The following is a 71,482-nucleotide window of genomic DNA, read 5'->3' as shown; positions in this document are numbered from 1 at the left end:
TTTGTTGAATCAGTGTATCTAGTGATCTTGCAGGACCCCATTCCAAATGAGTATTTTCGTTCAATATAGTTTCACCGCATTTACGTGTATTTTTTTTTTGGGTTAATCTGTTTGTAATCAACTTGGTTATAATAGATTGTTGTAATTGGACTTATTAGCCCAACCCACTATACTGTTGACTTTTAAAGGTCATGCTATTTTTTGGTAATTTCCTCTTCCTCTTTCTCCGAGCCCTCATCTTGTCCCTTTCATCTCCGTATCTCTCAGATCTTTATTCTCTCCCGTTCCCTATCCCTGTCTAAACACTCTGCTCGAGGAGAGTCCACCCCCTTTATTTGTGGGATGGGGAACTGCACTGGGCTAGCAACGAAAAAATATCATCTCAATTTGCATGCCCGTCAATTTCCTCAATTCCCTCTAATAGAGTGAGGTGGATCCCACTCCAGGCAATGTATTCGGGCAAGGGATAGGATGGTCATTTCCACCTCCTATTAGATGAAATTGAGGAAATTTAAGGGATAAAGATCCGGCCAGCAACTTAGAGGAGATAATTTTCCACCTTGGTCTCCCCCACCCCAAATCCCCAACCCACAACGCCCTCTCCCTTGCCTTCTCACCGCTCCTCCAGGCTCCAACCACCTCCCCTGCCACTGCAGCCAGCACCAACGAATAGTCGCACACCGTCATTATCCCTCCTATCGCCCCCACTACCCACTACACCTCCATCCTCCGTCCTGTCATTGCAGAACCAAGTTTCAACATTGGAGTTCCTCTCATGGAGGAGCCCATCTTCGGCAGTGACTCTCCTATGATTGCTGAAAATCTAAGAGAGAGAGAGAGTTTTGTTTATGGTAGAACAAGGAAAGAAAATAGAAGCAATCAAGGTGGAATGGGGTAGCAAGCACAAAAAAACGCTTTGATTGACAGGAACCATGGATGCCTTCCCCTGTTTCCTTTATCACTGCTAAAAATTTGCTTTAAATTCAATTAATTCTAAGCCCGGCTATGCAAAACATTCAACCAGCTTCTGAACAGGAATCTTCGATACCTTCCTCCTCCATTCCTCCTCCAACACGGGCATGTCTGCGTCATCGTCATCTACAACTTCCATAACGACAATGTGGTGACACCTATGATATTCCCACGAGGCTAAAGTCTATTGGCCATAGCGGATTGGTTGCGGCAACGAAACAATCTATATGATCTTCGTTTTTTCAAACCAAAATAAGGAAATCATGTACAAACTGGAGAAATAATGCGAGAGCAGGGAGAGAAATGGGTTTGCCTCTAAGATTGCTGATCTCACGTTGATTCAGTGAAGCTCTCCCTGACCCTACAATCTATTGCTATTATCACTTTTTTTCATTCGAGAGGTGCTGAGGATGGCGACGGACATTGGGTACCTGCTGGGTACTAGAGTCACGAACTCCTCATCATGCTTGGCGAGACGGATCTAGATCTCCTTCGGCCCAGCTGCCCATAGCAGCCTGTGCGACGTGACAGGGCCGTGTGTACAATGACTGTCTTACCCCCGCTCGAGCAAGGCGCTGGGCAGGGGGTAAGATAGTCATTGCGCGTACGGCCCAGTCTGTGCCACATAGGCTGCTACGGGCAGCTGGACTGTAGATGATCTATATTGTGGTGGGATGCCAACTGCAACAAAAAATGGGGTCGAAGTCGGAGAGGAAGAAAAAGAGGGGTCAAATGATTGGGAATCAACTTGTTGTGTTTGGTTTGATGGAGACTCGGGTTAAGGTGGCGGTGCAAATGATTGTAGGAACTTTTCAACCCCATTGGCAAGTGCTATGGTTGCTTGAAGAAATACGTGATTTGCGTGATGGGTTTCGCAAGTGTAGTTTTATCCATCATGTTAGGGAGATTATTACTTTTGCTGTTTTTTTGGCTGGGTTTGTACAACATATACATGAATTTGATCTTAGTATTAATTGTTTGTCGGAAGCGCTTTCCAATTTAATAAGGAATGATGCTTCTAGTATGACATACTAAAGGTTGTAAGCTCTATATTCTACCTATATAAAAGCTCATTTTAACCAAAAAAAAAAAACAGAGAGGGTTAGTGGAAAGGTCTGGAGCGATATTACATCTTTAGGCCTTTTTTTATATTGCCATCTCATTGTAATGGGTTTGTACCTTCTTGGTTGCAACATACCCATATAGCTATATATCATTGGCTTAGCCCTTATAATAGATGATCAAACTTCCTAATCTTTCTCGCATTTTACATACTTCTACACTATACATCCCATTACTTTTATTTGGGTAAACACTATATACTCTAGTACTCTAGATTCTAGAAGACCCATTGCTAAATATCACCATAAATAATTTATAAGAAATAAATAAAAAACATTATTCAAAAACAGCAAAAAAACCACCAACCAAAAACATCAAAGTTTTGAAGAAGATTCATGCTTATTTAAAGAGTCCTACACTCCTACATGAGATTAAGGTAGGGGTGTAAGTTTGGCCCTATCGGCCCGAGTCCGTCATGGCCCGCCCCGAGCCCAAACAGGACCTGGGCTGGATTTTCAACTCTGAGGGCTGGTTAGGGTTGAAAATTTTAGGCCGAGGTCAGGGTCAGGTTGGACCAGAGTTGAGGCCTCGGGCTAAGCCTAGCCCGGTCCGGTGTTAGGTTATGCTTTACAATTTATTGATTAACATTTTTCAATTTTTGTTTAGTACCTAATTATCTATTGGTTACCAAAAATATGCTAATTATCTATTAGCAAAAGTAATTAAATTTTTAAAATTGGGCTAAGTTTTTTAATCCAAAGAAAAGTCTAATAGTCAATTGAGTATGGAACAAACCAATACCCAGTCACATTAGACTGATCAATCAGGACCAACCAAGCCCTAGAAAAAATCAAGGCCAACCTGGCTCAATCAGGGTCAATCAGGGATGAGCCCAACAGGGTTGGGCCTGGGCTGAGATATCTCAGCCCGACCTAGGGTCGGCTTGGACTTGGGTTGAGCTAGGAGGACTTAGGGTTGGGCTAGGGTTTTAAAAAACCCGGCCCTGTTTCACCCCTAGATTAAGGACATTCACACTAAAAATGGGTAGTCATGGATTTAGGTATCAATATCATATAGGTTGACATGTATCAGTATTGTACTGATACCAATGCAATACTAATATGGATCGGTGTTATTGGTATGTATGAGGGTAAAATGGTCCAAAAATCAGTAGTATTGGTATTTTTGGATATAAAATGGTCCAATCCAATTTGATTGGCCAATCAATATTAGTATCGGCCAAGAATGTTACAACCACCAACACCGTATTCTAACATTGGGGGTATCAGAATAATTTTTCTCCCATTTTATTAAGTATATCATCACACAAGTTTTAACTATCCATTTTGTTAATTTTATTTTGCACCATTCAAATGAAAATGATAAAAATGCTGAACTCGTGATACAAACTACATGTTAGAGCACATGCTAGCTATTAATGCTCTGCCATTCACATTATTTATGCTCTCTCTCTTTTATAATTATTTTTGAATGATTAGTCCCACTGTTAATGCCTATCTATTTAAAAAAAAGTTATTTGTAGATTTTTAAGTATTTCGGATGGTTTTCCAGATTTTAAAGAGCTAGCTAGGGTGATGATCATTCTTCTTGTTTTTTTTTTTGTAACTTCAAATGTTGAGAATTTTTTTGGCTCGTTGATAACTAGGATATTGGAGAAAATCAAATTTGTAAGTTCTTTGTATCTAATTGGCGTCATACTATTCCCTTCAAAAGATTGTCAATTGCATCTTGTGATATCTACAACCACAGGATCAGAATCGTGTAATATCACATTTTTAATTACTCCACCCGCACCACTAGATTTCCCTTTGGTTGATGGATGCATTTGTTAGGATACAGTTTTCTTTAGTAACCTCTTCTTCTAAAAAATAAAAAGTGTGTATTTAATGAAAATCTTGCATTTGTGATGAACATTGTTTTAAAACTATATCTTGATTTAGATACAAAAAAATATAACAAAAAATAAAGGAAAAGAAACTCTAGGACTATAAACTGAGCTCTTGATTTTGTTGGGCCATGATGATATAATTAGGAGACCAAATTACCAATTTTACCCAATAGTTTTGTTTAATAATAGTAATAACCCCTTGTCGTTGAATAATATTAAATGGTTTTTCTTTTTTGATGAGAAAATAATATAATATGTTTCTTCTTTGTTATTCAAACTTCTTTGAGTAATTAGATACTACATATCTTGATGAAGTGACTTCCCTCGTGGACAAGTTAAAACACTATGGTAGATTGCACTATTCTCAAATGGTATTTCAAAAGACAGTTAGACAAGGTAATCAGGTTGGTGTTTGAACATTTTGGGCATCGTATTGGCCATTAAATGAAAATGCCCATTTGGAATGGGGTTATGCAATTAGAATCAACCAGATAGATGAATCTGTTTTAGAACTTTGCATTTCATGAGTTAGAATTATATGATTCTTTGTTTGAGTTTCTTTTAGGACTCAATTTCTAAAACCCTAACTCTGCAAGTTCAATGGGCCCATTTCATATGCTGTCTCCTCCTTGGCCGTGACCCTCGTATGAATGCTGAAAATCTAACAAAGTTTTGTTTATGGTAGAACAAGGTAAAAAAAAAACAGCAATCAAGGTGGGATGGGGTAGCAAGCACAGAAAACGCTTTGATTTAAGATAGGAACCATTTTGCCTTCTCTGTTTACTACATCGCTGTTAAAAAATTGCTTTAAAGTCAATTAATTTTAAGTCGTCTATGCAAAACACTGAACCAGCTGCTAAACAGAAATCTTCGATACCCTTCTCCTTCAACGCAGACATGTCTGTGTCATCGTCATCTACATCGATCTTCCAGACAATTGTGGTGCCAGCAGAGATATTCCAAACGAGGCTCAAGTCTATTGGCCATTGTAGATTGGTCCCAGCAAAGAACTCTTCGTTTTTCAAACCAAAATACGGAAATCATGTAAAAATTGGAGAAATTATGCGAGTGCTGAGAGAAATGGCAGGTTCAGTGAAGCCCTCCTTGACCCTACAACCTATTGCTTTTATCACTCTTCTTCTTCCCTCACCAATTATATCAGCGATGCCAGAGGTGGAGAGGATGGTGACGGACATTGGGTACCTGCTCTGTACTGGAGTGATATGAAGTCCTCATCATACTTAGTGAGACTGCGGATTGGAATGGGGTAAAAAAATGATCTTACAAATTTTGTAACCTTCTTTGTTACTACCACAGACATTTTCTTTTATATATATAAAAGTATATTTCATTGGCTTTTAATTTTATAGCTTTACCTTATTTCTACACTATACACCCCATTAACTTTTTTTTTTTTTTTTTTTGGGGATAAACACTATATACTCCATTACTCTAGATTCTAGAAGACCCATTGCTAAATATCACCATAGATAAGTTATAAGAAAATGTAACAAAAAAAAAAAAATTTAAGTTAGAAACAAAAAATCATTATTCAAAAACAGCAGGAAAACCACCAACCAAAAACATAAGTTTTTACAAGAAAAGAAGCTAAGGTGTAGATTTATGGGATTTTTATCCGCTGATGTACTCATCGTGTGGTGCTGCAGATGCCATGTGTGTCATGTGGGGCCCACTGTGCATACATGGCATCTGCAGCACCGCACGATGAGTACAGCAGTACTGCAGTTACAGCAACGGATTAAAGTCCAGATTTATGAGTCTCTTTATTTGAAAAATGGGCTTTCCTATATTAGAAGTACAAGGGAAAAAAAAAACATAGGAATAACTACAGAAAACAAAAGAAACAGAGAACAAATGTCATCTACAATAATCATGATAGTCTAGTCTAAAGAAGAAAATACATAAAATTCAAAACCAAAATTACTCCATACATTCAAACTAAGACTAAGAACCAAGAGACTCTAATTGTGCCCTGATACTCTCCACGACCCACGTACTCTCCTCCTCCTCAAAGCTACTTTTTTTAGTTTATTTTTAGGAAAACAGTTTTCTGTCCGGGAGTATGGTCTACACCAGCACTCTCATGTGTCTATATCTCTCCTCCTCAAAAAATGGGAGCTGATGTGTCTTCTCATTCATCCCAAAGCCACACAACCTTCATCCTCTCACCCACTAGCAGAGGTGCCTTAATATACTTCATCTTTTTTGAATATGAGATACTCTTAAATCAAAACAGCCTAACACTGAAATTACCATTCTGGCTCCTCTCCAGGGAGCTCAGAGTGCCCAGGGGGCATCCAAGGGCTAGGTTGTGCCACATGTTAAGGTTTAGGGTTTAAACACTGGTTACTTAAAGCATTACATCCTATGTATCAAGTTTGAAATACCCAGGCTGCTGTTTCCAGCAAGTATTTATAGGGAAACTAGGGTTTAGGTCAGATAGGCTAATTACTAGATTGTCCCTCACAGCCTGAGCCATAATACAAGTACGATTATATTAGAACATATAAAAGGATACCATAATACCCTTACACCACACACATCTCGGCGCACACCTAGGGATATTTGTGGCAGAGCCCAACGGCTGGATGCCCCCCTGGCGTGCTGGGCTCCCTAGAGAGGAGCTCAATCCAAATATAATGGGCTAGTTAATAGTGGTGCTACTTAAGAGTGGTGATAAACCAGTGCCAAACTACCAATGAATAGCTCAGTGAGGCCGGGCCAGGCTCAGTGGCGGGTTGACACATCATACCTAAAAGTTTCTGGTTCCAATGCGAATCGGACTTGGAAGAGTCCAAGTCCAAACTAAGAGTTTATCTTTTCACATGAAGGAAAAGGGCATTTAGATACTTAGTCTTCTGGTAGGAGTTTCAATCAGGCCTAATCGGAACATGTAGTCCATGCACATACTTTTATTCTATCGGTTGGTTACCCGTCCATAATCGGGCTCATAGTAATTAGGCTAATCGGGCCACTACCATGTCATTAACAAGCTATTAATGGGCTAAATGGGCTAATCAGATTATAAAACAGTTGGTTGACGGAGATATCGGTCTTGGTCCGACGTCTATCGAGCTACAACCAAACACCGTTACGAAGTAGTTGGTAGTCGGTCTAGGTCTAGCATAAGGCCATTTACTAACTGATTGGTCCAGTGTCAAGCATTAATCAATTGGGCGTACTTATGAATGCCAGAATTTGACACCCCTATTGTTTATTTGGATGGGAGAATTGGGGTGAGAAAGTGCTAATGTGGCACTTTAAAATCTCATCCCAACCTTGTTTGTTTAACATGGGATGGTGAACTTACAAAAGCTTCCGGAATAGCATTAAATACTTTGTCTGCTGATGTGGTCCTTGAAAAATCTCACAAGCTATGCTATCCAAAGTTCCACAAAAAACAAAGGACTTTGATTACTGTTAATGGGAAAGTAAAAATCCTACCTCTGTTCCCCAACCCAGTTTCATTGTAGGAATCCCAGGACCCAATCCCACCTCATTCTCCACGTCAAACAAAAGGGCTAATAAACCCATTTCATTATCAAAATTCAGAACAAAAAAGTACCGAAGTGGAGAAAAATAAGTTATTCATTTCATAAAATAAAATTGGGGTGTCATTCTCTAGGTGAGACGCAGGGGTCATGCCACGCATGCCAGCCAATGAGAGCATGCGTGCTGGCACATTGGGTGGTAGAATTTCCACCATTCATGGGGGCAGGGCAGTCATACGATCCTCCGTTGTGTGTGGGTGTGGCCCCTCCGCCCCCATGCTGAGAACTTTTCTCCAATAAAATTATAAGTGAAAATTACAAAAACCCATTTAGTTTGAAAAAAATTTGCCTGCCTCCCCTAAAAATTGCATCCACCTCCCCTATGGAGGGAGGTAAGCATATTATTTCAAATTTATAAGGGACTTTTTGTAAATTCCCAAAATTATAAAAATGTTGAATTGTGATAGAATCAATAATATTTTTACTGTCACTAAGGCAATTACCTATTTGTTTTGGGTCAAGTTTTTTACTACACGGACCTACATATAGTTAATGTAGAATAGGAGTCAGTTACAGAGTTCCAACTAAGGGTGTCAAAAAAACCCGGCCAGCCCGACCCTCTATATATATATAGCATATAGGGAATGTGCTTTGGTGCAACAGCCAAGGTTTCTTTATTGTGACCAAATGGTCTTTTGATTTGAGTCTTGAAATAGCTTATTTACCAAAAGTTTCACTTTTTTATACCCTAAGCTTTATTAAGTGGGCTGTGATTGAGCTTTATTAGTATCATAATTCAATGGTCCAAGATATTCAAGGTCAATCAGGGCCGGGCCGGACTTGGGAAAACCCTGCCAGGGTTCGGGCTGTGTTGAAGGTATGCTTGGCCCTGGCAGGGCCGGGCTGGGCTTGGGTTTAGGTTAAGGCTCCTAGGGTTGGGCTAGGGTTTAGGGCAAGCCCGACCCAACCTGGCCCATTGACACCCCTAGTTCCAACTCTTTCTTATCAACTCTCCCATACCCCCACCCAAAATAAAAAATAGCTTGTTAAAAAGAGAATGTTACTTGATCGCGTGCAATGAGTGACTCCTGCACTTAGACACAGGGCTATGTGAAATGATCGTCATGCCCTCAATGATTTCTTCCTTTCCATGGGGATGTGGTGATCTTTTCACAGAGCCATGTGTCTGGGCGCAGGGACCGCACGCACACACACACGACCAAGTTGTGTTCTTTCCCCCATAACTTATTTTTTGAGTTAGAAGTGTTCTTTATAATGAGTTCTCATTTACTTTTGCCATGTAAGAATATTTGACGCATCCTACACTCCTACATAAGATTAAGGACGTTCACACTAAAAATGGGTAGTTATGGATTTAGGTACCAGTAGGGTATAATACCGATCCTGATACAATATCAATATAGATTGGCGGTATTCCTATGTAGGAGGGTAAAATGGTCCAAAAATCAACATTATTGGTATTTTTGGATATAAAATGATCCAATCTAATTTGATAGGCCAATCGATATTGGTATCGGCCAAGACTAATAATACAACCACTGATACCGTAGTCTAAAACGTTGTGGGTATCAGAAGCATTTTTTGACCACAAGTTTTAATTATTTGGTGAGCCATTCTATTGAAGCTATTGTTAAATTTATTTTGCATCATTCAAATGAATATGATGAAAATGTTGAACTCATGATACAACCAAATGTTAGAGTACATGCTAGCTATTAATGCTCTGCTATTCACATTATATATGTTTTCTCTTTTATAATTATTTTTGTATGATGAGTTCCACCGTTATACCATCTATTTAAAGCAAAGTTGTTTGTAGGATTTTTAAGTATCAAATCCATTTCCAGATTATAAAGAGCTAGGGTGTATGACAAGTTTTTTTTTTTGGGTTAACTTTAAATGTCTAGATGTTTTTTTTCTCATGCTAACTACGATGTTGGAGGAAATCAAATTTGTAAGTTATTTGTATCTTTTTGGTGTCATATTATCAAAACATGCTTGATGAGACTCTCCAATAACCCGCTTCACCTCAAGTATCTTAGCCAGACGTTCCAAACCCAGCTCTCCACCACACAACCCATTGTAGAAACTCATTATCAATTTCATATCATAAACCCTAGGAAAGATGGCTCCAACTATATCCATGAATTCTTGGAGGGGAGGACTGTTGTATTGATATTCAACACCTTGATGAAGTAAGCAATGTCATACACACCATGAAACGTCTCCCACTGAATCCTGTGGCCTTCACGCCTTAGTATGTTCGGGAATCGAACTGAAAATGCTTCGATCTCAATTCCTTCTCTCTTGTTCTTCTCCAATTCGATTCCGTTACGATGCAATAAATCGACTGGTGCAGCAACTTGAAGGTCAATGGTGGGATCAGAATCATTAAAATTAAATTGCCAGACACCACCACTAGCTAGAGTGCGGGAGATTACCGTATTCATCTGTGAATGTGAGACCGAACTGGCTGGGCTTCAAGCTGTCGGTGTTGAACTTGATATCTTCGTAACGTTCAGTTTTGGATGCATTCTGTGGTATATTGTGGAGAAAACCTGAAAATTCTGTATCGAACGAAATGCGATGGTGTGTACGATGCTTTCAAAGGAAAGCGTTTCTTGCTCGAAATTTGAATGCCAAACCTCTCGTATGGTTGCCATTTTTTGTGTTCAAACTCCAATAGAACGATGATGCAATTAAAACTATTTATTAGGGTTTAAGCTTATTAGGAAATGTACTTAAATGATTCGATGGAACGAATGTAAACTCAAGTCACTTGTCGGAAAAAGAAAGTTTCTAAATCCTACTTGTAGACGGAGTAGAATTCACATTTATGCTTGGATACACGCTTTCTAATACTCACTAAATCTTGAAATGGAGAGAGTAAAATTTCAAGAGTGAAATGACCTTGACACCTTGCCATTTGATCAGGATCATGGCCCATAGATCTCTTTCTTAAAACTTGCCACATGGCAATGTGATGTGATCGGTGTACCCTCCTCAAACAGCCTGAGTAGCTATATCAGCCACATGGCAATGTGAGGAATTTCTTGTGGAAAGCTTGTGCAGGTGGACGTACTTCCAACTTCCAATGCCCTTAGTCACAGACGAATCCCTATAGATCCAAGGTGCCCCCGGTGTGGCTGTTGCAATGAAACTGTGGACCATATATTGCTTGATTGTAGTTTTGCTAGGGCAGTTTGGTTTGGATCTAGATTGTCATTCATATCCCTCGATGTCAACCGTAGGCTTTCTCAGCTCATATTACATTGGGACTCAAATGGAAGAATGTCAAAGCAACACAAGCAAGAAGCTTCAGGTCTATCGTCCTTCATATGCTGGAACTTATGGTTAGCTCGCAATGAGCTAATATTTGGGGGGAAAGCTTGGACTCCTGAGGAAGTTTTTCACAAGGCTGAACACGACTTCGATGAGTTTTGTTCCTACTCGAAGATTCAAAAACCTGCTGGCAACATCCTTCCTCCCAGACCTCATGCCCCTCCACTCTCTTGGTCTCATCCCAAAGAAAATTTCTCCAAGCTTAATTCTGATGCCACTCTTCAGAAAGGGAAGGGAAGAATAGGATTCGTCATTCGAAATTATAGAGGAATTATTTCTCAACTTCACCAGAGTCCTCCAAGGTGAAGCTACAGCAGTTAGGGAAGGTCTCCTTCAAGCAATCTCTGAAGGCATGCTCCACTTGGAGGTTGAAATGGACAATTTGGAGCTCTCCAACCTGCTGGTCAATTCAAAGCTTTCTCATCCTATTGAAGAATCTAGTACTATACCGGACATTATTCACCTCTCTTCTTATTTTATCTCCTGTAACTTTCTCTACATTCTCAAGGAGATTAACAACGTGGCTGACTCTCTAGCCAAGTATGCATTGTCTTGTGCGATTAAGACAGTTTGGCCGGAAACCACCTCAAGGTTGTCTGATATTTGTAATTTGGACACCTTGTGTCTTTCTCGCGCTAATAAATGAGTTTTTTTTTACCAAAATAAAAAATAAAAATGTCATGCATGGTATATGATGGACATTTAGTGGTTTCTAGTGCAATCGATCTTAGGGTTTTTAGGAATCCGTATGTACGTGGTACCATAGTTTCGTTTGTCGTGTCAAAATATATTGTTCTCTTTAAATAACATTTTTTTTTTTGTTTGGGTAGAATTCTCTCAAGTATTCGGATTCATTGACTAATATTCTACACGTAATACTAGGGTTTTAAAAAATGATAAAAAATGATATCGGCCATTAGCAATACAAATTGGTCGAGACGATTATTCCGATACCGATTATTAAAACCATGTTTAGTAGGGTGCAAATTTACCGCTGTCGGCCCAAACCCACCCTGAAATTACAAATTAGAGTATTTAAACCCTTTAAAGATTAATTACAGGAAAAGATAATATCCTAATTTGTTGCTTCTGTAAGAAATGATTGATTCTTCTCTCGTTTTGATCTGTAATTCACCTGTTTCCGAAAGGTTTGGTGGCTCTTTATTATAGTCTATTATCAATTCATCGATGGATTTTGTTGTTAAATCGCTTCCTTTTGAGGACAGGACTAGAGAAGGGCATTTGGGACCAACCACATAAGATTAACGACATTCATTCTAAAAATGGGCAGTCATGGATTTAGGTATCAGTATCGTATAGATCGACATGTATCAATATTATACCGATAACCGATACAATACTAATACGGATTGGTGGTTTGGTGGTTTGGTATGTATCATGAGGTTAAAATGGTCCAAAAATCAGTAGTATAAGTATTTTTTGATATAAAATGGTCCAATCCAATTTGATTGGCCAATTAATATCAGTATCGGCTAAAACTGATACAACCACCGAAACCGTATTCTAAAACGTTGTGGGTATCAAAAGAAATGTTTTTCTCATTTTATTAAGTATATCATCACACAAGCTTTAACTATTTGTTGAGCCATTCTATTGGACCTATTGTTACTTTTATTTTGGACCATTAAAATCAATATGATGAAAATGTTGACCTCATGATACAAATTACATGTTTGAGTACATGCTAGGTATTAATGCTCTGCTATTCACATTATTTATGCTCTCTCTTTTATAATTATTTTTGCATGATGATCAGTCCCATTGTTATGCCTATCTATTTAAGGAAAAGTTATTATAAATTTTTAAGTATCGAATGCTTTTCCAGACTTTAAAGAGTTAGAGTGATGGTTTTTTTTTTTTTCTTTCTTTTTGGTCATTGCTAATGCGACATTTGGAGTAAATCAAATTTGTAAGTTCTTTGTATCTTTTTGGTGTCATACCATTCCCTATAAAAATTGTCAATTGCATATCTTGTGATATCTACAGAATCATAATTGTGTAGTACGTATCATATTTTTTCCTCCACTCGCACTATTTGTTTGGATGTATTGTTTCCCCTTGATTGAAGGATGCATTTGTTACTAAATAGTTTTCTTTAGTGACCTCTTCTTCTCACCCTAAAAAACAAAAAAACTGTGCGGCATCAACACTGGAGTGTAATTAGAATCTTGATTTGAAATGGGGTCATGCCAGTGTTTGCAAGGAAGTTTATGTCACAATTAAACCAAAATGTACACTTTGTCTATGTGGGTATTAAAGTTGGCTATAGTTTCACCAAAACTTTAGCACTTGCCTCTATTTTTTATTTTTTTTATTTATCTATAGAAGTATAGGTATATTTCATTGGCATAGCCTTTGTTATAGATCATTGGGCTTTACAACACAATAATCGAAACAGGAGGAAAACCACCAACCAAAAACATCAAAGTTTTTACAAGGAAAGGAGGTAAGGGTTGGATTTATGGGTCCCTTTATTTAAAAAACAGGGATTTCCCTATTAGAAGTATAAGAAAAAACATAGGGGAATAACGACTACAGAAAATAAAGGAAACAGAGAACAAATGTCATCTACAATAATCATGATAGTCTAGTCTAAAGAAGAAGAGAAACTAAGACTGCATTTGGTATGCATTGTTGGATTAAAATATTCTAAGTTGATTTCGCATTCTCGAATAATAAAAATAATAAAAAAAATTTGATAGAAAAATAGAAATTGATCCATAATTGTAACTTGGATCACTTTGTAGGATAAAAAATTTGCAGGCATGATGAGAAAATCAAGTTTTTACTCTTCTAAGTAGTAACTTATGGAAAAACCTGGTAGCTAAGCTAGTGGATGCATGTATTTATTAATGAAACTCTCTAAGATTTGAGTTACCTAATTTGAAATGTTTTGTGCAGTGGAACATTAAGCTTTGATCATGGATTCTCTAACCTGGTAAGCTTTTGGATCTCCTATCTTGACTTGGTAGAATCATAAAAGTTATTGGTTAGTCCACCACATGTTTATCATGAGAGGATTATTAAAAAGTGAGTATAAATGGTATATATGATGTCGAAGAATATCAAAAAAGTCAATTAAAACATAAATATTTTTTCTATGCTTTTTCCGTTTCATCTTGCTTGGATTACCAGTTACCATGAAGTTTGGTCTCCCTCAAAGAAACTATTCTTGGACAATCAAGTACTTTTCCAATGCATTGTAAACACAACAGATTGATTCTCAAGAGATTAAATCACTTAATTATCCATGCAGATTTGTTAACTACCCTTCTAGCTCTCTGGCAACTTATGTTTTGGGTGAATAATTCCGAGCAAACCTTTATCAATATTCTTCTATTTGCTCCCTTAACATATTGGAGTGGACAGTTATGACAGTTGATGGGTGCAGGTTCGAGGCTTGGAATCAAATGTTGTATGATAAAGCAGACAACATCTTGCATGCGAAACGATCAATTGGAAGAAAGATATACGTTTTACGTTTAATTAACTTTGCATTCAATGTTAGATAGATTGTAATAAGATGAAGGATTAAATAAATACTGTGTTATTTTAGTAAAGTGTTTTAATCCCACATCGAAAAATTACAAGAGTTATAAATGGTATGTATTATATTACCTTCTTTATCTCTTAAGTTAATCCAGATAAGGGAGACATTCTACGGTGTATATGCGGAGACGGCGTAGCCGTCCAAGCACGCACGCGCACCGCGCGGGCGTGGGCAGTGGGTTGTGATCAGATCCGTCGGAATAGAAGATCCTACAGTCACATTTGATATGAAATGATAGTTGTGAACAGCTTCATCTCTGTTTAATCTGGACCGTTAGACCGTGTGATAATCGATCTAACACTTTAAATACAAAGTGGACAGATATATCTGTTCAGAAGAGGTGCTTTACTTCTATAAAATAGAAGTGCAGTGTTCAAACGAATTATCTCTCTCTTTTGCAATCAGGTCTCTCAAAGATATTCTTTGTTTTAACCAAAAAAAAAAGATATTCTTTGTCTCTCTTTTATTGCTTTGTTGAGTCTTGAAGGTGATTTTTTGTCGTGTGGGGACAAATATCTCCTTTGAAATAGCGAATACGCGTTCAAAGCAGAATACAAGTTCCTTCTTTATTTAATTTTTCCTAACCTTCAGTGTTGTTAGATGACCTATGTAGAAGGAACCGGATGACAAATAAACATATTTAAACATAACTTCATCCGCAATCCTCCCCAATGACAAGCATCATCCATGGCTATGGTTGTGAAATACAACAAGAAGCGGATGCATTACTCATATCTTGGTTCAGAAGATTTAGAATAAAAGTGTAGAGTTTTATAAATTTTTGGTGATGAAAAGAGAAATTTATTTTTTTTTCTATTTTATTTTATAGTTTTTTGTGAGGTATTAGTATTTAAGAGTAATGTTTTACTACGATAAATAAAATTTAATCGTTATTTCAAAGACTCAATCCACAATGGTTTTAGGTATCGAGATTGGAGCGATACTCGGTCCATATTGGACAGTTTTGACCTCAAAGATACCGATCGATTCCATATCCTTTGTATTTATATTGGTAGTGGTCAGGTATTAGTATCAGTTTCTGAGGTATACTCTTTCATCCATTAGATGTAGAACCCTAGCTCTCATGTAAGTTGTATACCAAGAAGCAGAGATACCCACTTAAACCATAGACCACTGTCCGGTTGGTTTCGTTCATGTTTAATCAGTCTCCACCAATTTAAATAAATTAACTGACTAATCCGGTTACAATTGGGCTATAACAATGCTAAATTGGTTTAAACCGGCTAATCGGGCTGTAAACCGGTCGATTGACAGTATCACAGATCTCAATCAAGCTACAAATAAATACCATTATCAACCGATTAGAAAGAATCCGGATCAACTACCCACATGGGGACGGGTGGGGACAGATCTGACCCCTCCATGGGACGTGGATCCCACACCCTAGAGGCGGGTCCCACACCCCGTGGAGGGTTCAGATCTGTCCCCATGTGGGTAGCAGAGCTGAATTGGATTTGTAATTGGTTAGGCCCAACACGGCATTTACTAATTGGTTGGTCCAATGTCGGCTTTAAAGTGTATAATGTCGCATTTGCACCCCTACGCCCTACATTGACCCATTTCATATATCGAAATTAGAAAAAAAGTTACCAAACATGGTTAAAAATAACTTTAAATTTTCAAATAATTATAAAAGGATCAAGTTTTCCTCCACCCATGGTGGAATTCATTCATTACGAAGGTATTGAGAGGGTATTTTGGGGATAATACTAAAACCTTATAGGTATGTGAACCCTAGATGGTGGTTGAACATCACACGTGGAGGAAAACTTTTCCTCTAAAAATGTTGAATCATTGTAATGAAATCAATGATGTTTTATTGTTTGGAGAAAGTTTTCCCTCACCTCACAGGGAAGGTTGACCAACCCATTCTAGGGTTCACAAAGCTTTATATTATTTTAGTATAATTTCCAAAGTACCCTCCCGATATTCTCTCACGCTCATCCTCAACCCATGGCGAATGAATTCCCATTCACCATGACTAAAGGAAAACCCGGTCCTTGTTTTATGATATTTCTTACCTTATTTGTTTTGGGTTAAGTTCTTTACCACTTGGCTTATATATAGTTGTGAATGTAGACCACATGGACCAACATATAGTTGTTAATGCTGCAAGTTGAAATAGTTACAAATAGTTACCATGGGAGATTCCAAAATTTTAATATTTATTTTTGGGAGAAAGAACTTTATCTAGGTGTGTGTGGTGCGCTATGCTACCCCTGCGCCCATACACAGGAATGGTTGAAATGATCGTCACACCCCTATGGAAAGGAGGAATTTATTGAAGACACAATGATCACTTCACCTGCCCCTATGTCTAGGTATAAGGGTAGCGTACCGCACACGCCCAATCCTAACGGGTCCCCGACACCCTTTAATTTTTTTGGTTCTATATTAGGTCGTAAGGTGGACGAATTGGATCAATTTATCACGGATTTTGTTGCATGTTGCTACGTTGACTTTTCCATTATCGGTTTCCATTCGCTTTCCGTGGTTTGGAATCCCAAACAGTCAACGTGATGGTCCACAGATACTCCGCAAATCAGCGGTGTATATGACCATGTGCCACCTAAGAACCAAATGGTCCTTATCTCTTATCCTTTCGATTTGATCCGTAAATTCGGTCCTTTCCGATCCCAATCCAAGACTGCGCCGCCATAGTATCACGATAGGAATTACATTTTAAATCTAAACCGTCGGATATACCTTATGAAGGAATATAACCAGATCAACGTAGGATGGTGATATCGATTAAATGATACCCATCAGATTCGGATCCAACGACGAAAGTGGGACCTACCGTCAACTTTTCCTCACTGACTATAGACTGTTCGAACCACGTTATAACTGAAATTCAAACTCTCTCGTTGGAACTGGAATCCCAATCCCTAGAGGTGAAGGAAACGATTTTTCCTCTTTGAGTTCTAAAAATGGATTTTTTTTTCTCTCAACAATTTCGAATTAAGAAGATGAGAAGCGACTTTCTCTCTGCGAGCAACGGCTCTGCTACCCCTCTGGATCGTTGGCAACAACGTCCTTGGTTCTTATTTATATAATAGGAGAAAACAATATAAATTCGTATTTATTTCAAATGCGATCTGTTCTTCCAGACTTTCATAATATATTTATTTGAGGTCTTCTCCTGTAGCAGAAGAGCCTTCTCCATGTCCTCATCTCTTTCTACGAATTCGGCCAGGCGTCACCAGGTTTGATCCCAGCTCATCTCTTATTACGTTTTTTCTTTATGTTAAATTTCGAGTCTGTTAATCTGTTTTGCGATAGCATCCCCTGAATTCTACTATTTTCTGTTTCTACCTTTATTTTGATCATTTCTTTTTTTTTATTTCTGGGTTTCTCCTGCGACCTAATTCGCAATTTGGGTATTTGAATTTGTTTCTCATCCGTATTTACCAAGACATTGTTATATATGTACCGTAGCCGTAGTTGTTGGATTTTTTCTTAGTCAATTTTGTTCATTTTTTTCTTCAAGATTTAGAGACGCCCTTCATTCCCCAATTTCCGACTTTGAAAAGGATTGCTCAAAATAACAGTTTTATTTCCAAGGATTGTGGCTAATGTACTTTACTCAACATATTCCCCAAGTGATTCTGCATATTGAGGTTTTTTATATAATGAGTTTCATTCTGTGCTTAATACCAATGTATCAGAATTGGGATAAAGGCTCTTTTTTTCTATGGATCCCTTTCCTGAATAGAAGAGCTGTTTGGTGAACTGTTCTTAAAGCCTAACAAGTGAAAACTTCTTTTGGACCCAGGTTTCTGGTATAAACTCTCACTTACCCACCGAATTAACAGGCTGAGTTCTTCAGATATTTGAGACAGTTGCGTTTTAGGCAGAAAAGTCATATTGACCTCATTTTTTTTCTCCCTGAGAAATGGATATCAGTAATGATGCCAGCATTGTTCCATTTTCAATTGGACCGTCTACAATCATTGGCCGGACCATTGCTTTTAGAATTTTGTTCTGTAAGTCGATGTTGCAGTTCATGCAGCAGATCTTTGGTGTTATAAGGAATTATCTTCGGCAATTTAAGGGCTGTATCATACCACTGATCTCCTGGTTACATCCCAAAAATCCTCAAGGGATATTGGTAATGGTGACACTCATAGCTTTTTTGCTCAATAGATACACAAATGTTAAACTGAAGGCTGAATTGGCTAACCGAAGGAAATTCTGGAGGAATATGATGAGAACTGCTCTAACATACGAGGAATGGGCACATGCATCTAAGATGCTTGATAAGGAAACACCAAAAATGAATGAATCAGATCTCTATGATGAGGAACTGGTTAGAAATAAGCTCCAGGAGCTACAGCACCGTCGCCAGGAGGGTTCTCTCAAAGATATAATATTCTGGATGCGTGCTGATCTAGTCAGAAATCTAGGTAATATGTGCAATCCAGAACTTCACAAGGGTCGCCTTCATGTTCCCAGGCTCATAAAGGAGTACATTGATGAGGTCTCCACTCAGCTGAGAATGGTATGCCACTCTGACTCTGAGGAGCTGCTCTTGGAAGAGAAACTTGCATTTATGCATGAAACAAGGCATGCCTTTGGGAGGACAGCGTTGCTCTTGAGTGGTGGCGCATCCCTGGGAGCATTTCATATCGGTGTGGTGAAGACTCTTGTTGAGCATAAACTTTTGCCCCGAATAATTGCAGGTTCTAGTGTGGGATCAATCATGTGTTCTGTTGTTGCCACTATGTCCTGGCCTGAGCTTCAAAATTTCTTCGAAGATTCTTGGCACTCATTAAAGTTCTTTGATCAGATGGGTGGGATTTTAACTGTTTTCAAGAGGGTTATGACACAAGGTGCCGTTCATGACATAAGGCAGTTGCAGATGTTGCTGAGACACCTCACTAGTAATCTAACATTTCAAGAAGCATATGACATGACTGGCCGGATTCTTGGGATCACGGTTTGCTCGCCAAGGAAGCATGAGCCTCCAAGATGCCTTAACTACTTGACATCGCCTCATGTTGTTATATGGAGTGCCGTGACTGCTTCTTGTGCTTTTCCTGGCCTTTTTGAGGCACAGGAACTGATGGCAAAGGATAGAAGTGGTGAGATTGTTCCATATCACCCACCATTTAATTTGGGTCCTAAAGAAGGTCAAGGTGCACCAGTACGTAGATGGAGAGATGGTAGCTTGGAGATCGATTTACCCATGATGCAACTGAAGGAGCTGTTTAATGTCAATCATTTTATTGTAAGCCAGGCAAATCCTCATATTGCACCCTTTTTGAGGCTAAAAGAGCTTGTGAGAGTTTATGGGGGCAACTTTGCTGCCAAGGTATGGTCTGGTTTTGATATTTCATGATCTTTTTTTAGTGTTAGTTAACCTTTTTCTTTTTCTTTTTTTAAATTCAGTTTATATTCTGATTTATGTTACTCATTTGCAATGAAAAAGCTGTCTGCACTCTGCACTGCTCTTTTTTTTTGTTGGTGTTCTTGTTATGAAAAATATATGGATTCCCCATGTGGGAGGGTGAATACCTTGATCAATTGATCCATGAACACTTTCTTGTTTTGTGGACTATCAGATGGTTCTACATGAGTGATGCATTGAGAAATCTTTGATGCATTTTGTTTGCATAACCTGGGGCACATGTTCATCAATCCAAATGTTAAGCTTCCTATTGGATTGGTGGCAGGTCATCTAATTGGTATTTACTTTTTGGACTATTATTACTTCTTTTCACCATTTGGATCCTTGTTTGAAGCCTCAGATTATTCAATTAGTACATTACTGGAAATAAACCAATTAATGCTCAGGTCTAACATTTTAACCTCTGTGCCAGTTTCCAAAATTATGGCAGCTGCATGAAGTGGAAGATGTTCTTTATCTCTTATATGTAGAATTTGTAGCTATACCTATAGATGTGTTAGATGTCTGAACTTTGCTTAGGCTTTTCTTACTCCTTAACTACACTGGAGAGTATGCTGTCAGTTGAGCTGCATCTTTTCCTGTAAACTTTTGCAAATGGGCGTTTGATCTTCTGGGAAGTTGATGATCCTAATGTTCAACCCTATGCAGCTTGCTCACCTTGCCGAAATGGAAGTGAAGCACAGATTCAGCCAGATACTGGAACTCGGTTTTCCATTGGGAGGAGTTGCTAAGCTGTTTGCTCAGGATTGGGAGGGGGATGTGACTGTAGTTATGCCTGCTACTCTTGCTCAGGTAGAATTGAAGAAAATTGAAAATTTTCACTACTTTTGGTTGTATATTCTTTTCTTCAGACTGTAATATGTTACTCTGTTCTTTCTATTTGTGTTTTCTATGCCAGTATTCAAAAATTATACAGAATCCATCTCATGTGGAGCTTCAAAAGGCTGCTAACCAGGGCAGGAGGTGCACCTGGGAAAAGCTCTCGGCCATAAAGGCCAACTATGGCATTGAGCTTGCACTAGATGAGTGTGTTGCAGTTCTCAATCACATGCGTAGGCTCAAAAAGAGTGCCGACAGGGCAGCAGCTTCATATGGATTAGGCAGCACAAATAGGTTCCATGCTTCCAGGAGGATCCCCTCATGGAACAGCATCGCACGAGAAAACTCAACAGGGTCCCTTGAAGAAGAAATCGTTTCAGATGGTGGTGGACACTCAGGAGCATATTCAGGCCGGAACTTCCATCTCCACCGTAACATGCATGAGGGAAGTGATAATGAGTCAGAGAGTGTGGACCTTAATTCTTGGACAAGATCTGGTGGGCCTTTGATGAGGACAATGTCAGCGAATGAGTTCATTGAATTTTTCAAAAATTTGGATATTGATGCCGAACTAAACAAGTCCCGGACAAGAGAAGATGAATTGAAAGGTGTTCAATCTAACTCTTATGTAATTCATATGGCAAAAATGGATCCCTATAATCATAGCTCCAGCTTAGCAGTAGCAGACAGAAGCTCAGAGAACATGGAGTTTGATCAGCAGGATGGAAGTAATAGAGTTCTGGCTACCACATCCAGTATCACTGTGACTGAAGGGGACCTGTTGCAACCTGAAAGAATCCACAATGGAATTGTGTTCAATGTTGTGAAGAAGGAAGACCTGAGGTCCCATAGGTGTCACGATTCTGATAGTCACCACAATTCACCTGAGAGTCCAGTCGCAGAATGTGTGCAACTTGAGAGTCTAGGCAAGGATATGGATTCCAGTTCAGCTTCTGAATGTGATGAGGATGATGGAACTTTTTCAAACTGCATCAATGAAATGGCTTCCCACCATAATCCTGAGGATCACTCTGGCTCATATGATGGTAATTGCCAAGATATGGACAGTTGAGATTGGAACCTCTCTTTTTTCTGTAAATTTAGAAACAACATAAGATGGAGTTCATTCCAGGATCGAGGCTATGCTAAAGTTCTGATATTGGGAGCAGAAGGGAGGCTCCCTTCTACCTCCATTGGCAAATGGAAACAGGAGAGTTAATTGTGAAATGTATATGGGAAAAACTGCTGAACAAAGTAAACTGATCGTGCAACATCCATTTTACACCTTTGCAGTGCTTACATCAGCATGAAGCACAGAATATATGACAATTTTGTTTCTGAAACACACCCCCAGATGAGATTATTGCACCCTGTTGTGCCTTTGGTAAGGCTAAATTAGACATGCTTTGCCTGTAATTGACTTCTGTATCTTCCCCCCTCCCCCTTTTTTTTCCTTCTTTGGCGAGAGAATAAGGGATGATCTGTATGTGTAAAATTAAGAAGTTTAAATATGTGAATTTTATTCATCAAAAAAGGAAAGGACATGAAGTTTTTTTTTTTGAACATGTAGAGATTGTTTTGATGGGATGCCAGGTGAAGATTGTATCAGCAAACTCAGTTGCATTGTTATTACCATTGGTACTCTGGACATAAGTTACTTATGGCATGCTTGGGAATTTGAACTATTTGACTTGGGTATTTCCAGCAAAACACCAGCACAAGCAAGAAAGAGTTGACTGCAAATTCACCTTAAAATCTTCATCCTTATTTTCTTTTAGGGAGGGGGGGTTATGGAGGTGGGTTGGTATTTGGATTTTTTTTCCATTATTTAGTCCAATAGTTATTAATGGTACCTAGTTCTTTCAACTTCTTTGGAAATCCATCTTAAGCTGTGTTACCCAACCAATTCATTTCACCCTGAGACATGGGGCAGGCAGATAAATGTGTCTTAAACAGCACACAGCAGTCCTGGACACTTGGACACTGGTGTGAGAAGAAGAAGAATAACCTAATAAACCTTTTTGTGATGTATGATCAGTTGAGATCTAGTACATTGGTATGTGTATATTTATTTTCCTTTATAAACAGTTCCCTAAAATATTTTAGTTCATGGTGAGTCTCTAAATGGATAAGAAATGGAAGACAATATGTGTTGGTCAATATCAACTGGAATTTAATTAGGGTTGTTTGATGAAAGAATGCAAGACTCTCAACTTATAATTAATACTTAAAAAACCGGAAAATTTTGGATTTATTGATACGCAATCAAAAAATTTGAGAGTATAATTAATCATGTATCCATCAATCAGCTTGGGTTGGAAACATTGATTGGTTTTAGATTTGCTTTAGAAATATGAGCTGCAAGACCTAAAGGTCTGTGTCAATGAGAAAGTTTTGATATTTAAAGAAGAGTTTGAAATGAGTGTAATCTATTGGTTATAGGTTTATTCAAATGCCCACTTGCATTGGACAAAAGAGAATAAAAGCAAAGGTGTGCATTGTCAAGAAGAAGAAATAGTAGAATGAACAATGATTTATTTTCTGCTAACTAAACTCAAATTTAGTACACCAATCTTTCACTTGAATTCTCTGTTTGTGGAAACCTGGACGATATGTTTATATCTTGCCCAACAACTAAGCATGTTTGAGCCTCAATCAAGGACAACTACCTCTCTCTTTGTAAGGAGAATGGAATCAGATTCAGAAGTAATGACCAGGTTACATTCTTCATGTCAAAAAATATGTTTAAAACTGCACCCCAAAAGATCCATCTTATTTTGTGGAGGAGCTGGTTAAATAAAGATGATGCTAAATGGGCGTACCAATGCGGGTTTGGGGAGGGTCATAATGTACGCAGCCTTACCCTCACTTCGCATAGAGATTGTTTCCCAACTAGAACTTGCAACCACGAGGTCACAATGGAGCAACCTTACCATAAAGATGATGCTAACTTTCTCTAGTAAGTGAAATCTTGCTTATACTACAGCATAGGAGCAGCTTCTTATTTGAACAGTCATGTCCAAGGTTCAAGTAAGTGGAGTCGGCAACAGGATCAGTCTCGCCAGGAATCAGCCTGAACCTTAAAAATCCATAGGAATCAGTCAAGTTGAATTTCGGATCAATCAGAATCAGCCAGGAATCAGCCTGAACCCTAGAAATCTAGTACAAATTGGTGGATTTGAATCGGCCAGAAAATGGAATGGAGATAGGTCGATTCAATTGGAATCAGCCGATTCTGATCTGCTTCATCAAACCATAGTCATGTCTCTGTTAGCTCAAGCATTATTTGATCCACATTTTAGTACAATAACATAAATCTCTTGGAACCATGGCTTCAAAAGTCGGAATCTTATGGGTGGAAATGGCCGATTCGGATCAGAATAGGAATCAGCCTCCCGATTCTGGCCATTCTGGCAGTACCAGAGTGGCTGATTCTAGTGTTTTTAGGACCAAATCACTCGGTTTCAGATCTAAAGAGCTGATTCTAGGGTTTTTAGGACCGATTCTGACTTCCTAAATCAGAATCGGCAGGGACGATTCGACCCGATTCCGAGTTTAAAATGTACATACATGGCTAACGGTGCTCGACAAGTTGGCGGTAGAGAAGTCATTATCGTTGAAAAATTAAACATAACCGCGGGATCGAATGCAGCAAGACAGCAGCCCTATGTAGCTGTTCTTGAAGGCGAAGAGCGGAAAACCCCAATCGGAGGGATTGAAAATAGCAGTAAAAGAGTCAAAAAACAGATCACAACAATGGAGAACAAAGACAAGATCAAAGTAGTAGCGGCAATCGCTTGTTTAGCTGTTATCTCAGTCTTCATCACTACTCAATATCGAAGAAAACGTCGAGCATTCAAAACTTCTTCGAAGAAACTTTGTTATATAGAGACTGAGCAGAAACCACAGAGCATCTTCAAACGTGTCTTGGCCGACAACTCCTATACTCCATTCAAACATTTCAAACGAAACGAAGCAAACAATGGTGCATTTCTCTTCTAATCCTATGTATGTATTGGTTTGAGTTATTACAATTTATAAACCCTAGCTGAACTTTGTAATGCATTTATCAGAGCATTCTTTGAACTCGCATCCATATGAAGAAGAGATTACTGCTCTGTTGGAAAATCCTAAGGTTGAGTTCGAGTTTATTACTGGTGACTTCGATCTGGAAATCAATGGTTCTGCCGTTTGGGTGGAGACTGAGTCTCAATTAGAGGAGCTTGTAAAAGTCTTGAGTAAGGAGCGTGTCTTTGCTGTGGATACGGAACAAAATAGTCTACGTTCCTTTTTAGGGTTCATAGCTCTGGTGCAGGTAAACAATCATATGGTGTTGTATCTTTGCAAAAGCTTACGAATCTCTGTAATGTATGCATCTTCTTGATTTTTTATTTTGTACAGATTTCTACTCAAAAAGAAGATTATCTTGTGGATACAATTGCTCTTCACGATGCAATGGGCATCCTTCGCCCTGTTTTTGCTGATCCTGATATTTGTAAGGTAGAGTTTTTTTTTCCATGTTTGATAGCAAAGCCATACTTCTTCAAGCTGAGCTGATCGCCGAGTGTATTTTTCTTCATTGCATTTCATTCAATGCATGGTTTGCACGAACGTTTCTCTTAATTTTATTTATCCATAATGACTGGAAACTCTATCTTGTAAAGACGATACTCAAATAGATTGATCAACTAGTCCAATTGATTTCTATCTTGGATGCTACATTATGTCATCAACATTGCAAAGGGAAAAAACTTATTGGTGATGGGGACTGGGTGTGGTAGGATGCGTTCACGTTTCTAAGGATCAATTCCATCCTCCAAGAGCAGTTACATGCATGCAGAAGCTTGCTGAACAGTGATCTCCAGGATTCAACTTTCTTAATTCTGATAGATTGACCCAACTAATGAAATAGTTGGAAATAGATCAATACTGAAGAATAGCATGCTGCGCTTTGTCTACCTCTCAGCAGAGAATGCCTCCTATCATAGAGAGGAGGGATCCAAATGATTGGATAGAAAGAGCACTGGGAAATCCACTATACTCATATACATAATACGCTTATGATCCTTTTCAAATTGGGTGACCTGACAGACAAGGACATTTCATAGATGTTAGCATTCAAATGGACTAAAAATTTCTCAAATATGGACACAAGTTAAATACCAGAGTTTAAATGGAATTTGTAACAAAAGTGTCCAACCAAGGTGAGAAAAAAGAGCCATAAATACAGAGCGAGTCTTGAGTCTTGACTACAAACACAACAACCCGGTCCTATGTGGTTCGGTGGCACAAGTGAGTGTGTGTCCACTCCCGCTATAATAAGACTATCCCTTGGGAGCCTAAAAATATGCAAACTTCTAATTGAAGCAAGGTTCACTTTCTGATAAATTTCAGAGTCACCAAGAATAAAACACTTACTCAAATAAAACAGATGCATTATGTTATAGTTTACCAAAGGAAGAATGGGAGTAAACAAGATATCTGGCTAAAGAATATTCACTCCATCTTAGATAGAAGAATATAGCATAATATTATGAAATATAACAAAGTACGCAACTCAAATAAATAAAGGCTTCAAACCTATGCTAGGTAGATTCTATGTTTGACAGCAACTTAGTAAACCTGCTAAAACATTTTACGTTTTCCTAGTTTCACTTGGAATGTTTAAAGTTTTATGTTCTAAGCAAAGAAAATCTTTGAATTAGTTAATTTGGTGGTAACTTTGAAATTTGACTAGTGATTGACTGAATTGATCCTTATGCAGGTCTTTCATGGTGCTGATAATGATGTTCTCTGGCTGCAAAGGGACTTTCATATATATGTTGTAAACTTATTTGATACTTCAAAGGTGAGTAGCTACCAATTTTTGTTTTAGATGTCTTTGGAAACATATATTGCATTAGATTTCCAATGTATCAGAACTAAACCCATATTAGAAGAATCAGAGCTATTGAACAAGTAATATTTTTATCAGCCATTTTGTGGAAACACTTGTGACTTGTCCAGTGAGAATTGGGGTGTTATTATAGGTACTAAGGGTGAGGTTGGCCTCTTCAGACCTGTGAAAATCATTTCTCTTATCTATTGTTCTCTCAGCAATTATACAGAGGCCCACAAGCTGGAAAATATTTAGGTAGAAATGGATTGAAATTAAAATCATCTTGGAGAAAGGCTTGCATTTTTTATTTCCTTTCAACAATATAAGGACATAAAATCAAAACAAAGTGGAGAAAACTCTCATCATTAACTTAAGATTATGAAGCCCTGAAACCAAATTTCAACTGTTCAGGTTGTCTTGTCACTCTTTTTGCATCTTGTAATTATTACTCCTGTGATGACATTCCATAAAGTATCCATAATTTTATTGTTGATACTTGTCCTTCGCAGGCATGTGAGGTGCTGTCAAAACCATACAAGTCATTGGCATATTTACTTGAAACATATTGTAGTGTGACCACAAACAAAATGTTACAGGTTTGGAATTAGCTTTTCTTTCAAATTTCATTAAAATTTATTGCTACTGCCGGATTTTCTGCACTAACTGCTTCATGACTCTGCACACCACCCCCCTCTCTTCTGTGGAACAAAAATCAACAATGCATCTTTTTTTCTACATCTTGATTGCATATTCTGTTCCACCAAACATATCTATGTTTGTATTTTTCAAATTTATTCAACATTTTTTATTCTTCTCCCTGCATATTTCTTTCATAACGATTATTGATTTCTTCATTTGAAACTTCAAAGTGAGGTTCTTTTAATATACATGATTGATAGACTACTCTTGCTTTGTTTATTTGTACCCATTATAGTATCCTTTATCCTCTGTAAAAGCATGATGCTCATTTATTTTCTTTCTGAGTGACAGCGTGAAGACTGGAGACTTCGCCCACTTTCAGTAGAGATGGTTCAGTATGCTCGAGTTGATTCTCACTATCTGTTATATATTGCGGATCGTCTGGCCAGTGAACTCAAAATAATAGACAGTGGTATGCTTTATCTTTTGATAAACCTTTTCAGAATTCAAATAATTGTTCTACTTAAAGCATCATTGTTAAGCAGACTAGGCGACCCAAGGCAATGGAGGGGTGCCAAGGGACCCTTGGCATGTGCATTATATGCAACAGGTAGACCACCTGCAGCATTGGTTGCGAACTCCTCACTTGGGTTCCTTCCACTTGTAAAAAGGAAGCCGGCTGGTCTCCCCTCTAGTAAGGAGTGTAAAACTAGTCAACTTTGCACTTTTTACCAAATTTTCGTCTAATGCTAGTTTCCAAGCTACACTTTCATCAATTTATACCCTAGGAGGATGGAAATTTGTCCTTGCACAGGTTATACTATAGTTTTACAACTGTAAAAGTAAAGCACTTCTTATCCAGTCATCATTGGAACTGACATTGGTAGGATATCTCTCAATTTAAAGGTGTTTGATAATTGATACACTTCTACCAAAAAAAGATAATTGATACACCATAATTCTGTATTCCTTCGTAAGATCTTTACTGGCATCCACTATGATCAAGACCTTACGAAATTAGCTGTTGATTGACCCCCTAGTTACAAAACTGCCACTCCTGGCCTCGTGCGTTCTTCTACATCTGTAAAAGTAGAGCTCTGAGCCTTAAACCCACACAACAGTGCATAAGAACAAAGGAAGCTTCTTTGGAGGAGAGGAGTTGGTTTTGGTTTTTGTTTTTGTTCAAGTTTTGCGGAAGAAGAAGAGTCGCCAGAGTCACGGGGAAACACCAGAATGCCGGAATTGCAGATTGATGGAGTCCCATGCAAAAGGATTGAACCATTGAGGGCTCTTTTCATTTTTCTTTCCTTTCTTTTTTAATACAGCATGATTTCATGTATTATGCTTCATAATCCTGTACACAGACCAATAATTGGTTAGAATTAGAATCAACTTCATATAATATTTTTAAAAAAAAAAAAAACACACACACACCATACAATATGGCATCTAGCCAGGCCACAAGGTGGTCCAAGGCGACACCCAAGTGATAAAGGCAGTCGCTTTTCCTGGATCAATTAGCCATGTTATCGCCTTGGATCCTCGATTGCTCCTAGATGCCTAGCTGGGACACCTTGACGACTATGGCTTAAATTAAAATGAGGACCACATGAAGTGGCTAAATATTCCACTTAAGTGCATAATCTTTCTTCAGTTTCTTGTCATTTTAAAAAGGGTAGGCGGGAGCAGCACGGATGTGTTGCCATAAAAACACATCCCAGCTGATTTCTGCCATGTGGTAATCCACCTGACCCTCAAATTTGGTGCACAAGGAGGGCCTACCATCCTTATCTACTTTTAAAATTTCAGTCCAATCTGAGTTTTGTATATGAAGAAAAAGCAGGTCAAAATATGGTTAAAATGTCAAAGAGCCAAAATTATGAGGCCGTTCAATGCGGGAATATTTGAATATAAGTTGGGCATATGATTGAAATGACCATGTAATTTAACATGTGGCTAATCCATATGGGACCGTACCCATCCATACAGTTAGAAGCTGCCACATGGTCAAAATCAGTTGGGACATGTTGTTAAGCTTGAAATTACATTTGTGCTGCCACATCACACCTTTTTAATAATTTGGCCATCGCATGATATTCTTTAGTTGGTTATTTCTTTCATTTTGTTTTACTTCTTCCAAAGGAAGCTAAAGAAAATCAGTTTTTTGTTCAATCAATATGCTGAGACTCATTCCAATTATTTGGGAACAGCTGCACGAAGCTTGTTTGGCAATTTCTGTGTGTAGGACATTTCTGTTAATCTAATGGTTGCCATTATATGTGCACTAGATTTATATAATTGTCTTATTCCATTAATATGGTCAGTCTTATGTTTTTGTTTCCCATTATTATAGTTATCCACTTTTTGTGTCCATTCTGCAGTTTACTTTACTTCCATCTGACTGGCAACCTTATCAATCTTTCTGATCATAAACTAGAACTCTCATAAATGAGATAGAAATTTAGTTTTCTAAGCTTAGAAAAACAGACATTACTGATGTGTAAAATGTTCTACCTTTTATTTGTACATTAAATGAGCAACTTCTTGTTAGCTTACTTTCAGTTTTGCATAGATTTTCTTCACACATCTGCTTTCTGAAGGTAACAATGTCTCATAACATTCAGCTTGTACTGGTGACAAATTTCAATTTATTCTCGAAGCTAACCGACGTTCAAACATGGTCTGCCTGCAACTTTTTGCAAAAGAGATCGAACCTTTTCCTGGAGATTCCTCTGCATCATCGATACTTTCTCGTCATTTTAATGTACAGGGAAGTATTTCATCAAAATGCCATGAACCAAAGGTATGCACATTTAATGTTCGTTTTGTGACTTTTGTCCATGGTATTATGTTATCTATAAAATGCTCCATTTAATCTTGGCCTTTTTCTTCCATTTCAGGAACTTGTGAGGCGAGTATGCCTATGGAGAGATTTGATGGTTAGTTTCAGTGTACCTAGAAAATTAATATCCTTATTGTTGATTTACTGTAACTACCTATTTATTGTTTTTTATAAATAATAACTTTTGATAAGAAGATATATGGAGGCCGACAATCAAAGCTAAAGGCTGCATAACAACCCTGTATACATATTTCTCTCATCTCTCCACCCTTAACAAACTTTTCAGCCATCGAATTATAACTTGCCTCCAACAGAATGAGAGATTTCTAGAAGAGCGAGTCAACCTAGTACTCCAGATGGGACAAATGAACTTCCAAGGGCACCTCTTGTCCTGGTAGTTACTTGATGCAGGAAGCCCAACTTGAGTGGGCCTTAATAGGTTTAATTTGAGTGGCCAGTGGGTTCTGTGGGTGTTGGGCTTTTAAATAATGAGTTTTATTGTAAATAGGCCAACTCAACAAATCGATATTGTGGGGTTAGTGAATCTATGTGGGATTATGTGTTATTTCTTAGTTTCTATTCCAGGTTTTTAGAAGATTTGCATTAATATTTAGTTTCCATTTATCAGTTCAAGTGGTTTCTAGGTGTTTCTATTGTTCTGTTTACTTAGTCATCAAGTCTCGGGAATTTAGGGGAGTTCTTGAATATTGTCATTGTTAGAAATATTAAGTTAGGGAGTCGTTAGTTACAGATAGGGAGCTATATGACATTGTAATGCAGTGATTTTTAGAGGAAACAAATGAGAATTAATGGGTTTTTAGGCAAATTGATTTGGATGCCTAGCATGTGTTTTATTTGGTTAAATTCCCATGGTCACAGCCTGATTGATTAATCCTTATTCTACTGTCATTGCTGTTTTTTAATTCCAGTCATGAACAGTGTTACAAAACCTGATCTTAACAACCAGGATCTGTGTAGAAGAAGAGAGAAGATGAGGGAGAAGAGAGATAGAGAAAAGAAATAAGGCTCACTGTTGGGTTCATTTTCTAAATCAGCATATGTATTTATAACTAATAAAATTCTGTAGTTACAAACCACGGACAGCTGGACTTACATGTAATTACACATAAGTCCATATTAAGAAAAGAACGTACTAAATACTTCTCCCACTAGACAATAACTTATAAACAACAACCACAACTAATAAACAGAGACCATAACTAGCATCTTGCAACTTTAACAACTAAACACAATAATCTTAACGCCTCAAGCTGGAGCATAGGACATCTTTTGTGGTGCGATTTTACAAAGCCCCGTAAAAAGTCAGTCCACATGAGGCAACACTTGCAGCACGAGCCAGGGACCCAAACAGGTCCAAACCCCCACCTAGGTCATTACCTCACCTAGGCCGACAATCAACCAAGGTACCGGCAAGGTTTAACGCGAGTTTCTAACCTTGCAAACAGCAAAACCCCACTAGGGAGCCACACATGGTATGCATGGTGTTTTGAAAACTATGTGACATCGTTTGTGGTGCGATTTGACAAAGCCCTGTAAAAGTTGGCCCACGTGAGGCACCACTTGTGGCACGAGCCAGGGACCCAAACAGGTCCAAGCCCCCCACCTAGGCTGACAATCAACCAAGATACCAGCAAGGTTTCACGCAAGTTTCTAACCTTGCAAGTAATAAACCCCACTAGGGAGCAACACATCGTATGCATGGTGTTTTGAAAACTATGCGACATGTGACATCGTTTATGGTGTGATTTGACAAAGCCCCGTCAAAAGTTGGCCCATGTGAGGCACCGTTTGCGGCACGAGCCAGGGACCCAAATAGGTCCAAGCCCCCACCTAGGCCATTACCTCACCTAGACAATAACTAATAAACAACAACCACAACTGACAAACAGAGACCATAACTAACACCTTGCAACTTTAACAACTAAACACAATAATCTTAACACCTCAAGCTGGAGCATAGCAGAACAGACAAAACCAGCAGAACCAGACTTGATAGATATATCTGTTGTAGAAGCCAGTAGCCAGCAACCACACCCAAATGTGCACAAATAACAGAATCACAAGAAAAATATCTTCGAGTCACAGCACCAACAGAAGAACTGCAGAAAAGAGAATCTTCGAATTGCTGCACCGGATTGAACATAAACAGATCAGCCACCATCATCAGCAACAGAGTGAAATTTTCGTGAAGAAGAAATCAATATAATTAGCTACAAAGAGAAATTTTCATTAAAAAGAAATCCAGATTACAATATAAGCGGCAGAAAATATCAGCTGCAGGCTAGAAAATTGCAACAACAGTAGTAATGTAAGTCTAAAAATAGCAGCAGTGGAAGATGAATTGCTGTGGGCTGGAAATCTGAAATCTTCTACTAGAAAGAACTCCATGCAGATAAGAAATCCACAATAACAAATCTTCAATTAAGAAGGCAGATAAATAATCTCCAAAGAGGAGACAAACAAATAATTTTCATGAGTAAGTAATGTCTTCACGAGGAAGTAATGTAGGACTAGGTCACTAGTAGCCTAACCCACAATACGATCACAATTCACTGTCGAACAGTAGGCTTTAACTGATGTAGGACAGGTTTGGGAAACCATATCAAACCACAAACCAGTCCTATTCTAGCCACAAGTATGATTTATTGGGATTTACGGGCTGTTGTAATTGAAAAGAACAAGTGGAATACTCTTAGGAATGAAAATGGGGGTTGGGATAAATATGATGGAATGAACAACAATGGATTTGGTGGATTAAACAGGGAGGATTTGCTGTAGATATAGAGTTTGAAAGAGAGGAGTGGATAGAAGAAGAAAGATGATCATCTTGGCTTCACACCATCTTGGATTCACTCCTAGAATTGCATAGAATCACTCATGCTTTTCCAGTAATAACTACTCCCTAATAACTACTTCTACAACAATAACTGCTCCCTAATAAGTAATAACTACTTCTCCAGCAATAACTCCCTTACAACATAAGTACATAACAATTCTGGCCCCAAATAAAAATACAACAAAATAATAAAAAGAACTACACATAATGCTGGGCATCTAGCCATAATGAAGTGACATGTGGGCATGTGGCTGCATAAATCCTTGAGTAATGTCCTCATCAATAACACTCAATTCCAGCAACAGAAAATAGAAAGACACCCAAACAATGGTCTAATGTTAAGATCTTATGGTACTTAAGATGCTCACAGGTCTGCAACAGCCCTAAGATGAAACTCAGTCACAAGAGAAATAAACAGTGAAGTTTCTGGTCTGTCGGCAAAACAGAAGGGTATTAACCACAAAGCAAACTGGTTCAGAATTTGGCAATAATACATTACTGATGATGTAAATGTGATATTGGCAAGATTTTAGATATGTCTTGGTTTCTCCTTTCAACAGATTTTTGGGTTCTTGTTGCTGATTTTATGTAATGACCTATTGGAGGTCATGTAAGAGTATAGTTTGTGTTAAAAATTTCATTGTCGTTTAGGCCAAGTTCACAAACTTTTTGGTAACTTCCCAGAACGAAAAAGTATATGCTTGTTTCCAGATATTCATTCTGCTTTGTTGTCAGATATTCCACGTTCTGTTTTCCGAGCGTGAAATGCTCCAAATTGCACATCAATTTATTAAGCTTTCTGTGTGCTTCATATACTTCATTGCAGGCTCGTCTTCATGATGAAAGCTTGAGATATGTATTATCAGATCAAGCCATTGTTGCTCTTGCACATGAAGCTCCCAAGACTCCAACAGAAATATATGACATCATACATCACGCTGATTTGAATTTGGATGGTTTAACTATTGGTTCTTCCCTCCCATCTCCATCTCCTGTTGTTTGCAGTCATCTGGAGGACTTTGATTACCTCCTCCAGGAGAAAACGCGCAATCTAGATGATGATTTTGTCAGGATTCTTCAAAATCATCTAGGCCAAAATGCGAGTTGTCCACTTTCTGTTTATAATTATGCCCTATTATCGGTGTCCAGCTTGAAAACAGCAAATGTAATATTTCTTAAAAAAGATGGAGGTAAAACAATGAAACAGGTTGGTCGGAAGGCTTCCCGAGATCTGTTTGTACAAAAATTCTCCTGCAAGGCTCCAGTTTATCATAACTGTAGGATTCATGCAAGTGATGGTCGGTTGCTTTGTTATTGTGATCGCAGAAAGCTTGAGTGGTAGTGTCCACTATCTCCTTTCTTGTCTATTTTAGATACTCATTTTCTCTCCTGTGTGCGCTGATTATGTACTGATTGCAGGTATATTCGTCGGGATCTGGCAAAACTCATTGATAATGATCCCCCAGCTATAATGCTTCTGTTTGAACCCAAAGGTCGTCCAGAAGATGAAGGCAACGATTTTTATATCCAAAGTAAAAAGAATATATGTGTTGGTTGTGGTGAAAGGAATCATTATTTACGCTACCGCATAATACCCTCATGCTACAGAATACACTTTCCTGAGCATTTGAAAAGTCACCGTTCTCATGACATCGTCCTTCTTTGTGTGGACTGTCATGAAGTTGCTCATTCTGCTGCTGAGAAATACAAGAGACAAATAGCTGCAGAATTTGGAATTCCACTTTTCGTTAGAAAAGTGGCTGATTCAAGACAAACCCAAGCTATAACAGGGACATCTGGATTTGTGGAGAACCTTGAGGAAGCAGGTGTGTCTCCTTTGCAGTTACGAATTGCAGCTATGGCTCTACTTCGCCATGGACCAAGAATGCCATCCGAACGCCGTGAAGAGCTGAAACAGGTAAAAAAGCATATACATAGTATGATTTATCCAAATTATCATTGAATATTTGTCTTAGCAAGATTTATAGCCTGAATATTATGGATAGTAATTGCTTCATGTAATTAAAAAATAAATTGGCATGTTACATATGGGTGTAGTCAGCAGATTCAACACTCCCAGATTAGTGTGTCCGATCAAGGAATTCTCTGAAATAAAAGTTTGACCCAAGTAAAACTGAGTAACAACTGGTAATGAGAACTCCCAAGGAGGACCTACCAACTGGTTGTAACTAGAACACCCTTGTATGTGTGGTAAACTTTCTATTTACTGGTGGTAAATAGCTTTTATAATTCACTAAGTAATGATTTTACACTTCCTTGGGCTTTCAGTTCAGAATTCCCTTTTCTATTGTGACCTTAAATTGTTGTGTCAAATATTTCCAATTTCAGAATATTAGACTATCATTTGTCAATACATTTCTTATTCACTTCTGGCAGTCCTTATTTATTGAATTGTATAATTGAGGGGGAGGATTTAATCTTGATTAATTTAGTGGGTTCGCTACTTGGCTTGCACTTTCCTTGTGCCTTTATAGATAGAATATCCGGTGGTACTTCCTATGCTTGAATGTCAGCTCCCTTATCGGCTTATCACATACATAGTTCTCAAGGCGTCGCCTAGGCACCTTGTTAGTGTCACCTTGACATCTAGGCCCCCTCCAACGCCTTGGGTCACCTAGATGCCATGACAACTATGATCACATAGACCCACCCATGCCCACTGAGGCTGCCATTAGCAAGGAATGTGACCTTGTGAGAAGACAAAATCCAAAAAGGCTTGTGACATCTAGTTTTTCCTCTATTTTGGTTTCTCGGAGCAACTCTAACATTTCCTTCTAGGACCAGATGAAATTGGTTTCGTAGTTCTTTTTTTATGTTGGTTATTCAAGTTCATACTTTTGAATTAACTGGATATTGGTGAACTCTGTGGAGCATTACTTGATTTGTTCTTCTTTCTCATCTTTGCAGGTTGTCATGAAATACTTTGGAGGTAGGGAAATATCAGAGGAAGATTTAGAAAGAGCTCTGTTGGTTGGTATGAGTCCTCATGAGAGAAGAAGACTTGAGAAGAAAAGGGGATTGTCTTTCAAACATTCATTAGGGAGTGTCCTTTCAAATGAGGCCCATGGGAATAATTACAAAGATAATGGCGCATCTGCTTTGGTGGAAACATCAGAAGTTAATATTTCTGATGACATATGTAGTCACGAAAAAGGTGAATGTAGCAAACAAGGAGGTGAAAATCTTCTGAAGGAAATAGATACTAGTGCAAGTAATATGCCCATGTGTTCTGATTTAAGTGTCAATAGGGGATCATCTACTGGGGGTGGTGAGGATGATGCTAGGAGAATGTTTGAGGGTGAAAATGATATGGAAACTGGTAGTGATCATGAAAGTAGGTCATCAAATGGAAATGGTGATTGTTGTCCTCCAAGACTCACAGAAATTGCCTCTCCCAATCACAACTCAAAGTTATCAGTGTTAGGACATGGTCCCCATGGTAAACAAGTGGTTGATCATATATTAAAGGAGCATGGAGAAGATGGCATTCGGCAATTTTGCCAAAGGTGGAGACAAGTCTTTGTGGATGCCATTAACCCCCGTTTCTTACCTGTTGGTTGGGACATTAAGCACAGGTACTAGACCATCCTCTCTCTGTTTGCATAGCTCAACACTCAATCAACTGATACAAAGAAAAACATAAACAGGTTTCGAGGAACAAAAACTAACACAAGATACTCAGCATTACCCAAAAAATATTCTGTTGGTCTTTTAGAATCAGTCTTATTGAATCAATTATGGTAATACACTTCATTGTGCTTCTTCCTTTTCCCTAGGTAAAAGAATAGAACAGAAAAGGGAATGGCTAATAATTTTCTAGTTATTGCAGTATCATATATAATCGTATGGGCATGTAGATGAGATGCCGGTAATTCACTCTGTTTTAAATTAAAAAATATATTGACTGTACCTAACAAATGCTAATGTTGTGGCCAACACTATTAGATCAAAGACATCTGCAAAATGATTATTAATATAAATTCCCAAGTTGCAGGCTTGATACAGTCAATGGGAGTAGGCTGGCATGCTTGCCGAAATTGTTGGTAATGGAAGGGAAGTTAAAAATTTTAACTGTAGAGAGTACTGCAATTAGAATGGCTATAAAAGTCTACTGGAAAGTTTAAAAGAAAATTTTATGATTTGAGTTGGATTACTTCTCAGGAAATCTGAAACTATTCAAGTTTTTGACACTTTTCAGTCAGGGTTACACCTTTTATTTTTATTTTATTTATTATTATTATTATTTTATTTTATTTTTTTTTTTTTTGGGGGGGGAAGTGGTGTTGGTGAGATGGGGAGATCATGAGAATGTTTCCAAGAAATGCACAATTGGGTAATTCCTCAGTCTTGTTACCAACTTCTGCCTTGGTTTTTTCATAATTTTGGAATTGAGTTTTGCACTAATTATCAGTTGTTACATTTTCAGTTGTTTCCAAGATGAGACTGTAACAAAATGCTTTTTTTTTTGGGAAATTTACAAAACACGCCCTGAAAATGAATCAAAACTCAGATCACCCCCTGAAATTTAAAAATACTCAGATCATCACCTCTACACTAACCGTTAGTTATTAGTGTAAAAGGACTATTTTACCCTTGTACTAAATCATTAAAGTTAAATTTACATTACTATCCTTTCCTCTTCTTCTCTTCTTGCTCAACGCCATCTCCGTCATGTTGGCGGCCACCGGGTGGCCAGGGGGTGATTGCAGGCCCAAACCCTCGCCCTTCACGGCTTCACCCCTACCCTAACTGCTGCGTCTGCCTCCCCTTCTTCTCTGCCGAGAGATAGGAGAATGTCTGGATTGCCGAGTTTTTTCCCCTTTCTTTTTCTTCAGAAACCGTAACCGCGGAGCATGAGAAAAGCGAATCAGTTCCAAAGAGATCTGCTGCTTTGGAGAGTGAATGCAGTAGTTGCAGAGTGAGAAAATTTTGGGCCGAAGATTGACGGCAGCCCAATAATCCCGGCGAAGGGTAATTTTTAGGTCCATCACTATTCTCCTTCATATTTGCCGGCCGCTTGCTTGCTGGCCTCGCTCTCAAACAATAAGTACGAAAATCAAATCACTGAAAAGAAAAAAGAAAAAAACCCTCGTTTTTAACTACATAAGTCTCTAACTCTCTGCAACATCAAAGACAAAAGGCAAAGATGAGTGTGGTCAGGCAACAGCAAGCCAACAAGTGTGAAGAGGGATGTGGGTTTTGCTACCATTGCCGCTTCTGCTTCTTCCACTCGTCAATTATTTGTCTCTCTCTCTCTCTCTCTCTCATGTCTCTCCTTCCTCTCCCTGTCATCCACTCACACTGCCACGACCACCACATCTCCTTTAGCAAGGACCAGTCTCCTGGAAAAAGATATGACAGAGAGACTCCGGCGATTCCTGGAGATCGAAGAGACCAATTCTACCCTTTTCCTTTCTCTTCACTTCTCATCCATCTGAAATCCAGAACCGAACCCCATAAAGCTGCAACCCATCTTCTTCCTCTATTCTGAACCCACTTTTTTCTCCTTCGCTTTTTCATTTTTTCCTCCATTAACCGAGTCTGGGTTGTGGTGGATGGTGGTGGTGGTGGCGGCGGCTGCTGGGGCAATGGTGGTTGCGGAGGCGATTCTTTATTTTAATTAAGAAAAAAAAAAGCACATGTTGGGTTTTTCGATCTAAGGGTAAAATGGTAATTACACTCTTTTCAAGGGTTGTTTAGGGTTTTAAAAAAATTTAACTGGTTGACTTCATCAGTTAACTAACGGTAGAGTCAAATTTGAGTATAGGGCTCTAATACTGGGGGTGATCTAAGTATTTTTAAATTTCAGGGGGTGATCCTAGTTTCGATCCATGATCCATTTTCAAGGGTTGTTTCATAAATTTCCCTTTTTTTTTTTTTGGGGGAGGGGGGAGAGAAGTTGATGGGTAATTATGATGATATTTCTATGGAATGCACACTTGGGGAATTCCTCTGCCTTGTTACTAATTTTTGCCTGGTTATTCTGGTCCAGAAAAGCTTATATTTTCTTATTGATATGATTGTCTCATTTGTAATCTCATGATTTTATTCCGTGCTTGCATCGGGTATAAGTTGTTTTCAGTTTTCTCTTTGGATGTCAATGTCCTCACTTCTTTTTAAGCCTTTTTGTATCTCTTCACTTTGATTGTTTGTCATTAATTACAAATCTATTGTTGCTCTTCTGAATATCTCATGCATTTTCTAGAAAACCCACATTTTTTTTAATTATCCTGAATTTCCAATTTTACCCTGATTTCTTATATTTTTCTGGGCATCACATCTGCAGTGGCTCTCAGAAACTTAGTGTGTTTCTTGTCTCTACAAACCAGATTTTCTTTATTGGGAGGGAGGAGGAAAAGAAAAAGGCCATAGCAGTCATGATCTGAAGCTTTACATTATGAGTGGATATGTGGTTATGACTATGAAGGGTGTGTCTTGGCTTCAAACCATCTCACCCTGGTCTCACTAGGCTAGGTTTGAAAAAAAATAAACATAATAAACACTTATATTTTGCTGCATACGGCCCTCAAATTTTTTAATGTCTGGGTGGGGGAGGGGTGGGGTTAACTGAACCATCGCAAGTCCTCTTAACAGTATCATGAGATTGCACTTAACACTAGAGGCTACACTTCAGTGTTATAATCCTGTCACAGGATAAAATTTTTAAAAAGTGCAACTAAAATAATAAAATTAATAATTGTTTCACTTAACAGGTATGGCATTTAAATTCTACAGGTCTTTGCAATGGAGTTTTTTTTTTTTTTTTTTTTTGTCCCTCTTCCACCCCCCCCCCCCCTCCCTCCCTCCCTCCCTCCCTCTTTTGTATTGAGTTGATGTAATATGTTTAGCAACTGAATCTTGGTTCTTTTTGGCAAAGGATTTAATATTGGAACACTATTTTTGCCAGCGGAAGAAGGGACTTCGGTGAATACAGTGTATACAATCCTGCGAAAATACTTGAAACCGGGGTTCAGGTCTGAATAAATATTCAGATCACACTTCTAGGTGAGGGAGATGGGACGCAGAGCAGACCATGTGATTGCCTATGCCACGTAAATTATTTGGAAGATGAGCTGCTTTGTTTCTTCTAATCCTAATACTGGATCGTTCTATAACTGAGGTACAAGAGCGAACACTTTGACCTTAATCTCTTTAATTTTCATGTTTCTCTGTTACAAAATTAATAGTTTTACTCAACTAACAATTTGGAACCCCATTTCATTTGCTCTAAGTAATTGCCTTGTGGATTGGCTTGCGCAGGAGATTTTTATTTCTCTAACAGAGACTACATTCTTTGGGAACTGTCATTTAAATTGTTTAGGAGTATAATGTGCATTGATCTGATACTGGTCGATCAAGAATGAACCCCAAAAAAGAAGAATTGCTTAGGTCAGATGGTTAGGATACTCAAAAAATGGTTTAATTTTTAGCTGTAGACCTATAGCTAAATGTATTGCCTCCAGGTTAAAAGGAGTGGTTGAACATATCTTGAAGCTAATTCATTTGGAAGGGTTACTATGCTTGTTTACCTTTTGGTGTTTTGGCATGGTAAACCTGGTCCTAGCCTGTCAAGGGTCATACAGAAACATAGCCAATAGGAGTGGCGTAAAAAGCAGGGCTTCATTTTAATTTTTAACCTGCCCCGTCAATTCCTACTCAGGACAGTGAAATTGCGAATATTCTCAACTGTTTGAATGATTAGCTCAATTCATTGGCTGCTACTTTGTATATGTTATGTGCCTAATGGAATCCATTCTAGTGTAGATTGGGTCAGTTATGCGATAGGTTGAAAGGCTTGATATAATGCATTACATCAACTCTGAAGCTTTTGGCATATCGATCAAGTACCTAACAGTATAATTTATTTCTGGCCAAGAAAGGGCAAAAGCCAATTATGAATCATGATTATATTTTACTTCACTTTACCAATGAAAACTTTATTTCACTTCACTTTACCTTCACTTCTAACCGAACTAGGTCAATGATAATATCCCCTGTTGGGAACACAATCTAATCGACAAGATTGTGAGTTTAAATCTTAGTCGCAGAATTTCGTTTCCATGGCTTTCTGGGTTGCCTGACCAAAATGAACTCTTCGGATTTCAGTCAATTTGGATATCCTGGTCTAACATTTCAGTTAATATCATATATGAATTGGGTTCCATCATTCCCTTGTATTTGCTACATGGAATTCCAACATCTAATTATATTTAAAGTTTCAGGCTAAATTGAAATCTCTATATAATTGTCATAGGGGTTTGGAAAAGGTTTAAAAGCTTTTTTTTTTTTTTGGGTGGTGATAAGGTTTAAAAGCTGAAGTAAGATTAATAGGAGCACAACAAGAACCATTGAAAAGACGAAGAGAAAGTAGCTGCTTTACGATTCAAAGAAGCCACCAAATATGACTTATCGAACGGTCGCCAAATCACCAGTTTAGATTAGATGAGATAATACAAGGTGTATCGTCAAGGATATAATGGGTAAAAATGAGACATTTTATATAGCACAAGTCATGTAAATTTAGGGACTGAATTAAAGGAAATTTGAGGATAAAAATTAAAGGGAAGCAGTTTTCTGTACGGGAGTGTGGCTTATGCCAACACTCCCATAAGGCTATCTCTCTCTTCCTTAAAACAAGGTGGCAGAGGTGTCTTTTCACATAGGGAAGAGAAAGATAGATTCATGGGAGTGCTAGTGTAGGCCACACTCCCAGACATAAATCTTTTTCCCAAAATTAAACTACAGTAATTGTTACTCCAACTCAGAATTTTATCTTACCAGACTATCACAGTTTCATACATGGTTTGGAATTAGCCAATTTGAATCGTAATCAATCTGCACTAACCAATGCCGGGATCATTTAAATTGGATTCAATGAAACTGATTGTAGACACGACGATTCCAAGTTTTAAAACCTCTATTTCTTGGTCATGAATGCAGCAATGGCTTGTTTTATTCAACATTGCAACAGGAACAAGCATCTAGATCGACTATTCTTAAGCACCAGAAACAAGCATCGAGAGCGGCTATTTTCTCATTAAGAGAGAAATGCCGGGCCTGACTTCACTGCCCGAGAAAACGTTTCGGTGTAATTTTTTTTTAGTGGTTAAAAGTTAACGTTTGGTCCATTGATCAACATGTTGAACTGCTAAAATACTGGAGGCAGTTCACCTACACCATGGGTGGAGGCGGCATTCTTTCATCGTGAGTCATAACGGCGCAATGAAAATAAGTGTAATAATGAGGGGTATTTTGGACATTTGTCCTATAAAGAAAGAGAGGAAAATTACATGATTAGCTACTTTTGGGTTTTCATTTACAAAACTATCCACCCTATGTTTGAGTTAACAAAAATAGACAAAAACAAGTTTAGTTTAAAAAAACTAGACAAAACAGTGACTCTCCTTCCTTCCTCGGCAGTTTCCCTCTGAAAAAATCTCTTTTGTTTTTTTTCCTCTATTACTTGGGATAGCAGAGAATGACGTTGGCTGGGACAAGGGTAGGGTTGCAAGGAACTGAAGATGCCTCGATGAAAAGGCAATGACATGGGCAAAAATGTCTAAAAAAGTATGGGAGGGAGAGAAACTATTTTGTCCAGTTTTGTAAACCTTAACTTGTTTTTGTCTATTTTTGTTAACTCAAACATAGGGTGGGCAGTTTTGTAAATGAAAACCCAAAAGTAGCGAATCATGTAATTTTCCCAAGGAAGAGTAATAATGGTGGCAGATTCATGGTGCTTCCTTTTCCATGGAGCAGGAAAACTTTCTCCTAAAATACCAACTCATCTTTTCGTCACAGCTTTTGTCAACTGCAAATTATGATACGTTGTCCCTCACCAAAGAAAATCTTGTATTTAGATTGTAAAACCTCTTACAGGAAGAAAAGAAAACAGAGGGGGGGGGGGGGGGAGGGGCCTCAACGAACTGAGATACTGTAATATCTAATACATCTTTGGTGGAAAATAGAAAATCCACTTCAAGTGCTTCATTGATTTCCTCAAAACACCAAACATGGTAAAATCCAGGAAAATTACTTTTGTCTCACCCATTCAATTTTGCTCTCCCGCCCCTTCCCAGGGCAATCTGATATAGCCATGCTTCATACAAAACCCGAAAGCTGAGGCCGACTCTGAGACTCCATAACCAAAAATTTGAACACAAAGTACAAAAGCCATATTTACCAGAGAAAGGGTGACCACAATATATCATAAAAGTGAGGAAATCCAGTACTTAAATAATAATAAGCCCTGGGAAGAATTCATAAAGAGAACCAGAAACTTATCCTTCTTTCAGCAAGAAAAATTATGACTTCTTCCAGAGAGATCAGGACGTACCAGTTACTTTTGAGGCAATTATTCCGATCTCATAAACAACTACAAGAACAGCAATTGAGACTTGTGATCAATTCCATTAAAGATGAAAGTCCCGGACATTGGCACGAATTGCTTTGTAATGAGCTGCAGAGAGCATACAATATAACATATCAGCCACAAAGCATAAGAGTGAATGTATATTTTAAGAGACAAGCCAAACCTTAATAGCCTCCTGTGATGCAATTCCCCCTATGAAGGCAGCGACTGCATGAAGCTCTGCAGCACCAAATCGGCACATCTCATTGATTAGGTCCTCTGTCAATGTTGATCCATTGCAACCCAAGTCACTTAGTATGCCAACAGCAATAGTCTTCAACCGAGATATGTCCTCATCGATTTCTCTGCATAGACCAATTAAGTAATGGATTTAGCAGTTAACACTTGAGTAATGAATCTAGTACTCACTCCTAAGCATAATATTTAATTTCCTGAAGAGAGAGAGAGAAACTAAATAATGTGTCTGGTATGGTGCTCTCTGTTACCCGTCAAACATTCCAGGAAACCTGTTGTAATTGGTTGCAAACCGGTCAGCAGCACGAAGCAGAATGTACAACCCAACAGCTATGCTGCCACAACCAACGAAGGGCGTAGATTATAACACGTGATGTATATCTATCAAAATCAGTGGAAGAGACAAAAATATGAAAAAATAAAAATAAAATAAAAAAAGATTAAGTGCCACTGCTTAAGCTGTTATTAAGTTTATCAAACAAGCGACTATCAAGGATCCAACCTCCACAAACAGATTTTTAATCCAAATATTGCAGATTACCTTCTGAATATCTGGTTTCTATGTCATTAACACTTCAAAGAGGAACAACTTCCACCAAAGAAATAATTGCTGAGCAAAAGAAACAAGAAAGATGAGTGCTTAATAAAACAACAACAAAGCCTTATCCCAACTGAATGGGGTCGGTTAAAATGATCCTTACCAAGACATAAAACACTTAAACATACTAGTAAAAGGAAAGAGCACAACAATATCGACAAAAACTCAGGAATATCCCAACTAAATGGGGTCAGCTACATGGATCATTGTCCTCCAATCAGCTCTATTCGAGGCCATACTTGAGACAAGCCCCAATCTATGCATGTCTTTCCTCACTACTTCTCCTAGGGTCATTTAGGCATGCCCCTAGCTCTTTTAGATCCTTTAATCTGAATCAAATCACTCCTCCAAACTGGTGCATCCCAAGGCCTCCGTTGAACATGACCATGACACCTCAAACAACTCTCTCTTAGCTTCTCATGTATAGGGGCTACTCCCAACTCAGCTCTAATATGATCATTCCTTACTTTATCCTTCCTAGTCTTGCCACACATCCATCTCAACATCCTCGTCTCCGCCAAGCTTATTTTATCTACCTACTGCTTCTTAACTGCCAACCTTCCACACCATACATCATAGCCAGTCATATGGCAGTCCTATAAAATTTTCCTTTTTGAGTTTTGAAGGAATACGCAGATCACACAGTACACCGGTTGCACCTCTCCATCTCATCCATCTTATCTTAATTCTTTGGGAAACATCATCCTCTATATCACCTTCTTTACTTACGATAGAGCCCATGTATCTCTTTATCATCGATATTGAGGTCTACTGAATAATCACAAAACTCATCTATAGGGTGCCATTAATACATAAAACTGAAGAGAAGTATAGGAACAACCCTCTCCCAATTGCTTCAAGTTCATGATGCACCACAGATGTAATCAGGTCTATACGAACCTGCGTAGGCAATAACAGGCAGCCCATATTTTTTAGAGAAAATTACTTGGACACCCCCTAGACTATTGCCCGTTTTCTTATTATCCCCCCTTTTTCAAACATTTACTTGAACACCCCCTGCATTTTACCTTTTCTTTCAAGTAGGTCATGTCCGTTAGTTTAGTGATGATGTCATCGGTTATTTTTTTTGTAATGCCTAAACTACCCTTAAAGGGTACTGAAGTGACAGATTTACCCCCTCTTCCTCCTCTTCTTCTTGCAACAAAAAAAAAAAAAAAAAACCCGGCAGCCATGGCTGCTGTTTCAAGAACATTAGGGTATCCTCGAAGATTAAGCATGAAATGGAGCCGACACCCCTCAACAACTCGCTGAGGTCGGTGAAAAAGCTAGATTTCATGAGGTCTTCAACATCATTAGCTCTTTCTCTGTCCCTGTTGTTCCCTCCATTTTCTACTCTAAGCTCGGGCACTTGCAGACCTCTCTTCAATGTCTGTCTCTTCCTCCTCTCTTCCCTTCTCACCCTAGCATCATTCTCAGTTTGAAAACCCTGTTCTGCAGCCACAGAAACCTTAATCCTTTATTCAAATAACCCACCTTAATATGCACCTTAAAACCCAAGTTCTCACTATTTGAGACCCTAAACTCTTTACCCATAACCCCCAAATCTCTGTTCCATGAACCACCCACTTCTTCATTCTTTGAAACCCTTGAACCATCATCACTCATAAAACCTCTCTTTACCTCTCTTTTCTGTCCCAAATCCTTCTTCAACGAACCCATACCTTCAATCTAAGAAACCTTAAATTTCTTCTCTTTTTCACTTCTAGAATCTCCATTCCTCAGTATTCGACCACCCTTCGAAGTCCCAAGAAGTGCAAAATCGATTTTGCTCCAACCAACCTTGTCCTCATTATTCCAATCGAATCTCTCACTGATTTCGAGCAGATCTGAAACAGGGCTTTCTCTTCCTAAAGCCATTGAAGAACTGTTGCCATTCAAGATGTTCTCTTCTCCCTTCATCAGGTAATTCTCCCACAAATCTCAAATTGTTGCAATTTCCTATTCTCATCCATTAATCGGCATTTTCGTTCGAACCCTTTTGTCTCTTCTCCCTTATTTTGTTTCAGGAATTCTCTTTCTTGATGGATGAGCCAAAAATCAATCTGTAACGAGGAAGAGATTTTCGGTTTCTTGCACCAATGGCTAACCGTGGGAAGAAGAGAGAAGAGGTTCTTAAAAAAGAAGAAAAAAAAATCGATTAAGGGTTTGGGGTTTTGGGTTATATTGATTTAAAATTTGTTTAAGAAAAGAAGATTTTTTCTGAAACCGATTAGAGTGTCAAGTAATTGTTTGAACAGTCAATGCAGTAGGGGGTAGGGGCGGTGGGGTTGCAGGAAGAAGAAGGTTGAATATGTGATAAGGGTAAAATGGACTTTTCCATTCAACCACTAACTGCAGACTAACACCGTCAGGTTTCGGGGGGTGTCAAGTAATTGTTTCAAACGTTGGTAATCGTAAGCAAAATGGCCATAGTACAGGGGGTGTCCAAGTAATTTTCCCTATTTTTTACTCTGTTAGGAGAGCTCAAAAACTGCCTATTTTTTACAACAAGCAGTTTGAGTTTTGACAGAGTAAAATGGGCCTGGAGGGACTGATGTACAGGAACTTGGACTAACTGTCTAAATTTTAAACTCCCAACCTGATATTTCATACGTGAAAGGATGTATATAGGGAATGTCCCCCAGTCAAGCTTCAAAGCCTTCATCTCTAAGTCAACTATTACTGTATGTTAGAATATCTTTCATGTAGAATTAGATCAGTAAGTTCTAAATCTATCGTTTTAGTTAGTGTCGTTTAAGTTAGAGCTCTTCAAAGTCTCTCTCCTGAGATTTAAATGACCAACAGAATCTTCCACAAGGTGACTTTTGGCTGGCTAAAATATCTCACGTAGGCCACAGTGCCACACCACCCCTACTTTAATGGATCCAGCAGAACAGACTTCTACAGCATCATGAAAGAAAGCCTTATCTTCTGGGCATACAATCAGATTTCTGTTAACTGCAGAAAGGTCATCCCAAAGGAGAAATGGAGGATACAAGGTCTTGCTTTGAACACCTTGAGAGTCTAATTAGGCATTTTTTAATATAAAAATTGAACATCTGGTGTCAAACACAAAAAAAAAAAAATCCAATGCAAGGTGAATCATACAGGAGATGTGAGCAGGAAACAATCACATGGCAATCCAAAGGATCCTGTACTTCAAAGACAGGCTAGATCAGTGTGATCATCCCCAAGTGACTAATATAGAAGTTATCACCAAGCAAATGAGTCTAGGTATTTCATCCAGAAAACCTTTCTCCACAGATGGGACCCACCCCCAAAATATCATGTGTCATATAAGTTAAAAGCAACCAAAGGATCTTCATACTAATAATCAAGAGAATGAGGCAATGTGAAGTACATCTGCAAACATCAGTTCACCTGTAATCTTCATCTGTCAAATACTTTTGTAACTCTGGTAGAATAGGTGAATTAAACTCGGTCTCAACTAGGCGGTATCTACATACCTGCACAAGTAGTGAATCTCATTCATTTAAAGAATGTAAAACTAAAAAGAAGTGGGGAGGCAACTTTGTTCAATTTATTCTCTGAACTTGATTTTATTCAGGAGACACGTAAAATTGAGAATGCAAGGGATCCAAAGAAAAAAATGCATATGCATGTATGAAGGGGAAATCAAATAATCTGTTGCCAGACATAAAATTGTCACTGGAGCCACAACATTAAAACAAGACTCTGATGAATTTAATAGCAGATACAACTCAAGTTCAAGCTTTGATTGAAACAAGTTCTTTTTGGTGCTTGGTAATGCCTAGATGTGGTTCATAGATGCAGCTATACATACTAGTTAGGACACAATAGATTTTGTCCTAAAGGAGGAAAAACAAGTTCATTCTACACATGCATAGGATAGAAAGAAATGCATTATATGTATAAAGGTGAAAATAAAAAAATTGTCTAAGGATCTAGGATATCAAAACTAGATTGTTGAATGGCAGAAAAAATTCAACTTGACCTTAAATGAGAACATGTTTTTCATTTTCTTACTAGTGTTTGGTAATACCTAGATGCTGTTCTAATCTAGATTAGGGAGTCGGTGCCCCACCCCAACCCCATGAAAGCAAATTGATATAAAAAAGAAAAGGCAAACAAAAATGGGGAATTGATATAGATCCCATGACTGGCCAGCATTACCAAAGGAAGAAAAAAAAGAACCAAACATCAGGTCCATCGAACCAGCTTCTAATGGACCAGATAATGTAATCCTAGATAGATAGGAGATCCACTAGGAGCCAACACAACCAGGATCTGTAAGCTTCTAATGGACCAGATGATGTAATCCTAAATATTTTGGTCGAGTGTGGGTAGGGTGGAGGGGAATATATGCTGAAAATTACAGCTAAATCAGATGGTTAAATCTGGAGTTATGGAGGTTTCCTAGTAGAGATAGGAGAGAGGGGTAAATGTGTAATTTCAGACAATCGGCTGGGTTGATGGTTCTGAAATTTGGATCGAGTCTCTGCTAGGATTAGAGGAAGATTCGATCAAAATTTAGCAGGTTCTAACGGTTAGATTTGGCTGGGCAGAATTCTCACGAAAATCAACTAGCATGCGACTTTCTAGAAGGGAAGAAGAATAGTTGCCGGTTTTAGGGTTCTAATGGACCTATGGTTTTAATAGTGGATGAGGAAGGTAATAAGGATTGAGTATTGGCAATGGGGATCGAAGGGGGTGGGTTTAGAGGATTAGGAAAAGAAAGGGGGGATCGTTAATAATGCTGAATATTTACTTGGAGTTGCAGATCTTCAATGGCAGTAGCTTGAAGACAATAAAAAGGTCCTCCTGATCTACAAGATTCAAGGAGTCGATTGGAGATCCACCATTCCTTATAACAGATCCTCCCGGTCTATAAGACGCAAGGAGTCAACTGGAGATCCACCAATCCCTTCACCTTGATATGACTCACAAGGCAACACTCAACAGAGCAGAGCAGCTGCTATGGCAGCAAGCAAAAGCATTTTTATTAATCAAATTCGTATCCAATACTTTGCCCCCATACAACCTTATACAAAAGACTCAAAATTAGACTCCTACACTAAAAAGGAAATGCCTAACTCAATCCTTAACCTATTAGGTAACTTAAACTGACTAGGAAACTAAAATAAACTCAAAATAGAGTCCTAATCCAGCCCAACTAAACAATTAAAAGAAAAAACTACTAAAATCACTCTGGTTCAATTTAAAACATTAAAAACATGAAAATAAAACTAAGTAGAAGACTAAAACATCTAATCCCGTATACAACCTAATTACCCATATTTTAGGCCCATAAAAGTGGCCTATTACATAGAAAACCCATGGGATCAAAGGCCCAACATGTATATAACCCAACCCTAGACTTATTCCTAATAAAAGAAGCCCAGTTTGATGATAAATCTGCATCACCAGAACTGGACCAGCTCGAGCCAGCCCAGTAGTCCTTCTAGAAGACTCAAGATACTGCCCCACGATTTTGACAAGGATGGTGGTCTTTGACCAGTCAAATCCTAGTTACTTAGTTTTTAAATTTATTAGTAACTAATTTGATTATCCTTGCATGTGGCTGGATTATAAAGCCTTTAATAGTTTCTAATTTCAGTTAGTTTCTATTTTCAGTTAGTTGCTGTTGTCATTAGTTGTTAAATTTTAGTAGCAGTTATTTTCTACTTTCTATTTTTGTAAGCTAACCTAAGTCATTAAATAGGCAGCCTCTTGTAAGAGATTCACAATGAAATAATGCAAGAAATTTTGAGGCAATTGCAGCACTCGCCCATGGGAGGGAAATCCCTGTTCAACGGCTGAGATAGCTGTGGGTGAGAGACCCAGAGCTGAGAAAGCCCAACCCCCACCCACCTCTACCTCGAGCTCTCTTCCTTCTCTGTCTTTTTTGGTTCTCTGCTGTTGCTGCTTGAAGACCATTAGTCCATCGAGTTTGTCTGCTGCTGGACCCTGCCACTGTGCAACAAGACTCCATATTTGTGATGCTGAAGATCTGCTCCCAAGCAGGACCACTCGAATCCTTGCTGAACCTGGTCTTTTCTGCGGAGCTCGATCCTCTGTGGATTCCTATTCTGGGATCCATTTTCTGCAGGGTTTTGGGACTTTGTTCTACCCTTAGAGAAGAACACTCGATCCCTATTGTGACCCCTATCTCCTGTTCTTGTTGTTGTTCCTGCAACCCCTCACTCAAACCAGGTTTGTGCCCCTGTAATGACCTGCTGCTGCTTCTCCTTTAATTCCCCTTTGACAACTAAGGATTCTCTACTCCAGTCTTCTTAATCTGAGTCCTTCTAATTGCTGCTGCTTCTACTGTGAAAACCTACTGTGAGAGTGTGAGTATATAAATTTATCTTCCTGTTCAAAGCTTTATTCTCAGACTTGATTGCTTATTTCCTTCTATCTAAGCCTGAGTTACTCACCTGAGTTTATTGGAGTTTGAAGATTATTTAAGGACTGTTACCTTCAGTACAGTCTTACATTAGGAATAATGATGCATATTGGTATATCTTAGGCGAAGAGTTATTGAGAAGGGAAAGGTCCAGTGAGAGGCCCAGTGCCTCAGATATTCAATCAGAATTGTGTGAGCCATGGAAATACCAAAAATTTAATTGGCCCCTCCTAGGGAGATTACCTGAGACTGTTCTAACAACATCTTTGCAGTTAGTGTTCATGTAGTTAGTTTTGAATCCTAACATAAAGGGCGTACCCAGTGCACGAGGCTCCCGCCACTGCAGGGTCTGGGGAGGGTCATAATGTACACAGCCTTACCCCTGCTTTCACAGAGAGGCTGTTTCCAGACTCAACCCGTGACCACTTGGTCACAATGGAGCAACCTAACCGTTGCACCAAGGATGTTTCAAATCCTAATATAACCGAAAAAATTAAAGCAAGCAAACTGCAATTTTTTATCAATTTAATTCTTGAATAATTAGAGACTAGTTCTCACAGATCACAGGACTTACTGTGAGCTTTCTTGCATTTTTACAGAAGCTTTTTATGATTGTCTTTGAAATGGCATCTGTATCCCTCCTGATTCTCTTTAAAATATTCCTCACGTGTTGCTCAATAGCATGAAAGTCTGCCTCGGCTTTAGCCTGGTAGATCTTTTGCAAATTTACATAATATCTGCAAGACAATTGATGGAAAGTCTTACTATCACATGAAAAGAAAGCGGCAACCCTCTCAATGATTTGGAGAGACACTGTATAGAAATCCAATTACTCTGTTAAAGATGTCATATCTGGTATTGATCCCTCAAGAGGTGCCTCCCCATCACCTTCATTTGCAATGAATTCCTGCAGTATGAAGTAAGTGTTGAATTAGATCATTTCTCAAATATAACACAGAGGAATGGTATCGGGTCATAATTTTTTCAGTCTCCTACAATCAAATACATGTTCACAATTAATTTAAATCATTAAAATTTAATACAACAAAAATGTTAACCATAATTTGGTATTGTAATAGTTCTAGCATTTAAAAAAAACCATTGTATTCAAAGTATTATTACAGAAGTTTGATATTTTAAAATAGACAATTAAACATCACCAAAAAGAGCGTCCCAGTGCAAGAGGCTCCCGCTACTGCAGAGCCTGGGAGGGGCAAATGTATGCACCCTTACCCCCCTGCTTCGTAGGAGAGGCTGTTTCCAAAGAGAACTAAACATCACCCCCACCCCCCCCCCCCCCCAAAAAAAAAAAATGTCTAAGTTTGTAAACCGGGTTAGATTAGTTTAGAATGCATAACCATTCCAAATTGTCTATGGAACCTCAATTTGTGAAGTTACAGTTTGATTGGTTGTGGGTTGAGGTGCTGTTCACATCCAAGCCTCTAGTTATATCATGCATTCTTCTCCCTCCATTAATCCATCAAAAGGAACAAAAATAAATAAAAAATATCCACAATGTCTAATCAAGCAGAAAGTGAAATATAGGGCTGTTCTGGCCTAAGTGCCTAACCCGGTTCGACAATCCGCCTTTTAAAACCAAGATAAAAGTATGGTTATAGAGAATCAATGTTAAAACAGTACAAAAAGGTATCCTAGGTCTAACACCATTATGACAGCAGTTACATAAACCATATTAAATGCAAATAATGGATGTTAATCAATAGAAAAAGAATAGATAGTAAGGACATTCTTAATAGACAAGATACCAAAATTAAAGGAAATGGATAGCTTCTGCTTAATTGCCAGAATAATTGCTTCCATCAAATAGGAAAGAGCATCCCTGAAAGGAAGACAAGGAAGCAAACAAATACAGAACAAAATTAAGAATAATATGCTTTTCGAGAATATAATGTGGAAGAGATCCCATCCAGTCAAAAATTGCTGAATTGCACCATACATAAAATATGTTTTTGGATCCCAGTCTTGTTATCAAATTTAAGACCAGTTCGAAAAAACCCCGTCTGAAACAACCATATAAGGCAAAATCATGAAATGAAATGTAACACAGAAGGAACCTATTATATATAGTATAGTCAGCACTATCATACCATGTGGATTTTTGTTTGCTCATTAGCTACAGAAGTCACCCACCTTTAAAGCTGCCACCATCACCCAAAAATCTGATGAAGTGGAATCAACTTCAGCAGCACTATCATCTATTATTTGGCGGAGATTTGAACCTGGAATGCAGACAAGTGAAATTTCTTAAATATTTGTCTAGCGTGTGGGCACATTACACATGTAATTGTTTGTCCCCCAAGCATCACAAAAACAAATCTGTACCAAGAAAGGGATCATGCCAACAGAAAGATATTCATGTCATTGCTAGAAATTGGCTAAAATTTACAAGACTCGTCTAAAGAGGCCAACCACGTTATAGTTTTAGCTCCTGAAAACTCTGAAACAAAAAAGAGAGATAAAAATCTCCAGAAAAAAGAAAACAGTGACTTTTGATTTTATATGGGATAGGCTTTTCATTTTTATGTGTTTACTTATGACAGGAAAAAATAGAGTCTAATAGTTAGTAGGATTTAAAGGGATGTACAAATTTATTAATCTTTGAAGTCCTGGGTACCTTGCTAATTTCGGATGAATCATTTTAGGAGTATCTAATTTTGAAAGTTCTGTTTTGCTTTAAGGAAGAGAGTGAAGTTAGGAGTCCTAAAATAATTAGAATGAGTTTATGTTTCTCAAAGTTAATGTTAATTAGTACCGTTTACAGTTCCATAACAGTATCATGTTTATATCTTGTTTAACTTATCCTATTTCTTTTAACTCCAGTTTTCCCTAACCTTTTACTCACCTCCTTTCCTTGTAGTTCAGCCCTAGAAATCTGAAACCATAGGCTATCTTACATCAACAAGTGAAACTTGTGTGCCTTCAATACTTTAGACTTTCCCATCACAGTTGAGGAATCCCACACTAACTCTCTTGATGATGCTGGAACCATAATCGTCATGGTGCCCAGGCTAGTGAGGTCAAGGCGCCCAAGGTGAGCACCATATTTTACAGGTACATTTTCCATATTCCAACGTAAATTTTCAATATTTCAGGTATTTCGGTGTCTTGAAACACAAGGCGCATCAAGGCACGCCCTGTTGTTAGGCAAAAATTTGACAACTATGGCTGGAACTTGTAAAGAGTTTGATAATTCTCAGAACAAAAGCAGGTTAATAAAAAAAAAGGTTGCTTTCAGGTCACAATCACATTTATTTCAAAACCTCTCCTCTCAACAGTTTCCACTCACGACTCCACTTATTTTCTTGACCACACATCATAAACAAATTTGTCTATACATGAACCTAATAAAGCACAGTACCTGATTCAGGTTAATTCATCATCTTCTGCAATTTTTACTTTTCCACTTCAAGAAGCATGTCATCATCATTGATAGAAATTACACCATTAATTTTTACTATGATGATTACAGTGCATGATATTGACATGTAAAATGTATGCAAATGGACATACCTAGGGACAAAGCAAATACATCATTTATTAGAAAATTCAAATCAGCTAAGCATATCCACGGTTGTATGAGAAATGTATCTTAAATAAAAAATATATATAAATTAAATATGAGAAAACCTTGTAACCAAGGTTGGTTACAACAAGATGGTAACCTTAATTTTTTGCCCGTTTAGTATAACACGCTTTTTTTTAATGAGGGTAAATCCTGTAATTTCACATGAAAACTGGATTAAATACAGCAGTAATGACTTTCAACTTTTTAAAAACCCATTTTTATCCCTGCATCAAATGACTTTTGGGAATAAGACAAGGGGCAAAAAAGAAAGGTTATAACTTATTAGTTCACCACTTTTTGGTGACAACAAGTTGTTCACATTTAAATATTTACTCATAATATTAAATTAGAAACAGATTGGATATATCAATATCCAAATTCATATCCAATTATCACCTGACTACTAAAAGGCATCCAAATTCATAAAATGTATCTGACTATCCATATAAATATCAGAATGAAGGAATAAAAATCCACATTCTCCATTTACATCACATAGCTATAGGAACTTCCAACCTATAAAGCCATATTTTTCTTGTGCTGAAGAATGCATGATGTAAGGCAATGAATTATGAATGCACTGAAATAACAACCCCCCACCCCCAAAAAAAAAAAAAAAAAATTTGGTTCAGAACCTAATCTTTCAAGTCTCAATTGATCTTTGGACTAGGACACTTATTGTATATATGATGTCATTAAGCATAGATATATTCATTGCTATATAAATAACCATGTAGATGTCAGCCCATCATGATCACTGATTAACTTTAAAGTTCCTGCAAAAGTTTCCAATGCTCATTGATAATCATATACTCACCGAATCCTCGAGGAGTGGACACTTTGAATGCGGCCTCAATAGCTTCTTTGTAATTATCTTCATCTAAAGCAATCATCCTGGCTTTCAAAAGATCCTACAATATTCAGCTCAATCAAAATAAATAATTAGAAAAATAAAAAGAGAACAAGACACAAGCCAAGTGGGAAGAATGTGAACCTTGAACTCCTTTTTTTCTTCCCTAGTTGTCGGAAGGCAACCACCATGTTTAGAGGCCCACTCATCTGCCATCTTAACAAGAATGACAACATATGGTATATGCTTATGGACCACAGGATCTGTCACGTTTAAGTCAATGGTTTCGGCAAAACTGTAGTAGGATGATATACAATCAGAAACTCAAAACCTGAATCAATAATCATGGTTGAGAGAAAGCCACAAAAATTAAAGTTTTTGTTAAAGGAAATCAACACCAAAGAGTGTACCTCTTCAACTCAGGCCAGGGATGGTTCAGTCGGAGATCATCCAGAAAATGATCAGGCTTTGACTCGATAACATTGTGTTCCTACCATTCACAACTTAAAAAATTGATGCCCGCTTATGCATATTCATTGAAATTTTTTAACTCTAAACTAATTATAGGCCTAAGTTTATAAAGGAGCTAAGCTAGCTTGGCTTGACAGCTTTCTTTTAGCCTCATGAACTGAGCTGCGGTTGGATTTTAAAAGCTCAGCTCACATGTTTTGCACTTCTTTTAAATCATTAATATTTTGCTTATTTCTCATGAGTTTTGAGCTATAAGCACTGCCTATGAGGCTTCTGGGCTTTTTGCCTAAATCAGCGCAAAATGTTTGCTGGAATTAAGTAAGCAGGCTCAGCCCTAGCCTAGCCCAGACTTAAAGAGTTACAATCCCAAGCCAAGCTCAGTATAACTCAGCTCAGGTTGTTTATAGTCCTAATTAGAGAGGGAACAAACCGTAGTAATATATAAAGTAATTATCATCTGCACACCACCTAAGTCAAGAACATCAAATTCATCACGTCTTTTGGCCTTCCAAAAGTGGAAGAAATTAAAGTGCGGATTATGGCAAATCCAACCCAGGAGAGCTCCTGGGTAGGATTCATTTGTCCTAGAGTTACTATCACTTGGAATGCTGCATACAGATTTACCCTGTCAGAAATGCAATAATAGTGAAATATGCCAAACTAAAACACTTATATCACATTACCTTCAAACTAATCCGAACAAGCCCAGTTAGGCCATATGAGCGTGCAAATATCAACATAACATTTGCCTGCCTACAGATCCTATCCAATTTCAGCATTGAAGTTTCCACCAGCTGACAATGCAATAAAAGGAATTCCATCAAAGATATTGCCGTTAAACAAAATAAAGCTAACAAATAAGGTTATAAGAAATTTTCAAATAAAAACTTATCAGCAAAGATACAAAGGGAGGTCAACTATCAGGAGGCTAATTTATACATAATCAGAAGATTCAAAACAATAAGACCGTGCTCAGTGAGGAAATTTAATATCATAATGTGTCGTTTTCAACCCCTATCCAAGGAATTCAATTTCCATTAAGAGCTTAATTTCAATTCCAAGTTGAAATCAAAGCATGTCCACCAAAATTAAGAAATTTTGGGAGAAAATATGCCTAATTTTCCAATTTTCTTTGAAAGTTTAATGACTGTTACTTTGATCATGAATACACATCTAGGGATAAACGTACACACAAGAGACCTACCAAAATCATTTTATAATAACGAAGCCTGGTTTCATGTGCTGTTGACATGGATATATATATATCCACCAAAGCACCAAATATCTAAGGCCCAAATTTTCTTCTTTGTCTTTGCCATTTCCTTTTTAAAAAAATATATTTGGTTAAGAACCCTATTTCACCTCATTAAATAATATTTGAAGTGTACACACAAATAATCAGCCTTGCAAATCATAGACACCTGGTGGAGGGCCAGTAGGCAAGAAGGGGGTAACCTGAGAGGGGTCTTAGAGTTGCAAGGGAGGGGAAGAAATCACATGGGAAGAGGAGAGGGAGAAGTTCACACACAAACCTAGCCACGCAAGCTCTTCACAAACAAATATTCAATTCATTCTCTATTCTGAGTTCTAATTGCACGGTTACATGTACTTAAATAAAAAAGAAACACAAAATGAAAAGGAAACCTACTCTAATTTGGAAACTCAAATTAATTAGGAAAATAAATCCTAGTCGCTATCTCCCACTTAAGCTATCAAATTAAAATATTGCATGTTAATCCCAAAATAGAATTTTAAATAAAAATCCTAAAATATCCTAGACCAAATGGGTTTGGATCGGTCCAAGGTAGTGCACTTGCATCAACCCCCAAAACCTAAAATTGGAGAAGCAGCCAAACAAAATCAAACTCAGAAAATTATAAAGAATCTAGCCTGACTACCATAGGCCCATAAAAAGACAAAACCCAGTGGAGATGCAGGAGCTATCTTTACCAATAAGAAGTCAAAAGTCTTTCGGGTAATGCTTAACCAGGAGAATTTGCAGATGTTAATTAACACCATGATTATGTACCTGAGTTGCAACCACCAAAGTAAACTGAGAAAAAAAGGATGGGTTCGTCTCAATTAATGCCTCTGGGGACTCCTCTACGAATTTGGCCTTGACAGAATCATTCAGCTCCTGCAAAAAGGCACATACACATTTTGCTTTTGATTGCCCAATGCTCGATTCATCCACTGTCAGCATTGAGAACCACATAAGTACGGATAGATAAAGCTTACTATATAGTTATTTGACAACATATAACAGAATGGGATGAAATTATACCCATAAAGTTGTTCCCGAGATCGCTTGCTTCAACTTTAGAGCCATCGATAACAGTAATACTTCCAATTCCACCAAGGACGAGATTTTTTAGTGTTTCAGATCCAGTAGGACCACAATTTAATAAGCAGATGCTGGCATTTTCCAGCGCTGCCTGTCCTTGTTCTCCCCAGATCCTGCAATTGCAATTTGGAAGGATGATAGAATTATTTCTGAATGGACCTATGATAGAGATGAACGAAGATAGGCAATAAATCACATAAGAGGGGACACCTTCTCGATATAGAGGAATTGGCAAAACATTGGAAAATATCCAACATGAAAAGACAACATTAAACTTTTAAAAACCCAAACCTGATTTGGTGCATATTCCTTTGTTTCTATCCCCATATAATATCTGACAACGCAAGCAGATACAGTGGGTTTTTTTTTTTTGGGGGGGGGGGGGGTGGAGAAGGGGTGTAACGGGCTAGGAGAAATGTTTCAGCTCCTCATCATCAATCTCATCTGTCTAGTATTACATATGAGGCATTTGATGTATCACATTCTAATAGCCACATTAAAACCTATTGTTCTACATTATTGTATCATTAGCAAATGTAGTCATGTCGGTTTCCCAATGTCATTATATGCTTGTATCCAACATCTCAGAGCAGTGTTTACTCTAATTTACAACAACCGCAATTGGTCCCTTGAATTCATACGACTCATATGAACTTGCTTTCAGGAAACTAATTCAGGGGGTTCAGAGTCTATTAATCAATTACCACTTGCTGTAATACCAAATCCCAATCGCAAATGAAAGCAAGCGAGAGAGAAAGGGAGAGACTGAGTGGAATTCCACAACTCGAGCAGTGAACATAATTGTCTACTTTGAACTAAATCGCACAGGCAAACTCCTATAAAGCAACTGAAAATGATCGGTTACTATCAAACAGAAGAGAGTTGATATTGCTCGAAGCTAACAATCAATGAATCAAGTAACAATTCTACCGCTAGGGCAATATTGAGATGGAGTAGTGAAACACTCTAGGGCACATTATTCATTCAAAAAAAGGTGGCGGGAAAGTACCTGAGCTGTCGATCGTATTTGGTCTTCGGCTCCGCCATGTTTCGACTCTGTGATAAAATTGTTGGAGACAGACTAAGCTTGACCAGTGGCTCAACGCCGAACAGCCTTTCCCTCCTGAGCTCGTCTGCGTGATGGTAACGCAAGAAAACAAAGAGGGCATTGGCATTCTCGTAATTTCCAACCACCATGACTTTTACCTCCAAAGCGAACCCAGCGGCCAGAGGCCAGTGTGGACTGTGGACATGGTTTTGAAAATCGGATCGTTGAATCGGCCGGTTAGTATAGGAAAGTGGCCATGACCGATCCCCATTTTGACTGATCCGACACAGACGATTCACACTCAAAACCCTAGAAATTGCTCATTTTTTGGATCTGTGGATCGATTCTAGGGTTCTTGCATCATTGTCCAATTCCGTCTGTGATTCCGCATTTTAAAACCTTGAGTGTAGAGGAATCTATTTTATGGATTTCTGTCACCGTGCCGGGGACAACCACGGTTTAAAAAATTGGATAATAGATTGGTGAATGGGCCGTTATTGATCTTGATTCTAACTGATTTGACATGATCGATTCATGCCAAGAAACCCTAGAATTGCTGAGTTTTTTTTATCTTAGGATATTTCTAAGGTACTTTTGACCGATTCCAATCCTAAATTCCATGTTTTTAGACATTGGAACATCCCCTAGTAAAGCCTTAAGGCTTGGTGGTTTGTGTAACAATAATAACATTTGTCGATATGCCACTACCTGTTTACAAAGATCATCATAGATTATTAATGTGTGCATTCCATTGTCACAAAAATATTCCTCCATATCACACCCAGAATATGGGGCCAAGAATGGCAGAGGAGCATGACAAGATTTATTCAAAGGTATAGGAAAGGGAGGGATGAGATGACTATTTAGCCTTCTAAGGCTTCAAGCTAACCATATGATAGTGCCTAGCCCACGCCAGCTCTAGTTGCATCACAAGTCTCCAAGTTCATTTGACAATCAAAGCTTGGTTAAGGTAATGGAATTTTGCATCCCAACCCAAAAAACAAAAAAGAGCACATGGGAGTGCACCAATGAATTGTAACTTGTGACAAAATAGAATTTTATTATAAGAGGTAGCGAGATCATTTCATATGAGGAGAGAAATAGAAATAGAGGTGTGAGCTTCCCTATGTTTGTGCCTGCAACTCAGAGAACCTTGTCCCTTTCCCTTAATAAACCCTAAAAAATTGGGTTTTCTAAGAGAATCCCCTAACTCCATATCAGCTCCACATATGCTGGTAGGTTGACACGTGGCCAAGAAGAAACGGGTTACCTCTTCTTCCAAATTGTTTTTTTTTTTTGTTTTAAATATCACACAATCGGTAAGACCCATGTCATCTTCTCAATTTGATTCCCCGTTATCATCTCTCACCATTCACCTCTTCCCTCTCCCGCCCCCACCGCTGCAACTCCAACCCACCCCTAATCCCTTGACATCTTATGAATCCCCTCCTCTGCTTCCTCCTAATTTGTGAGTTTGAGAGTTTATTTTAAGTGGGTGGTTATATCCCTCTTTCATTATCACCGTAATTTACGATTCACCGTGGAGCTCCTTCCTCTATTTATGAAACTAAGAAACTTACTTTCTTAACTCTTCCTACTTTTGTTCCCCAACACAAGCTCCAGCCTTTCTTCCTACTCTTGTTTCCCAACCCAAGCTTCCGGCTTGTTACTTTCGTTATGTACCAAACGGCTCACCACTAGTATTTTCAGTTCCCATCATGGTTTTCAAAGATGGTGAGGTGGGTGATCACTCGGTTGCCATTAGTCTTATGCACTCTTTCTCGGCTACTATTCGGTCCAAGGTGGCAAATTGATAGATCCCAAAGGCGTACCGGCTCAACCTGCTCTAAATTAAAATACCTAACTCTCTCTTTCTCTCTCTCTTTATCTTTGTTTTAATAGAAAATTCAAACATTAAACATGAGATTCAGAACATTCTTAAGGGTGAGTCAAGGTTTCAATCTCTCAATGCAAGGTGCTCCAGGCTACACTATCTATGCAGTTCATAAATGACTTAAATTGCTCCCGAATAGATGTATTGTAACACTAGTATCTTAGTGAGTTCTGAATACCATTTGCTTCCCCTGCCCTTTTGAGTTAAATTGCAAAGCATAAAAATCGTATTCATGGATGTATGGATCAGAGAAGAAAATCTACTGCTCATCTTCTTCTCCTCAAAGAACCCGATAACATGTCCAAATCTGGCAAGGGACAACGATGCGACTGCTAGTCTCCGTTTTCTCTGCAACCCAGGAACGAAGGAGGAGAAGTGAAAGGGATAGGAAGAAGAAGATGGGGGATTTGGGGGGTGGGGCCGTCGGGGGATTTGCAGGGGAAGTGGTGGGGAGCCGATTAGCAGGGAAGAAGGTGAGAAGAGATTATGACGTGGGTCACATCATTTTTTATGATTTGTTTAAAAAAAATAGAATAAGAGGTAGCTTGTTTCTCCTTGGCCGCGTGTCAACCTATAAGCATATGTGGAGAATATCTACTCTCCACATATGTGGAGCTGATCCAGACTCTAATCACTGCATCATTCCCATCTGATTGTAGTAGGGAGGGGTGTTTTCAACCCAATACAATGTGGCGGGGGGAGGGAAAGAGGGTTATAATGATACAAGAGTCCAATCACAATAGGAAATTCTTCATTAAAGGAAAACTTTCGCCTATCAAGAATACTAATTGTACACACCAAACCCTTGTGCAAACTCATAAACCAAAAACAACAACCTTTTACATCTAAATTTCATTCATATTTCTAAAATCTATATGTATGATGGTAACATTTTTGCAATGTTTATAGACGGTTTCACTCATAGCATTCATCTTTAAACAATGAGAGTTTTGCTTCAAAAGTAGGGTTTTGTTGACCTCACAATATATTGTCTTCGGGGATAGCTATTTGTCTATTCAACTGGCATACTTGGGGGAAGTGCCTCTTGGCATGATGGTGGCTATTAGTGTAGTAAAATATTAGTCTAAGTCTAGGGAGATGTTATTGTTTTGACTCTCCCCCCCACATCGGATGGATAAACATCGAGTTATCCCCATTCCCCTCCCCCTCACATCCCCATCCCTGACAACCCTTCCTTGAGTTGGGGCGTCAACCTCTAGTGGCCTATGGGCCCTCGATAGGATTTGACAAAAGAAAATGACATACTTGGGATCCAAGCACTATAATTTTTGTGACATGTGCAGGGGTGGGAAAAAAAACATCTGTTTACATCCAAACACTATTATATACCATAAAATATGGGAGAGGATTAAAAACTATATGCAGCTATCACGTCGATGAAGTGTGACTTCACAAAATATGTTTTAGAATTCACCTAAAGGGTGACAATTAAAAACACTCATTTGGTTATATGTAAAGATGTAGGGTCCTTCTAATGACATTTGTAGACTATGTACCTAGAGGAATAGAGTTCCAACATTGTCATTATAGGGTGGTCCTTCTCTTTGTATTTTTTATTATTTTTTGTGTGCAAACAAATAGGGTATAATCTATTATTGGGCCTAAAAGGTCAGTGTCATAGAAAATGAAACCTAACATGATACAAAAAAAATGTGAAATCACAAACAACAATCATACAATGAACACAAGATTTACGTGGTTCGACAAGATTGCCTACATCTACATTGAGATGAGATCTGTTTCACTATCAATGGATAATAGGTTTACAGTCGCTTGTCCTCACACCTCTCTCAGATTGCTTTACAGAGAAAGAACCATTGCTATATATTTATAGTGAAACCCTATACATAAATTTTACCGAAATACCCATATAGACCTTAAATGCTTTCGGCCTCTTAACGACCCTTTCACAATTAACCTACAAACCAAACAACGGAATTCAAGACATCGTACCTCCAACAAGTGTCTATTCACAACTCTGGGACTGATTGCCCGCCCTGCATAAGGAAATAAAGTTGCGCTCTCTTTACCACCAATTGGTTTTAGAGTAACGGTTAATGCTTGATCCAAAAGATGAACATTGGTGTCAGAGCCAAGGTCAAAGGTTTGAGTCACTCATCAAACATTGAAGGGGGGATTATTGGGCCTAGAAGGTTCAGGTCTCCTCGCGACTCTGAGAATAATCGCCCTTTTTATCGTTAATTGGTTTTAGAGTAGCGATAAGTGCTTGATCCAAAAGACCAACATTCACTACAATCCACCTATCTAGGGTTATTATTACTCTTTTTTTACTAGATGTTGTGGAAACTATTCCTATCCTCCACAATTAGAGGTGTCAAAACGGTCTGTTCGGTTCAGTTTCAGTCGTGTTGAATCGATTTTGGTATAGGAATGAGTGAGACCAAAACCAAATCGTTTAAGGAACTTTGGTTTACAGTCGTTTCGATTTTTCAGTATCAAGTTAATACCTGTTTAGATCATTTTTTTGTCGGGGCTTGAACCACAATGACATCTTATATTCTTAATCTATAGTGTGGAAAGATTCTCTAAAAATGCTTTAAATCATATCCCCCAAGTCAAATAAGTAAACAATTAGTTAGGAATAAGGAAATTGAGTTGGTATGTTCATCTTATAATTGGAACAAAGATGAATAAATTGTAAGGAAAAGATAAATAACCAAGGGGCGTTGTCCTCTGTGCCGCAGCGCAGCCTGCACCCAGGCACATGGGGGTGGGCACAATGATCACCCTACCCCCTGCACAAGCTGCCCATGTGTCTGGGTGCAGGCTGCGCTGCGGCACAGAGAACATTGTCCCAATAACTAATATTGAAATTAATGTATAAATAGTGTCACAAATTAAACATTCTTTATCATTATAAGGGGAAGATAATTAATATTGGAATCAATAAATAACTAATCGGTGAGAAGATAACTAATATTGATATCACAAAATGAACCTTATTATCATATCATTCATTTAACTGCCCAACTAATTTTGTACATTGAAAAAGAAGATCAATGGAAGCTTTGATGTTGTCCAGTTTTCAGACGTTTCTGTCATACCCTAGTCCCAAACAGTGCGATGAGGATTTGTTCGGTTAGGTCCGATCCGGTCCAGTTTTTGTCTAGGTCACTTGACCGATTTGGGCTTCTTTTTTTTGAGGGGGGGGGATTCGGGTCCTTTGTAGCGCGACACAGTGTGTAGTGCACCATCCGACGGCCCTGTGTGCTCGGGCATGCAGCCCAACACACTGTCGTCGGATGGTACGCTACACATTAAGTCGCGCTACAGAGGAACCCAACGCGGGGTAGTACTGCTACTTTTTGACACATCTACCCATAGTGATGCATATGAAGAGCTACATACAGTAGTAACAGTACTGAAGATGTGTTAACGCCTTATTATCTCTGATAAGTAATCACCATCGCATTACGATATTGGAATCAATTCCGCAGTAGAGGAGAAAAAGGAAGTGATACAAGAAAAAGTGAGAGTTTAGAGGGAAATACGAGCAGCAGGAGTTTCTGTCATGGATGCTTCTTCAGATGAGATTGATACTGATAAGAGCCTCTTCCATCAATTATTGACCTCCGAAACCAGAGATTTTCTCGTTTCTCCCTCCGGAGACCAGGTTTTTTGTCCAACACTCAACTCTGTCTTTCTTTTGGTTTCTCATGGTTCCCTTCTTTGGTTTATTTATATCTTGTCGCTTTTGTACTTACTGTTAATGCCTTTTTAGCTTTTGAATCGTCAATCTCAAAGACAAATTATTTATTGGGACTTTCCAGACTTCTTTAGAGTTTTTCTTCATCTCACTCTCATGGGGTATGACTTTTAATGGAAAGTGCTGATTTGTTTATTATCGAAAAGTAATCTGTTTTCCTTTTTAAAGAATCCGAGAGTTAAAAAAAATACTAATTAGCTAGCTGATTCCTTCGTATTGTCTTCCATTCGTGTCATTTCTGAACTTATTTATTCGGGTATTAATTTTATTTTAAGTGATCTGTAGTGTATTAATTGAAGTGCTACAGTTTTGTGTCATTATACAGAAAGACATGTTTTAGATCGAGTATCATACGGGAAAAAGGGACCCCTGCTTTTGACTTACTTAAGATTTTCTTTAATTTTTGGGACAAATTGCTTTTATATCTTTCTCCAATGGAAGAACCATCAGAAACGCCTTTTCTACTCCCTTGTTGACAACTGAATTCTACACAAGTTGCCTTTTCGGTCCAGTTTAATAGGTTATTACCCCCCCAGTGCCCCCACTGTGCTTTTCCTCTTTTCTTTGTTGTTATCCCAGTTTTATGGAATAGCAAAGGTGGTTTGAAGAGAGCTAATACTAATACCTCTTATTTTTATTTTGGTCTCCATGATTGAGACAAGCATTTCAAGTCCTTGATGAATCATGAGAACAGGTAATCAACTACACTTTCAAGAACAAAAAACCAATGTTCCTAAAAAATGGACAGAAGGCTGGAAATCCTGTATTATTCTGCTCAATCGCAAAGGGCTGAAGGTCTAAAAAGCTTCATCCAAAAGGTTCAAAGTGTAATATAATAAAACAGTAGAAGCAGTATAACAGTGATTTGTCTGTTATAATTTCTAAACGGTCTGTCTGAACTCTAAAGTAGATGGTTCTAATAGGTTGACCATCAGAAATTGAGGGTCTATGGACTTCGTTTATGGACCTGAAAGTGGGTTATGGATCAGGACCAGAACATTAGACTATAAATAGTTTATGGTGTAAATGTTCGTCCATTCTAGCCTGGTTCTATTAACAATGGAAGAAATGTGAATGGTGGAAAAAGTAGAATAGTAGAAGGTTCAACAGTCGAGGGATGTCAATGATGATCAATTAGGATTCATTAAATAGAAAGTTAGGAATGAATGAATGTATGGTGGTACTTGGCTATATCCCATAAATGCATATTGCTTTAACAATCCAAATCAGTGAAACATTTGGTATGCCGTCATTGCAAAATCTTTTTTCACACCTAAAAGGCTCATACACAGGAAAGTCTTGCATACATGCATTTTCAGCATGTCCCGTATTTTCTTTAGTATCATACACTCATTTCTGTCAGTTCATGCTATATTAGTGAAAACCTAGGCCAGTAACCCTTTCAGATATCCATTTTAACTATATGCTGTTGGAAACTTTGAACTACCATGCAGGTCAAAGTTGATGAATTGGATGGAAAAACTATTGGGTTGTATTTCTCTGCAAACTGGTACTCTCAGTGTCAGAGTTTCACCCCAGTTTTGGCCAATATCTACAACCAGCTGAAGGAGCAGGGAGCCAGGTTTGAGATTGTGTTTGTGTCATCTGATGAAGATCAGTGCGCCTTCAACAAGTTCCATGGAACCATGCCTTGGCTTGCCATACCGTTTTCTGATCTAAATTCTAAAAAGAACCTGACTCAAAAGTTTCAGGTTGAGGGTATCCCCTGCCTGATCATAATTGACATCTGTGGCAAACCAATCCAGACTGAAGGAGTTGAGCTCATCTACCGATATGGGGTCCAGGCTTTTCCTTTTACTCAAGAGAGGATTGCAGAGTTGGAAGCTGAAGAGGAAGCAGATCGTGCATCTCAAACTCTGGAGAAGCTGCTTTCAACCCAGACTAGAGGCCATGTGATTAAACAAAAAGAACAGGTTGGTAGCACAATTGAGTAGATAACATAGTTTTCTTTGTTATGTGTAAGAATACTAATTTTAAACAAAAATTGCAGGTACCTGTTTCTACTTTGGTAGGGAAAACAGTTGGGTTGTACTTCTCGGCTTTAGCATGTCTTCCCTGTGAAAAATTCACATCAAAATTAGTCTCTGTGTATGAAAATCTTAAAGAAAAGAAAGAGGCGTTTGAGATAGTGTTCATCTCTACTGATCAAGATGAATCAGGGTACTCAGGATTCTATCAATCCATGCCATGGCATGCTTTGCCTTATGGAGATGAGACTGCCAAAGTGTTATTGAAGTACTTTAATGTAAAAGGAATTCCCTCCCTGATCATCATTGGTCCTGATGGGAAGACAGTCACAAGAGAAGGAAGGTACCTGATTAATTTGCACAAGGAGATGGCATACCCATTTACTGTGATGCACCTATCATTACTCCAAGAAAGATTGGACGAGGAATCTAAAAGCTACCCAAGATCTTTCTTTCACGCGGGTCACCACCATATGTTGAATGCGGTCTATTCAAGCTCTGGAGGAGGCCCTTTCATTTGCTGTGAGTGTGATGAGCAGGGCTTTGGGTGTGCATACCAGTGCATTGAGTGTGGGTTTGAGGTCCACCTCAAGTGTGTTCGGGAGACTTGCAAAGACAACCTAGAGAAGGAACATGTAAGGACTATTGATCATTCCCGTCCTTGTAGCAATGGATTCTAAGGATTCTCCAACTTCAGGGGCTTCTTAGAGGTGAATAACTGATGTATGTACAGAGTGTTAATACATCCAAAGAATGAAGAACATGTCTAAGGTGGGAGCTATGTGTAATGGGATCATCTTCAGAATGGTGAGTCCCATTAAAGTATAGGATTAGGAAACAATGGCTGTGGAACAAGGTAATTTTGTCTGAACTTGCTTATCTGATGTACTACTACATGGTGTAGCTTTAATGGTTAGACAAACTTGATTAGAACTTGTTCAGACAATGTATGATCTTTACCAAATTCTCTTGTCTGGTTACTAATACTATATTGAGACATAATGCCTATCCATCTTAGAGTATGATTGGTGCTTTGGCTTGGAATGTATTATAGCCTAAAAGCAGAACTGTGTAGATGACGCTCTTTATAAATGCTCTGCTTTTGACCCCTAAGAAATAAATGAGCATCGGTCTACAAAGAGTTACCCTATATTTGTGGTTAGAGTGAATTGGGGGGGGGGGGGGAGTTTTACTAGTAAGAAGCAAGTGAGAAGGATATGAGTGATGAAATGAGACCGATTCGCAATCGACATATTTACCCAATATTCCAACCTGTAGTGGTTATCCTTCTTCTTTTTCCCTACAACAGATGTAGTTTTTGAGCAAAACTAGTGGTTGTATCAAGAACTTAAAAAACATCACCTCTCTTATAATTTAGTGATGACACCTTATTGCACAGGCAACAAATGAGCTCTTAATGAATTAATGCATGGGTACAAAGACACTTATTGGTTGATGGATGTACACTAAAACATGTGTAGGCTATGTGAGGTCACCCATTTCCGAATTGTGGGAAGCACCTACTACCTTGTTTCAAATATATGGGTTAATACTTTTGTTGAAGTACTTGTTTAATTTGAAATTCATTTTTAAGGAAATGCTCATTGCATGTGTTACCTTAGTTAGTTGGGTTTGATTAATTGATTCTATTTTATACATTCCTTACTTAAACCAAGCAGTCTTAAATTCGTTTCACTTATAGTCTGATGCAGATAAACCAGAGAAAATGGGTTTATTTTAGTGAGAATAAACTTTGAGTTGATTACGTATTATTGGGCCTTTGGTCCAATGGGTTTCTTTGTAATAAGCCACTTTTAATGGTCCTAATATATGGGTAGGAGGTAAGAATACGGTATTTACTTTATTAGTTAATCTAGTTAGACTATATATTTTTTTAAAAATTTAGTTGTTATTAAACTGTTTTAGTTATGCTGGAATAGGTCTCCATGAGTCCAACCTTGCTTTAAGCTTCTTTCCTTTAATTATGTGGAGTTCTTGATGTAGGTGCACTACCTTGGACTGATCCTAACGCGTTTGAGCATCCTGACGGAGATGAACCGGGTCAATTTTGAGTTTTTGGATTTAGTAGGATTTTAGGAATTTATGTTATTTGGGGAAATAATTTCTTTTAGTTTATTTTATTCTGTTTATTTTAGAAGTTAGCTATGTAGGATATTTGGTTTCCCAATTGTTCTTAGTTTCCTTGTTTGAATAAGTTTCCTAGTTAAAGAATTAGTCTTTATTTTAGGAGTCTTTTATTTCTCTTTATATATTCTTCTCCAACCAATTTTGAGAATCCCATTGCTCTCTTGTTCTTAGGAATTTATTTATTTATTTTTTGAGTTCCCATTGTTCTCTTGGTTTCCTCATATGATTTCTTGTTTATGGGAAGGTTTTCTATTTGATCTTGCCTAGGATTAGCCCTATTTTGGTTCTAGTCTTACATTAAAGTGTACTGGAATGAATCGACAAGAAGGTGCAGGTTAGGGTTTCACTTGGATAAAGTTTTCCTTAGTATGAGAGGAGAATTCAATCAAAGTTTGGTGTGATTTGGCTGGCTGGTTAGGTCTGGGCAGAATTTGGGCCTTGGAAAAATTGAAAACAAAAGGGGGAAACTTAGGGTTTGGGTGTATGGAAAAGTTAGAAGAAGAATTATGGGGATGCGGAATGCTTCTAACTCTCACTGTTGAGAAAATCCTTGGCAGCAGATTGTTTGAAGGTGAAAACTTGAATAAAAAATCAGACTTTGAATTAGAATTGAAAGTAGAGCCTCACTAGAACCACCCGGGCTTCACACTGCAAGGTGTCAATTGGATCAAACACCAATCCCACCAGCCTTGATCAAACACAAGACAAAAATCTTCATTGGAAAAGAAGAGCAACAAAAAACTTTTCATTAATGTCAAAATTCGTGTTCAAATGTTCAATACCTGCCCCACTTACAACTTTACATAAAAAACTCAAAAATAGACTCCTTAACCTAAAAAGGAAAGGCCTAACCCAATCCTTAATCTATTAGGGAATCTAAACTGACTAGGAAATTGAAATACTGAAGGAAATAGGCTCAAAACATGGCTGGACTTATAGAGTCCTAATCCAGCCCAACTTAAATAGATCACATGACCACTAATTACATAAAAATAAAACTAAGTAATGAATCCCGTATGTAACCTAATTATCCATATTTTAGACCCATAAAATTGGCCTATTACATAGAAAACCCATGGGATCAAAGGCCCAACATCTATATAAGCCAATCCTAGACTTTCATACCTATTAAAATAAGCCTATATTGGTGATGTATCTGCAGCAGACAGGCCTGGGTGAGCTTTTCATCCTGTAGGGTGGGCCTGGTCTGGGATTTTCAGGCCTGAGGCCGGGGAGATTGTGGGCTGAGTCCACCTGGCCCTTATGTATAATGTACCATTGAACATTTGAAGTAGAAGAGTAGAACCACACTGCCCCATGTAATGGCTTGGTAAGTTTAAAAAAATACTCCATTCTGAGTCTGGCCATTATTCGCCCAGGAATGTCAATGACTTCAACGCTTTCCATCCCAATTTGCTTTGCAATTGTTCCATGTTTTTTCTTCCCCCATCCCTCTATCTTCATCAGCTGTTGCCACATTTCTTATAATCTTATTTTCTTCGATATTTAGTTCTCCTTTTGACTTCTGAGCCATTATTCCATGAGGCGTACTTGTAGTAAAACTATTATCGAGAAGAGGAGAAAAAAAAGGAAGAATTTCAATAGGAGGAGAGAGGAGGGACGTGGGGAGGAAGGGAGACGCGGGCGAGGAAGGAGAGGTAGATGTAGGCGGGGGAGGGGGAGGGAAATGTGGGTGGGATTGAAGAGGTAGGGAGGGGAGATACAGAGGCGGGGGGTGGGCATAGGCAGGGCAGGGGTAGAGGCTGGGGCGGAGGAAGTAATGTAGTTATAGGTTTGAAAAGTCAAACTAGGAGCCAATCAACTAGGAGCCGTACTTGTAGTAAAACTACTATCGAGAAGAGGAGAAAAAGGAAGAATTTCAATAGGAGGAGAGAGGAGGGATGAGGGGATGAAGGGAGACACGGGCGAGGAAGGAGAGGTAAATGCAGGCGGGGGAGGGGGAGGGAAATGTGGGTGGGATTGAAGAGGTAGGGAGAGGAGATACAGAGGCGGGGGGTGGGCGTAGGCAGGGCAGGGGCAGAGGCTGGGGCGGAGGAAGTAATGTAGTTCTAAGTTTGAAAAGTTAAACTAGGAGCCAATCAACTAGGATCTATTATGAGCAGGTGAATCGGCTAGGTCAAGAGTGTTTTTGGTCAAACTAGGGTTCAGGTTTGATTTGTGGGTTATGTCAAGTTGGTGTAGGGGAGTCTATTAGTGAAGGTCCTGAGATGTTTTGATGGATGGAAGCGTGTAAACTCAAAGTGGCAGCGGGTTAGGGTTAGATTTTCTGGGTTTTTGAGAAGTGGAATATGGGGGAATCTAGGTTTAGGATGGTCAGCTTGGGCTAGGGTTTGGATCGAACTCTCCTTAGGGTGTGAGAGTGATTCGATTAAGGTATGTTGTGTTTCTGATGGTTGACCAAGGTTGGATTGGTCTGTGTAGAATTTGGGAGATGGGATGATATCAAAAGATGGGATGGGATGTTTAGGTTTTGGGTGGTTTAGAAGATTAGAAGAAGAAAGGTTATGGTTTGGAGCTTCAAACTTACTTTGGAGATGATGACCATGGAAAATTAAACACCAAAGACCTTGATATCAAACTGCTCGACTGTAGAATAATAATGGAGAAAACAAAGTAACCAAAATGAACCATCTGGGCTTCCCACCGCAAGGTGTTGATCAAATCAAGCACCAATCCCACCAGCCTTGATCAAACACAAAACAAAAATATTCAATGGAAAAGAAGAGAAGAGTAGCAAAAAAACTTTTCATTAACCAAAATTCGTGTTCCATGCTTGCCCACCTTACAACCTTATATAAAAGACTCAAAAATAGACTCCTATACTAAAAAGGAAAGGCCTAACTCGATCCTTAACATATTAGGTAACCTAAACAGGAAGTGTAATAACAAAGGAAATAGACTCAAAATATGTCTGGACTT

The 71,482-nt window shown here is 38.4% G+C and overlaps 4 protein-coding genes across 7 annotated transcripts; 3 read left to right on the top strand and 1 right to left on the bottom strand.

The window, feature by feature from the left end:
- Positions 1–17,568: 17,568 nt before the first annotated feature.
- LOC122639333 (triacylglycerol lipase SDP1-like) lies at positions 17,569–21,827 on the top strand. The gene is made up of 4 exons (XM_043832160.1): positions 17,569–17,616; positions 18,186–19,724; positions 20,469–20,612; positions 20,719–21,827. Exons 2-4 carry the CDS (start codon positions 18,306–18,308, stop codon positions 21,709–21,711), a joined length of 2,556 nt encoding a protein of 851 aa, XP_043688095.1. The 5' UTR covers positions 17,569–17,616; positions 18,186–18,305; the 3' UTR covers positions 21,712–21,827.
- Positions 21,828–24,263: 2,436 nt separating this feature from the next.
- On the top strand, positions 24,264–40,174 carry LOC122639903 (protein RRP6-like 3). Of its 2 annotated transcripts, none has more exons than XM_043832938.1 (12): positions 24,264–24,624; positions 24,713–24,954; positions 25,041–25,139; positions 26,404–26,487; positions 27,027–27,113; positions 27,508–27,628; positions 29,781–29,959; positions 30,057–30,095; positions 33,682–34,193; positions 34,275–34,773; positions 35,784–36,451; positions 39,784–40,174. In XM_043832938.1, exons 1-12 carry the CDS (start codon positions 24,396–24,398, stop codon positions 39,854–39,856), a joined length of 2,832 nt encoding a protein of 943 aa, XP_043688873.1. In that variant the 5' UTR covers positions 24,264–24,395; the 3' UTR covers positions 39,857–40,174. The 2 variants fall into 2 exon arrangements, with proteins under 2 accessions (XP_043688873.1, XP_043688874.1); XM_043832939.1 differs by having other exon boundaries at positions 39,754–40,174.
- Positions 40,175–42,961: 2,787 nt separating this feature from the next.
- On the bottom strand, positions 42,962–58,868 carry LOC122639904 (NEDD8-activating enzyme E1 regulatory subunit AXR1-like). Of its 3 annotated transcripts, none has more exons than XM_043832941.1 (15): positions 58,726–58,868; positions 57,657–57,829; positions 57,402–57,565; positions 56,056–56,166; positions 55,312–55,391; positions 55,046–55,196; positions 54,869–54,962; positions 52,617–52,705; positions 51,299–51,372; positions 51,040–51,202; positions 47,459–47,544; positions 43,731–43,814; positions 43,409–43,589; positions 43,210–43,332; positions 42,962–43,027 (listed from the first exon to the last, which is right to left on the bottom strand). In XM_043832941.1, the coding sequence occupies exons 1-14, from the start codon at positions 58,761–58,763 to the stop codon at positions 43,249–43,251; spliced, it is 1,572 nt and encodes a 523-aa protein (XP_043688876.1). In that variant the 5' UTR covers positions 58,764–58,868; the 3' UTR covers positions 42,962–43,027; positions 43,210–43,248. The 3 variants fall into 3 exon arrangements, 2 of the variants coding, with proteins under 2 accessions (XP_043688876.1, XP_043688875.1); XR_006329594.1 differs by lacking the exon at positions 42,962–43,027 and adding an exon at positions 43,050–43,153 and having other exon boundaries at positions 43,185–43,332; XM_043832940.1 differs by lacking the exon at positions 42,962–43,027 and adding an exon at positions 43,050–43,122.
- Positions 58,869–64,138: 5,270 nt separating this feature from the next.
- LOC122640496 (probable nucleoredoxin 2) lies at positions 64,139–67,406 on the top strand. Its single transcript, XM_043833711.1, has 3 exons — positions 64,139–64,313; positions 65,861–66,340; positions 66,418–67,406. Exons 1-3 carry the CDS (start codon positions 64,212–64,214, stop codon positions 67,072–67,074), a joined length of 1,239 nt encoding a protein of 412 aa, XP_043689646.1. The 5' UTR covers positions 64,139–64,211; the 3' UTR covers positions 67,075–67,406.
- Positions 67,407–71,482: the final 4,076 nt, after the last annotated feature.

The sequence above is a fragment of the Telopea speciosissima genome, chromosome 9 (assembly GCF_018873765.1).
Source record: "Telopea speciosissima isolate NSW1024214 ecotype Mountain lineage chromosome 9, Tspe_v1, whole genome shotgun sequence".
Lineage (NCBI taxonomy): Eukaryota > Viridiplantae > Streptophyta > Magnoliopsida > Proteales > Proteaceae > Telopea > Telopea speciosissima.
The sequence above is the reverse complement of the archived record's forward strand: the minus strand, read 5'-3'. Positions and strand labels throughout refer to the sequence as shown.

What these genes read in the sequence shown, in the direction of transcription:
- LOC122639904 (XM_043832941.1), bottom strand. Translation starts at nt 58,763, where the DNA reads ATGGCGGAGCCGAAGACCAAATACGATCGACAGCTCAG. An exon ending in AAAATGCAAGAAAGCTCACA is followed by an intron (nt 47,545 to 51,039) that starts GTAAGTCCTGTG and finishes CTACTTGTGCAG; the next exon opens with GTATGTAGATACCGCCTAGT. An exon ending in CATCACAGGAGGCTATTAAG is followed by an intron (nt 43,333 to 43,408) that starts GTTTGGCTTGTC and finishes TGCTCTCTGCAG; the next exon opens with CTCATTACAAAGCAATTCGT.
- LOC122639333 (XM_043832160.1), top strand. Translation starts at nt 18,306, where the DNA reads ATGGATATCAGTAATGATGCCAGCATTGTTCCATTTTCAATTGGACCG. An exon ending in GGGGCAACTTTGCTGCCAAG is followed by an intron (nt 19,725 to 20,468) that starts GTATGGTCTGGT and finishes AACCCTATGCAG; the next exon opens with CTTGCTCACCTTGCCGAAAT. An exon ending in TGCCTGCTACTCTTGCTCAG is followed by an intron (nt 20,613 to 20,718) that starts GTAGAATTGAAG and finishes TTTCTATGCCAG; the next exon opens with TATTCAAAAATTATACAGAA.
- LOC122639903 (XM_043832938.1), top strand. Translation starts at nt 24,396, where the DNA reads ATGGAGAACAAAGACAAGATCAAAGTAGTAGCGGCAATCGCTTGTTTA. An exon ending in ACTCAAAATAATAGACAGTG is followed by an intron (nt 27,629 to 29,780) that starts GTATGCTTTATC and finishes CATAACATTCAG; the next exon opens with CTTGTACTGGTGACAAATTT. An exon ending in GGTTGGGACATTAAGCACAG is followed by an intron (nt 36,452 to 39,783) that starts GTACTAGACCAT and finishes TATTTTTGCCAG; the next exon opens with CGGAAGAAGGGACTTCGGTG.
- LOC122640496 (XM_043833711.1), top strand. Translation starts at nt 64,212, where the DNA reads ATGGATGCTTCTTCAGATGAGATTGATACTGATAAGAGCCTCTTCCAT. An exon ending in TTTCTCCCTCCGGAGACCAG is followed by an intron (nt 64,314 to 65,860) that starts GTTTTTTGTCCA and finishes ACTACCATGCAG; the next exon opens with GTCAAAGTTGATGAATTGGA. An exon ending in TGATTAAACAAAAAGAACAG is followed by an intron (nt 66,341 to 66,417) that starts GTTGGTAGCACA and finishes CAAAAATTGCAG; the next exon opens with GTACCTGTTTCTACTTTGGT.